Source organism: Phoenix dactylifera, chromosome 7 (assembly GCF_009389715.1).
Source record: "Phoenix dactylifera cultivar Barhee BC4 chromosome 7, palm_55x_up_171113_PBpolish2nd_filt_p, whole genome shotgun sequence".
In the NCBI taxonomy this organism is placed as follows: Eukaryota; Viridiplantae; Streptophyta; class Magnoliopsida; order Arecales; family Arecaceae; genus Phoenix; species Phoenix dactylifera.
The window spans coordinates 4,252,625-4,321,313 of NC_052398.1; the positions used below are offsets into that span (position 1 = coordinate 4,252,625).

A 68,689-nucleotide genomic window follows, 5' to 3' on the forward strand; every position below is an offset into this window, starting at 1 on the left:
TCCTAAGAAACGGCCCCACAAGAAAATCGATGAATTAAGGAGACGGAGGCCACAAGTCTCTCTCAGAGTCCGATTATTTCGGGCTCTTTAACTCTTCCGATTTCGCCAAAGGGATTAGGCCTCGAGTCGTCGCTCTTGTTCGAATCTGGTGGGCCGGGCCATATAGGAAACAGCGGAATGCGGTCCGCCTGGCCATGTCTCGTGGAACCCACGGCAGCTCCGCATCGTACGGCACCCCTCCTCCCTCGCCCACAGGATTTACCCTATTCTCTGCGCCTGATCCCAGGTTTTGTTTTTCGGGGTCCGTTGGATTTTATGGCGGATCGCGGTTCTCTCTCGCCCTTAAAATCTACCCTCGGACCCTTCCGTTCCCAGTCGCCGATTTCTTCGATTTTGTTCGGGCTTCCGACAGATTTCTGGAGCAAAGCTTGGATTTTTTTCCGCGATTCATAGCTGGGAAGATCGCCTATTGTTTGCAGTTAAGAATCCAGGTGCTCGATTCGCAAGGCATTGGATTGGAATGCATCGCAAGGCATTGCATTGGAATGCGTTCTTTTCTTCGGGATGTGCGTATTTTTGGTACTTGTTGTGCTTTGCGTCTGTATTGTGTAAGATGTCGTCCAATTTGATAGGGATTTTTGATCAATTTTAAATGAAATGCTGCAGCATCTGGATTTTTTTTAAAGATTTTAGAGAAATAGGTTAATTTTTTTTTCTTCTCTGGAGCGATGTTTGGATGCCTACCTGTGTGCTGCTAAAACCATTAGTTTTGTTCTGTTGGAGTGTCGCAATTTTTTCTTCAGTGTTACGGTTATTTGGCTAGCTTTATGTCACCTGGAAGTGAGTATTGGCTGGAAAATTTATTGATTTGTGAGTTCTGGTGTTAAACTTGCATGCTGATGGAATTCGTTGTGGTTATTGATAAGAGTTAGGTATTCTTTTCTTTCAAGCTTTTGCACAATATAGATCTTGCAGGATGCCATCTTGTTTGTTATTAAGCTGAAACTTTTTTACTTTTTCTGCAGTCTAAAAGCTGTTTCAGATAGTATATTTAACTTTTAAGTGTATATGATTAGATGTTTGCCGACTTTAGATGATCTCGGTCTGATACTCTTTTTTTCTTTTTTTAAAGAAAAGAAAGTCCCTATCTGGGTTTTCATAGATGTTTCTGGATCGCTAATTTGCTCAAAGTGACCGAATACGAAAGCTATAGTTGTATTGGCTCAAAAGCCTCAAATAGGAATTCCATTTCTGACTGATTTGATTGTTCAAGTTCTTAATATTTGAACCCTTTCTTTTTTGAAATTTTCTAGATATCATCAAATTAATCGGTTTTGTTAGTCAACTTTGGTGTGCTTCTGCATTGCAGAAGTTTTTCAAGAATGTCTCTGGAACTTATTTTCAGAACAGGGAGTATTAGGTCTCAATTTGGATGGCGTGTGAGCATTTTCTTCCCCAGTTATTGAGTTGGCACTTTTATTCACATTGCTATCATGTCTCAGCTGTTATTGACACCCATTCATGTTTGTTTGGTGGAACTCTGGATTTTTCTGGTCCTTAAAGTTTTGTTTCTGGATTGGGTCACCTCCTATATAGTTGAGCACTTGTAGAAGTTTTTGTGGACCACTATGTCAGCTGTCCCGACAGCGCTTTGTGACATTTTATTTTCCGATTTTCTTGCACGTTTTCATACTAGGCTTGTATGATCCGTTTGCCTTATCAAGAAAAAAGTTTTGTTTCACTCTTTTTCCTAATAAGCTGACATAGTATGTCTTTGCACAGCCATGCATGAATATTGAGGGATTGCTTCAGTAGAAAACCATACCGTTGTTTTAAATTTAACATACATGACATTGCTGACCTTTTTTCCGATTCCTATGTTTCTTTCTCATGTTTCATGGTTTCTATCCTGTTTCAGTAGCGTTTCTCTTTATCTTTTTTTGTTAGGGCTTTAGTCTAGGATAACTGTTTTTGTTGATAGTGTATAATTCTTCCTTTAAGGTTTCTAGTATACAGGAAGGCCTTACGTGTTAATCTGACTAAAATTCTTTTGATTTTGAATTTTTAAGTTATCTTCTCTTAGCTAGTTTTATAACCAAATTAAGGTTTTTGCAGTGGACTTTCTTTAGATCAAGACTGTGTAAGATTGTGCATTCGAGGTTGTGTGACTTTCTTTAGAGATGGTATCTGTAAACCTGGGTGGCCTCCATTATGTACTGGACCACATCTACGGGACATTTCTCCACCGGACAAAATTAAGCACACCATTTTTCTCACGGGGATGGGGAGGGAGCAAACTTGATCTGTTGGAGAGAATGGTAAAGCAGCTCTTTCCAGAAGCTGCCACCCAGAATTGGCCACCCAATCTGGTCCAGCCTATCTGGAAAACAGTATGGGAGACAAAGAATGCATGCCTGAGGGAGGGTGTTTTCAGGACACCTTGTGATGAGCAACTAATTGATGCATTGCCTCCCGAGAGTCACAATGCAAGGGTTGCTTTCCTCGCACCAAAGTTTGTTCCACCGCAGAAGATGGCTTGCGTGGTCCACTTAGCAGGTAGCTGATGTCTTTCGCTGGTTTCAGAATGTCTCTATGACATGTTTGATGTGTATTCCATATTCTCGTAGCAGGTAACTGATGTCTTTTTATTGGTTTCAGAACGTGTCAATGACATGTCTGATGTGTATTTCATATTATTGTAGCTGATGGCTTGCATGGTTCAACTAGCATAGTACATTCTGTCAAATAGATGTGTGTATCATATTATTTGTAGCATAGAACTTCACTCCATTTGTTGTTGTCAAAGTAGCTGATTTTTCTGTTTGTATCAGTATAATCTTATGTCAGTTGTTTAAATATCAGCCACAAATATTTAGGTTTGCATTGCTTTGCCCTTGTAAGTTGAGATTTGACTGATGGAAGTTGCTATGATTGTTTTAGCAATAATCGTTTGAACAGTGTAGCCTTAAGAATCACTTTTTTTAAGGAAATAGGAAGAATATGGCTTATGTTGTCACGACACATTTACTGTTTATTTAACACAGGTTTCGAAAACTTATAATCAATGCAATAGCCTTAAGAATCTTTTTTTTTAAGGAAATAGGAAGAATGTGGCTTATGTTGTCATGACACATTTACTGTTTATTTAACACAGGTTTCTAAAACTTATAATCAATGCAACTTTTGATGATTCTCTTGGTGCTTCTTGCAGTCATTCTAATCTTGGCTAGATTTAGTTCTGAAATGGTTTCTCTGGTCAGATTGCACTGGAACACTATGGATTATGATGCTGTTGAAGCTTTGACATGCAGTTTATTTAGGAATATCTCATTTCCTTAATTTAAAGCTATTTTCACAAACTGAACATTTCAGTTTAATTTTATATTGAATGGAATAGCTATAGGTTCTTGTAAAGTAATTATAGTCTTTGGTAAAGTGAAAGAGTTTATGCCATAAAGGGTAGTGCTTCTGTAGCAGCATAGGTTTATATTTGTTGTTTCATGTGATGATGAGCCTGGGCTTGAGGCAGGCGCGGTGTTTGAAAATTAACTTTTTGCTGGAAGCAATTTTTGTTTTTATTTTTCTATTTTTTTGTTGCTTTTGTATTTCTTTACACTCTATCATCTGCTTGTGTTGTTTTTTCTAGAGGTGAAGTTTTGCTCATGGATTAGTGCTATTCTTTTATATCAATTTCTCTCTGGCATACAACCCAATGGTGGAACATGGTGCACCTCAGTACTTTAGGAAGAGCAAAACATTGAAATGATCATCTTCTGTAAAAGTTAATGCATTCAGAATATCTATTCTTACTCCAATTTCATTTGCTTGAGTTCTTCTATACATTGGCAATCATCACATCTTCTCTATGTTGACTACAATAACCAGCGAGTTCAATTTCTTCTGGTTATTCCATGAACTGTGGCGTACCTTTTGTTTCTTAATTAGACTGTATCCTTTCACTGCTGCAATCCATCAGGAGAATACTCTGCCTGAATAAGAAACATTTTTGCCACTTATGGAGTCATTGTCACCTTGCCTTACACTTCGAAGTAAAACATTTGTTGCTTGGTGGTACTAATTTCAATTGATTAGTACTGTTGAGACAATGAGCTGATCTTCATTGACAGGCCGATTTTTTTTATCAACAGAAGATCCAAATTATGTCAGCTTTAGTTCCTCATTATGTGACTCCTTTTGCATTTCATTTTTCATGTGATTTTTCTTTAAATTTCTAACTTACTAGTTGAGGAGCAAAAAAGCCATGTCATGGGATTAATTTGTGCAATGTGGCAATGCAAAGGACAGACTGATTCATGGAAATCCTGAATAGAAGTAAATTTGATACGGGCCCCTGTGTTAAAACCCACAAATATCTGCAAGGAGAAGTTTGAGGATACTGAAACTGAAAATAAGTTTAAACTCATTAGAATAAGCTGACTGCTTCTAACTGGAAAATAAATTCTAAAATAATTTGCAGTTCCGAAGAATATAATAGAGGCAATGAGACTGCAAGATGTCCTCCATTACTAGGGCTTGGTTTTTTATGAGAAAAAAGTGACACTGAAAATTTTCAAAACTGCAACAAATTCTAGAAAAAGCAGCAATTAGAAGAATATATCTTCTACCGGAAAGATCCACCAAGCAACCCTTATCTAAATCGGTTCCTCTGATTGATACTCAATAAAAGTTGTTGTATTTATTCCACACAAAGTTCCCACCAAGTTGCAAAGGACATGAGAATCCATGTTTCTGCATCCTTCTCTTTCGATCCAAACACCATTCAAATTGTTGAGGAACTTGCAAATGGAACTTGGAGCACACCTAGTTGCTCTACGTGTGAGCCCAAATCTATACTGAGTAATCCTATATATTCACAAGGAAATATAAAATGAGGTTTGCTCCATTTCTAAGTGTTACAGGTAGGTGAAGGTTCTCCTCTTATTGAATATATGAAGTGCATCTTAGGCACTGTCTTCTTAAGACATACCTGGTAGGCATGTTCGCCCTTATACTCATCATAATGCAAATCTGCATGAAATCTCTGACCTGTTTGACATATTGAGGAGAAATATCAGCTTAAGTAGTCGATCATTCCCTTTTCAACGTGATCTCCATTTAAGATACTCCTATGCCTAAACCCTTCCATGAAACAGCCTATAAGAAATGAAGGCCTGACCTGTGAAATTGTCGGTGTTCAAGGTATAATAGAGAATAAGAGGTAATCTGTCTTAGTAAATGAAAAGGTTTTTAAGTGGCTTTCTTTTTGTGCTTTTGTTTCGAACTTTTGGAGCTTGCATTATTCATGTTTCATGAACTCATACCACAACTATAACCATCTATCCTTTTCCCATCTATTTGGGGTCAGGTTTATGGATCCTCAGTTGTCAATTCCTATTTAAAGTCACTTCTGATGTTATTCTAAGTTTCTCTATATCCTACCACGCAATCTCCATCCAAGTTACCTTAGATCTTCCCCTCCTTTTCTTACCACCTTTAATTACGTTTCCTTACTCGAGCATCCTTGGATTTGGGTTTCATGAACTCAGATAACTCAATTTCAATATTGTAGGCACTGGGGATCATACATTTGAGCGACGGCTCCGTCTTGGTGGTCCGTTGTTGAAGCAAAACATAGCAACAATGGTGCTTGAGAGGTGAGCATTCCTGCATGTCTACTGTTGAGCTAAACAGGAAAAAAAAGATTTTGTTTTAATGCAAAAATTGTGCAATCTTTGGTTTTGATCATAGCAAATGTGCTACAGCCCATTCTATGGACACCGACGTCCTGGACTGCAATGTGGTGCAAAGCTTCTATGCGTGAGTGACTTGCTACTGTTAGGAAGGGCCACTATTGAGGAAGCCCGCAGCCTCCTGCACTGGTTGGAGGTTGAAGCCGGTTTTGGCAAGACAGGCATATGCGGGCTTAGTATGGGTAATGAAAAAGTTATATATCTAATAGCACTCTTTGTGCAGTTGGAATTGTTGAATGCTGTGAGTTTATACCTCCTACTGTTGACAAACTGGTCCTGGTTCTTTTAAATATTGAACTAGAAGTCTACAACCAATTTTCACTAGTCCAAATCGTCTTTTATATTTTTTACTAGCCACTGAAATTTTATACCTTTATTTTACTAAACAAATGTTCTCTTGTTTTTAACCTCTCTTTTTCTTGCTTGTCATTGTTTCCTGTTTATAGCCTAAAGATTTTGGTGGTCTGTGTGAATTTCTTGAACTTTCTGTAATATATATGTGTTGATAATTGTAGGAGGTGTACATGCTGCAATGGTTGGATCTCTGCATCCCACACCGATTGCCACTCTACCATTTCTTGCTCCACACTCTGCTGTAGTGGCTTTCTGTGAAGGAATCTTAAAGTATGCCACTGCCTGGGAGGCACTGAGAGAAGATGCAACACAAAAGGCTAGAATGACCCTCGAGCAAGTTAGAGAGCGATTGCGGTCAGTTTTGTCACTGACCGATGTTACTCGCTTCCCAATTCCCAAAAATCCTCAGGCTGTGATATTTGTGGCTGCTACAGTAAGTCCGAAGTCTTTCACTTTACATCATACATCCTACATTTTCCTCATTCATGTACTTTGTAGTCGTAGTCCAGATATTATATCATCTAACTACTTTGAAAGTTTGGATCACATTTTATCATCACAATATATTTATCGTAGTCACTGATTTTATATTTATATGATCTTTTTTTTTATGTCTTTGATTGCTGGAATTTTTTTTCATCCATAAATTATCTGTGAGACTTTGTCTCTAATGGAATCTTCAGTCTCTTGATAGCAATTTGTTGAACTATCAACGAGTAATAATTTGTTAGAGTCTACAAGATGAGCTCTGATGTCTCAGATGTACAAGCATATGGATGCATGTGCAAACTGTTGTCAGTCGCGGATGTCTGTCCATTGGCTGCATGTCGAAAGTACTTCGATTTGCTTTGAGATGATTGGTTATGTACATTATGGCGTTACCATGTTATATTTTAGCTGTTCCTTTCTTTAACATCTGATGGATGCACTTTCAGTCAATTTTCTCGAGTGTTATTCTCGGAATAGTTGCTTCCTGCTAATTTTCATCAGTTCTCGCAATTGTTTAAAAATTTTATTAATGAAAACAAATTTCTCTTTGTATCTTAAGTTTGTCAGTTATCTCTGATTGATCATGCAACCCTTCTCAATTTATAATCTTGTTTTTCGCCCTTTAACATAATTCCCTTGATCTTAGGATGATGGCTATATTCCTAAACACTCCGTCTTGGAGCTCCAGAGAGCATGGCCAGGCTCGGAAGTAAGGTGGGTCACCGGAGGGCATGTCTCATCTTTTCTTCTACACAATGATGCATTTCGCAAGGCAATTGTTGATGCCCTGAACAGATTAGAATGGAGAGAACCGTAACAGTAACCAGTCAAGTGGCTCGTAATCGTCATCTTTATTTAGGCATTGATGTGTTTTGATGAGCTGCAACTATAACAGGCTCCGAGAATATATTCCAAACTTGTAAAGAACAGATGCCCTTGTTGTTGCAAGGAATAAAGGCAGTAATTCCTTGTAAGGTTCAACACTTATCCTTCAAAATGCTTCAACAAGTGCAGGGTGTCCTCATCATGTATGATCCCTGGCCTAATTTTCTTTGTCCTGCCTTAAATAAGGAGCTTCTGCCATGTCATTTAAGTGTGGGCAACGAAAGGAAGAAATATGAAATTATTCTGTAGAAAGTGAAAACCATCACAAACTGTTATAAAAAAGAAGAAGAATAGGAGCATGGCCTTTTTTTTTTTCTTTTATTGGTCATAGAAAAGAGACAAGATTTACCAATCCCTTCCAAGTGCAGGCTGGGTTCGAACCCTAAGTCACCGGCACCAACCTCTGGAGCCAATTGGCAGCAACTTCATCTGCAACAATGAGGGAAAGGAAATTGAAGCATCTTGGAAACTAGCAATTACAGAATAAATTACAACAGGTGATTGGCAACGATCATTTATAATTTCAATGTGGTAATTGAGATGGTTGTGAGAAGATCGGAAGTCTGCAGGAATACAGGAGGCAAGGAAGTGACAGTTATAACCAAAGAATAAGGAAAAGGTTAATGAGGTAAAGGGGGCAAAGCAACAATTATAACCAAAGAGACAGGGTTCCTGCATCTAATGTCATTCAACACATTTAAGTGACAGAATGCATCAAAGTTAAAACCTCCGACTATAATTGCATGAAGTGTGAATATTGGGGCAACATATTGCTGCAGATCAGGATTAACATATGGCAAAATTGCAAATCCTTGAGACGAACAACTTCTACCAAAAGAAAATTAACAAAAGAATAGCTAAGGATCTTTGAGATGAAATCATTAAAACAATAGCTAATTCTCCGGGCTAAAGAAAGTCCATATGGACCTGAGGTGCGGAAGCAATGATAAGTAAGGCAATGAAAAGGGTAATTGAGAAACAGTGGTGTACTCCAAAAAATGCAGTAACATCCGGACAAGAATTTCAAATTGCAGAATTAGTGTAATGACAATTAAACTGTATATGAGGGTGCCGACTAGTCAAGTTTGTAAAGTCTCAAAGTGTTGTTATAGGATATCCTGGGTTTAATCCTTCCCTAAATCCAATATTTCGGTAGCCTTCAACCTGTCCTAGTTCTATAAAGTTGATATTAATAAAATCGCGATAGGGATAGCTAGCACTATGAGCAAGAAATCTCATGGAAGTTTTGAAGCTGAAGCAAGTAATTAGAATTAGAGAAAGAAGTCGATCACTTTAAACTGACTGTGAAGCTCAACTTTGATGAACCTCTCAACCAAATACTACTCTAGGTGTTGCTGGCTACCTTATTAGAGATCACATCGGTTCTCCTGTTCATGCCAGATTCAGCTTCATTCAATCCCGATCGATTATGGCAGTCAAACTGGATGCTTCTTGCGGAGGAATTCGGGCGGCCGCTGAAGAACTTAGTTGCAGTCACCTTTGGATTGAAAGTGATTAAACTGTTTACGGATTTGTAAAAGAAACCTGATGCCTCTGCGGGACATAGTTCTTCTGACTCAAGGCTTAGAGTGTTGCTCTGTTATGCATTTTTACAGAGGCCAACCAAAGCCTACAAACCAACAAAATCTGGTAGCTGGTCTCACAACTTCCCTCATCCTCTTCTGGCCCTCGCCAGAATTGGTAGTGTGCTTGCAATGTAACTCAGTAAAATTAAAAAGGTGCTGCCCATGAAAGAAGGAACAAGAACTCCAAGTTCAGAAACAGAGAAACAAGCAACGAGGAAAGATTCTGGTTGTGGCTTCTTGCTATGTCCTTTGTTGCGGCTGCTGTCTGAAGCAGAGATAGAACAAAAAGGATTAAGAACAGGAATGCACTTTGCGGCTGCCGTGGCTCCTTCACTCGAGCACGTAATAGTAGCTCCCTCCTTACTATAAGAAAACTTGAAACAGAAAACACGTCACCCACAAGCACCCTCAGGGCTTTGCCGACAGATCGTTTGATTCCCCACCAGGAATCAATGCTTTGTTCTCTTTTCCATCCTACGTAAACAAATAGCTCGAGACCTTTCTCTAAACCCTCAAAATTTCGAGTTCTAGGAAGGCCAAGTGCCTTACGACACAGCTTCTCCATGACAGAAACTGAATTACCCTACCATGAAGGCAGAGCTTGCCTTCAACAAAGGGAAAGGAAGGCCCATTTTAGTCGGTATTCCTTTCTTTCGCCCGGCTCCCGGGCATCGCAATCAGCAACAACTTTGCTTCCGAATCAGGCTTCAGTTTCTTGCAAGAGGTTGCTAAGTTGCGGAGGCAAAGCAGAAGCGAAAGAGAAGGGCAGGGTGGCAAAGCAGAAGCGAAAGAGAAAGGCAGGGGCTTGGGATCATGGACCTGGCGGTGCTAGCAGTCGCTCGGTGCCCCTGATACTTATGCCCATCCCATCGACAGCGACGACGGTCTAATCCCGTTCTCGAAGCCGACTGCGATAACCATCAACAAGAGCATTTGAACCAGATGCTTTCCAAAGGCGTGCTGCCACGATAAGAGATCGATCCGCGACTGCAACTTCCTCGAAAAGGTGAGAATTCTATGCCTCCGACATGGTAGCCTGAAGTTACTTCTTCTGAAATCGAAACCAAGCGGCTTTTGCAGACAATACTGCTGCTCCTGTTGCCTTCGCTGACGAGAAGACGCGGCAAGTTACATCAAAGAGAGCGGCCAGGGGCAACGACGATGAGTTACCGCGAGGATTACCAACTCAAGGACCCGAACCCACTGTTTGGAGAAGGATGGCCCCTGGGAGGAACCGGAGGTGGTGGGGTCAATGGGTGGCTGAGCGGCGACAAGTTCGCGAGCACATACGACCTCGTGGAGCAGATGTACTACCTCTACGTGCGGGTCGTCAAGGCCAAGGGTCTCCCGCTCAACCCCATCACCATTAGCTGCGACCCCTACGTGGAGGTGAAGCTCGGCAACTACAAGGGCACGACCGCGCACCTGGACAGGAAGAGCAACCCCGAGTGGCAGCAGGTGTTCGCCTTCTCCAAGGAGCGCATCCAGTCCTCGACGCTGGAGGTGTTCGTCAAGGACAAGGAGATGGTGGGCAGAGATGACTACGTGGGGAGGGTGGTGTTCGACCTCAATGAGGTGCCCACCAGGGTGCCCCCTGACAGCCCGCTCGCCCCCCAGTGGTATCGGCTGGAGGACCGCCGCGGGGAAGGGAAGATGAGGGGGGAGATCATGCTCGCCGTCTGGATCGGGACGCAGGCCGACGAGGCCTTCCCGGAGGCGTGGCACTCCGACGCGGCCTCCGTCCACGGGGAGGGAGTGACCAGCATCCGGTCCAAAGTCTACGTCTCCCCCAAGCTCTGGTACCTCCGAGTAAATGTCATCGAAGCCCAGGATGTCCGACCGAACGCCAGGGGCCGGACGCCGGAGGCCTTCGTCAAGGCCCAGGTCGGGAACCAGCTGCTCAAGACGAAGGTCTGCTCGGCGGCCACCCTCAACCCGCTCTGGAATGAGGACCTCATTTTCGTGGCGGCGGAGCCGTTCGAAGAACCGCTGGTCCTGACCGTGGAGGACCGGGAGAGTCCGAGAAAGGACGCGGTGCTCGGGAGAGCCTCGCTGCCGCTGACACTGTTCGAGAAGAGGCTGGATCACCGGCCCTTCGTGCAGTCGCGCTGGTTCGACCTGGAGAAGTTCGGCTTCGGGGTCCTGGAAGGCGAGACGAGGAGGGAGCTTCGGTTCGCAAGCAGGATCCACCTCCGCGTCTGCCTCGAGGGAGCCTACCATGTCTTGGACGAGTCGACCATGTACATCAGCGATCAGCGCCCCACAGCGCGCCAGCTCTGGAAGCCGCCCATCGGGATTCTGGAGGTCGGCATCCTCGGTGCGAAGGGACTGCTCCCGATGAAGATGAAGGACGGCCAAGGAGCCACCGACGCCTACTGCGTCGCCAAGTACGGGCAGAAATGGGTGCGGACCAGAACCATCGTCGGCGCCTTCAGTCCGAAATGGAACGAGCAGTACACTTGGGAGGTGTTCGACCCGTGCACGGTGATCACCATCGGGGTGTTCGACAACTGCCACCTGGGCGGCGGCGAGGGGCACGCGAGAGATACGAGGATAGGGAAGGTCCGGATCCGGCTCTCGGCACTGGAGACCGACCGAGTGTACACGCATTCGTATCCTCTCGTCGCGCTCCAGCCGTCGGGGGTGAGGAAGATGGGGGAGCTGCAGCTGGCGGTGCGCTTCACCTGCCTGTCGCTTGTAAACATGATCTACCTCTACGGCCACCCGCTGCTGCCCAAGATGCACTACCTGCACCCCTTCACCGTCAACCAGTTGGACAGCCTGAGGTACCAGGCGATGAGCATCGTCGCGGCGAGGCTGGGTCGGGCGGAGCCGCCGCTCAGGAAGGAGGTGGTCGAGTGCATGCTGGACGTGGAGTCTCACATGTGGAGCATGAGGAGGAGCAAGGCCAACTTCTTCAGGATCATGTCGCTGCTCTCGGGGATCATTGGCATGTTCAAATGGTTTGGCGACGTCCGCCACTGGAAGAACCCGATCACCACGGTGCTCGTCCATCTGCTGCTGCTGCTGCTGATCGGGTATCCGGAGCTGATACTGCCCACGGTGTTTCTGTACATGTCCGTCATTGGGTTATGGAACTACAGATTCAGGCCTAGGCACCCGCCTCATATGGATACAAAGCTCTCGTGGGCGGAGGCCGTCCACCCGGACGAGCTCGACGAGGAGTTCGACACCTTTCCGACATCAAAGCCGCAGGATCTCGTTCAGATGAGGTATGATCGGCTTCGGAGTGTGGCGGGGAGGATACAGACGGTGGTCGGAGACATGGCGACGCAGGGGGAGAGGCTGCAGTCTCTGTTGAGCTGGAGAGATCCGAGGGCTACTTTCCTCTTCATCCTGTTCAGCCTTTGTGCAGCCCTGGTGCTGTACGTGGCTCCCTTCAGGGTGGTGGCTTTAGCAGCAGGCCTCTATGCACTTCGCCACCCCAGGTTCCGAAGCAAGATGCCGTCCGCTCCAAGCAATTTCTTCAGGAGATTGCCATCCCAAATTGACAGCATGCTCTGATACAGAACATCAAAATGCCCAAGTCTCTGCTTGTGATTGTTTTTTTCCCCGTTTGTTGCTGAATTATATTGTTTCCTTTGGATTCTACGACGTCTGATGTTTTCCTTTCAACCTTCCATTGTTTCCAAAATAAGCGATGAGAACTCCGCTTTCCAAGCTCTTAACCTTAAGAGATTGATGTTTACTTTGATTCATTTGTTTTGTAATAATATGTTTCGTGGCTTATTCATAGCATATCATTTCAGCACCAAGTTTCAGACACAACGTTAAATGACGACTGCTAAAAGGAAAAGAATTCACTAAAAAAATGAATTGACATGATAAGGAATAACGAAGAATATTCGACAATGTAGAATGTTATAACGTTACGAGCTTGAGGGCCTGGAGGGGAAGGAAAGCAAATATCGACTCAGCATGAATGAGATAGCAGCGAGCAGCGACCAAAAATATAAGTTACGCTGCATATCCTAGTAAGCTAGCTGCTGAACACAAATCAATAGATGACGAGATTTTCAAAATGGAATGTAAACTTCACTGAAACCTAACATGCATGGAGCACTATGTCTTAGAAATATAGCACATTGTCTTCAAGAAATGATATATGTTGAAGGTAGAACAGTAATCTTCCCAATTAAGACATAACTTACAGCCAGTTCCACCGCAGAACACTTTACTGATTAAAATTTTCAATTCACCCACAAGACAAGCATGAAACAAAAATCCAATATCCTTCTTGACATTCAAAACTGAAAGTACCACCACCTAGGCTGAATCTAAACGGAGAATTTTTGAGGGAAAAGGTTAGGACAAAGTGCCTAGAAGACAAGCTCATGGGGTTTCATGCCTGCCCTAAGTGAAAATCTGGCACCTAGATAGGCCTTCAAGTCCGGAACTGCTTCGATGGCTTTTATCAATGGGGTATCCAGAGCCTTCTGATCATCCTTCTTCTCCCGTGGGAGTGCCTTTGTTTCCTACATTTTACAAAACAAAGTGAAAAAAAAGGAGGATGAGCAAGAGACTAGATATAAGACAACAGCCAATCATCAGTAGCATATGAAAGTGAAGATATACCTCTTCAGTCTCAAAAAATTCGCTCTCTCCCTTCTTGTTCTTCTTCTTTTTTTCCTTGGTGAAGTACTTGTCATCAAACTTCTCAGCATTGACTCCAGATATGTCAACCTTAGTAGATGTTGCAATGACATAAGCCTGATTTACTCGTCTTAGAGGTACTCCATTGATCTTGAATGGTCCTATAGCAGCCCAAATATAATGAGCAGTAACAAAAAAAGAAAGAAACAAAGCATGGGAAAAAGAAATGTTATTTTTGCTTGCATATGCTAGACTTCAAGCACTTAACTAAAAACATTATTTACAATTCAATCTACCAAATGTTATATGGATACAAATCTTTTCTAGCATAAAGGGAGATCTATGAAACCACGAAGAGTATAACACCCATAAACACTGAGAAGACTTTCCAACGCAAGAATTCAGGTTCCCTTTCATTTAAGAAGTAGGCATTTGCATCCCTCAACCATTTGACAAAACTAGAGAAAAAATGTTTACTCAGCAAGTGATCATTTACAGAGCTTAACATGCTCTACAAGACACGAGTGAACTTTCCACCCAGCACAAAATAGTAACTAAAAATAACAGATGGAGATGCAGAAGGAAGGAAGAAATCTTTCAAAAAACATGGTATTGCTGTGTTCCTCTGCAAGAAGGCTTTACAAACTCACAGGATATAGCAAACCTCAAACAAAGTAACAGAGCAAATTCTACAACAATTGGAAAAGATACAATATCCACCCAATGACTGTTTCTTCTCTTTTAGCTGCAAAGATTTAAAACATTAAATAGAACTCAGTGGTATGTTAATCACTGATCAAAACTTTCTTAGTACTTCCTTCACATTGCTCATGTTCATACAAATTCCTGACCCATTATATGAACATTTAATGTACATGCAAGACTGACTATCTTGAAAGGTCAAAACAATCAACAAGAATTTTACTGCATTCAGCAGGAAATCTATATATAGAACTTCCTTCTGCTGACTTCATGATGTCGAGAACAAAGAAAACTAATAGAATATAAAGTGTTTTTGACAAATTCCAGGTCATAGTCAGTTCTGGGAACTAAAAAGTGTTTTCTATGAGATTTATTTGTGCCAAAAATACAAAATTCTAGACAAGTAATTAGTGATAAGCACAACATGGGAACAACAGCAAATGTTTAAAAGTTTACAAAATTCTTACTTGACGAAACCCTCTAACTACATAGTAGACATATGGTAATCATAAATTTTTGCACAAATAAAATGTTAAATATTTTTCTGGTCCATGTCTTCTGATCCATGACTATCTCCCACTCATCCACTAATTAAAAGTAATAGACAACAAAATTGTATTATAACTGATAAGAGTTTTTACGAAGACAACTCTTTGAGACTAAAGAGAGATACCAAGAGAACATTTTCTAACTTTGTTGAACAAAGTATCACACATTATTTTTGTAACAGGACCTACTGAGTTTTCCAAGACCTTGGTATGTCTGAACCCACAACGAGACATCCTCTGGATTGGCAACAAAAACACTGTACAGCAAAATTGTTCCCCCTAAAACATTTAATACAGAGAAATTGTTCTTATTCATTTTGATGGCAGCATGGCCATGAACTCTCATTCACCATGGGCCTCAGCCCCAGATTTTTTCCCCCCTAAAACATTCATAGAGCAAAAACAAAAAAAGAAGTTTCTTTAACATTTTTAAGCAGGTGGGAGTGAGGGTGGGGAAATGCCTCTCCCAATTTTCTCAAAGCATATCAGCTCGCCGAATTCATCGATCAAATCAAGCACCTCGGAACATCGAATGAAAATAGGTGGCTGGGTTCTCTTTAAACAACCCTCTTTATATGATAGGCCCAGCCCCCTTTTCCCACAGAAATACAAAAAATGTATCACCCACTTCAATCAATCTGGCCCGAACCTTTGGGTAGGCCCTGCAGGATCAACAACCATAGCTGCACGGACTACAGTAGAATTCCCTGTTTGTGGTCTTGTGTTAAATGCTTGCTAAACGCATGTTAATAGCTATTTTTTCACCCCTATCGAGTAAGTTTATCGCTTCTTTCGGAAGTCAAGACAAAACTATGGGGTTTCGGCAAAAAATTTAAAGGTTCATGAGGGGTTTTCGATTGGAAAGAGTCTGGTTGAAATTCATACGCTCCATGGACAGAGCAAAAAGTGAAGTGTTGGCCAGAGCAAAGGGAGGCTACTGAACCCGATATAAATCTTTTATTAAGATTAAGGGAACAAGAGAAATTCAGGCTCAAAAAGAAGACTTAGCAGAGCTAATAACCCCGCTCATAAATAAAAATGCGGGCGAATTTCCTTGCAGTTCATCAAAAGTTGTCTAAGATTACTAGATCATGTGACCGGAGAAGGAAAGATAGGGGCCGGAAAAGCACGTTAATAAGAACCGAAAAGCCCGCCCTTATAAATTCCAAACCCATATTTTGACTAGATCATGGGTATTTTTCACTTAGCATGACTGGCACAAACAAGCAAACTAGATTACCGATAGAGTAATAGAAACCAAGACCACTGCAGCAATAAGCAACCACAGAGGATCCCTCCATTCATAACAATTTCCCGTCTTGAGGCTAAATGCTTCAGCAATTCGACAAAAATTGAACCTTGTACCAACAAATACGTCAAAAATCCTACCAGACACTCACCAGTAACGAGAAGCAAACCCGAAGGGAGCTGCTTCAAGAAGACGACCCTCTTCCCCATGAACCTCCCAGCGAGAAGGATCAGAACCGTCCCAGGAGTAATACTCGCCCTAGCCCCCAAAACAAACAGCATAAAACCCTAAATCAAGAACAGAACGACGGAGAAGATAAGAAGCGATCAAGAACCGGGGAGGGACCTGAGCTTAGTGAGCTTGTGCTTGCGGCGATTGGGGATGGGGTGCTTGACGTCTTCGGCAGGGTAGTACTTGGGGGGCTTCTCGGCAGGAGTGGGCGCCGCCGCCTTGGGCTCGTGGAGGGGAAAAACGCCGCCGTGCTTGGCCTTGACCGCCCAGATCCCGCGCTTGTGGTACATCTTCGACCGCGAGTACTTCCCGATCCCATGGATGAGCTCGGGATTCCGGCTCGAAGCCCTAGGTTTCCTCGGCGCCATGGCGACGAGAAGCGAGCCAAGAGGGAACGAGAAGAAGCCCAGCAACGAAGCGCTAGGGGAGGTGATGTCTATTTACGTTGGGAGGACGCCGCCGAAACCCTTGTAAATATGTAATCTGGACCGTCCCTTTGGTTATGGATGTTCGATTGGTAGTCCGCGCTAGCTTCTGTTCCTCTTTAAACCCACGTTTGTAGATTGGCCCAATACTGTTAGATTGGGCTAAGACTAGACCTCCAATATTTGGGCCGGATGAATTACCAGCTGGGCCCAAGAGAGCACTTTAAAGATCGCTCACTCTCTTTCTCGCACAGATTCCGTATTCTAACGGATTCTATGGCAGTTTAAAGATTTATTTGCATATTCATCCCTGACAACTTCTTATTTATCCCTTGGTCCCTTGAACCATTAACTTTGGATTTTAATCCCTTAAGTTATTGGATATAGGTTTCTTGCGGTCTAGCTAACCACAAATAAATTGAGTATTCGTCAAGTGTTACATAACGTATGTTAAGTTTCTAAGTGTCTAAAATATCGGGAAAATTTTATCCTAAGTGTTACTTAGGTAGAGATAGGGCATTGAATTTTATGCATTAATCTGTAAATTTAAAGAATTCATACGCAAAGAATAAAAATTTAGAGACTAATATGTAGATGAATTCTAATCTCACACCAGCATGAATTCAAAAGCCCAGTTTTACAGCAGGCCAAATGGAAAATTTGCCTCAAAACACAGGCCATCCTAATTCTTAATTACTTGGAAATATAACCCCAAACAATTATTCGGCAAAAAAGCTACTCAAGATGAGATGGTGATCTCCGATCAGCCTCAAATTAATAATACCATGTTTCAAGTCTTGACTTGAGCTATTAGTACTAAAATAAGGTAGAAGCTTTCGTTATTCTACAAAGCTTTTGAGAGGTCTTCTCGAATAATTAAAGTGAGAAGTTTCTCCGACTTTTTTTTTTTGATAAGCTGGCTACATCATACTGTCTAATTATGAATATATTCAAAAAAAATAAAAAAAAATAGCGAAGAGGGGTGGTGAAGACTCATAGCAATTACAAATTCAGTCATAAGAGTGTTGTGCAACATACGATGCGACCCAATCAACAGATCTATTTGCCTCACAATAGATATTGATAACTTAGGAGGCCTCGCAGTCTCTCAATAAATTGCAAATATTTTGTAACAGTGGATGCTCATTGCTAGCTCTAGCACGATGCTGAATCCACCCAACTTCTAAAGATTTGGTCGGCAAAAGTCAGCTCCGTGGACCTGGCCGTTTTGGGCTCCTATTCCTGACCATTTAAATAAATATAGGGTCTAACACACGTGTATCAACAGGCGTAATGCGCTTGTCGGAGTTGACTTTGTGAGAGTTAGTTATACGGATAACTACCAAGAAAAGAAAATTAGTTATTTTATTATCAAAAAACAGTTAGTTATACGGATAACTACCAAGATTAGAAAAAAAACCACCACTTTTTGACCCCCATCATGAAAAACTTGCGGTTCTACTTTTCGGCAAGCAAATAGCAGACGCGACTCTCGGGCATGTCTTTCGGTCAAGCAAAGTGTGAGGATCCGTACGGGCGTGTGTTTAATTCCACATCGGTTATTCGCTGGGTAGATCTTGGGTACTTATACAGGATCAAGGAACCCAAATAATAACTTCCGGCTAGCCATTTTGATGAGATCCTGGGTTGTGAGAAATGGTATCAGAGCGGACCTGGTCCATAACCTATGTGGACTAGGGGACACTGCAGCACAGATCCATTGGGGCTGACCACGGACAAATCATGGTGTTTGTGATTAGATTTGAATTGATTTGAACCCTTAGCCTGACGAGGACGTCAGAACTTGAACAGAGGGAGTATGTCAGGATCCGTGTGGACGTGTGTTTAGTCTCATATCGGTTATTCGCTGGGTAGATCTTGGGTACTTATACAGGATCAAGGAACCCAAATAATAAGTTCCTGCTAGCCATTTGGATGAGATCCTGGGTTGTGATACAGGGTCTAACTCTAGTAGAGGTTGGGGGTGCAAAAGAGAAGAATATTGGGTATGCATGTCCCAAGCCATTAAGTGATCCACCATTTCATGGTATGCCATGATTTCCACATGAAATGAGAGAGGCAAGAAGATATGTGCATGGGAGCTTAGGCAGCCACGTTAATGGCCAATGAGTGGATATGCATGGGTTATTCATGCGGCAATAGCACATCAGAGAACAAATATGTAACTTTTGGCTGGCATTGCAGGTCAATTGCACAACAGTAAGGTTGGGTGTAATAACTGGATTTTTTTTAAAAAAAATATTGGGCTTGTGGGCGTGCCTGGAGCAACCGGGCCGGATTCGAGCTGCCTCAGTCAGCCAAAATATCCGTGGGCCGGCCCAGAGTGGCCAGGCCCACGATCCCACGATGCCTTATGTGCGCGGCATGTGGGAAAAATGGGGGAAGAAGATTTCCAGCTAGAGTCTTCTTCCTTCTGATCTCGTCATCTCGATGCCTTCTCCGCTGGAAATTCGGTGCTTTGATATTCTGTTTTTTTTTTTTTTTTTGATAGGAAGAGGTAGATTTATTTATATATTTTATATTTTCTTATGCTCCCCCCCCCTTTTTTTTTTGCTTAAAACGGGTGCTTCAAAAATGCGTGTCCGAATACACCCAAGAACATCAAAATACAAAATCTCACGTAGTGCCGAAGGCAACTCCCGCTCACCTGCCCACAGGACGTATCCCGAATGGTGTGCTGCATATGCAGCAACCCAGTCAGCCGCCCCGTTGGCCTCCCTGAATACATGCTTGGCCTCAAGGGCCACACCATCCCTCACCATCATCCTAATATCCCGGATCAAAGGATGGACAGTGTTCTCCCGCCGAATCCACCCTATGACAGTGGATGAGTCGCCCTCCAAGATGATCGAGCTAGCCCGCAGTACCCGCCGCGCATGGCAAAGGCCGGTCCAGGCAGCTCGCAGCTCCGCCTCTGGCACTGATATGTCGAATAGCCGGCAGCCGCCCGCTGCTACTACCCTGGAATGATGGTCCCGTATGACGAAGCCGGCACCACCTCGCGTGCCACTGTCTAGTACTGAACCATCAAAATTGACCTTGAGGAAACTCGGGGGTGGGGGCTCTCAGGTGAAGAACACCGTCCGAAGAGCTGCCTGAGCAGAGAAAGAGCCCCAGGTGTCCCGAGCTATCAAGGTCGTATCTGAAGGACTAGTAGGTCTGGACTCCATCGCCAATACTCGAGCAGACTCCGCAACGAATCTTATGCTCCCCTTTACATGTGGGCCGGACTTCTCTTTAATGGGTGAGCCTAACATGTGAAAGTTTTAATAATGGAGTTAATGAGTGCGAAGATAGGGTTCGAACTTAGGACCTCTCTCTGATACCAAGTTAAAATCACTACTTGTCCTAATAACTTAAGCTAATAGAATAAATTAGATTTATTTATATATTTTATATTTTCTTACACCATATCAGGATGGGCAAATGGCAAACATATATACTCATTCAAGTCAAATCGTGCAAGATGTACAAAGCTAAAAAACTGGAAAGACATGCAATTAGTTGAAACTTGCCTGAGTTTCATGAATTTCTTATAGCTTGGAACGCAGATAATTGGAAGCATATATTACTCTAAGAATTCAGAATGCAAATTAATTTCTGCATTACACTAGCTTGCAAGCACAAATTTTCTGGAAACTTATATGCATAATGGTTTGGTAAGCCACTGGTTTCTCGATCGTGGATCAACTTGGTGCGTTACAAGCGACTGCTTTCGAATTTTGGTGTTGTATGATCTCTAATGTACCCCTGCCTTTTGTGCAATATCTAGGCTCACATCTAACCTTAAGGCTTTTCTCCTACGTCTATTTTCCTGTTTCAGAATGAAACATCACACTAAGCTGGATATTCCGTTTTTCATAGCACATGATGTTGACATCCAAAATGCATAGTTTTTGCATATTTGTTTTGTAAATATTTTTCATTTCTAAAGAATTAATTTCTAGTAGTTTCCCATCTCCTGTATCCAGCAGTTGCACCAGCATATATAGTTTAGAGGGATAAGCTGTTTCCTTTAGCATACTGTGAGGGTTTGTATTGGTGCATGTTCAGCCTTACATTAGTTGTGCATTAAAAGATCTTGGTAGCTATACGGTACTAAGAAATTCGAAAAATTCCTTCTGGGTTAGCCTTTTGGATGATATTCCAAATCATTGCAAATATATTGAAGTGGTTTATGGTTTATGTGGAATAAGAGATACTACTCCACATATCCTTTTGGGACTGACTACAAGCTAATCGTGGTACAGTTCACTACGGTATTTATGATTGGATTTGACTAAACGAGGATAGTATGCGAGGATCTAAGTTGATATGTATGCATTCAGTTTCATATCAATTATGCACCAGATACCAACCTCTCTAATGATAAGGACAGAAGGATTTGGAAGTGGACTCCATCTACCACATTGCAGTTTCTTTCTAATGGATGGGGGAATCACATCCCGGTTTAGTACCATTATTCGGAAGCTGCCAGTACCAGAAAAGGCGAAAATCTTCTGCTGGCTGTGTTACTACAACAAAATCCTGATTGCTGAGAACCTGGTGAAGAAAGGAGTTAAGGGACCTCATGACTCACGTCCTTTTAACTACGATGAAACGGTAGCTCATTTGCTGCTGAGGTGCGAGTACTCAAAGCAACTGTGACATTTGCTCCTGCAGGAAATTAATGTGAAGCAGCCACCGCTAGCTTCATTATCAAGACCTATGGAACGGCTGGAGATCGTCTAACCTCAGGAAGGAGACGATAGCAGTGCCGGACTGCTTAATATCCATAGGCTATTGGTGTATCTGGACGGGACGGAACAGTTGAATAGTTAGGTTGGAGGCGAAGTCTTTCACGGAAGTAGAGAAAATGATGGCCTTCCTATATATTTAGAGGCTTCGTCAGTGGTCGGAAATGGAAAATGCGAACGGCTTGCCGCAAAGCTTGAACACCTTAGGAAAATGGGCAGCTGATATGAGGAGCCATCTCCTGAGAGCGTCTTAGAAACAGTAGCAAGAAGGGAGGAAAGCAACAAATTAAGAAACCTCAAGGCACTGAGGGACGTAATTTAGGTGGTCTTTGTTTACTAATTCTTGGTTCTGTTTTAGCCTCGCGTGTGGCCTTTCCGTCCAACGATGAACACCCACAAATACATGGGCTAATTAAGTTAATTAGAAGTTTGATAAAGACCTGAACCGCAGCCACAAGATTTATCATCAAAAAAATAAAATGCAGCAGCCACCTTCAAAGACCCCAAGGGCACATAGTAAAAGAAAAAGGACAGGCTACATTAATATCGAAACATCAGCCAAAGTTCAGTAGAAATCAGTCCCCTTTACCTAGCTGATCCTAGGAAATTATTGAAAAAGTTAAAAAGAAAAAAAATGAAAGAAAAGAAAGAGAACTCCTCCTCGTCCTCCTATTCTTAAGATCTTAGCCCTCTTTGTCTTCAACTTTAATTTTACCTGTCCATATGTAGTCAGAAAAGGCTGCTCAAAGAACTCCCTTCAGCACAAGTTTACTTTCCTCCCATACGAAGGAAGGCTAAGAAAGAGCAGAAGAGGATGGGAGACCCTACCCATACTCCATTGCAACGTATCCATCTATGCGGATACCATCTTGCAATTCTACCAAAGATAAAAGGTCCCGGTCCTCCTACATCTCTATGAAACTCAATTCAGATTAAAAGGAACAAGTAATGAGAATGTTGAACTGACCTATATGTTCTATTTTTTCAGTTTCAGTTTCCTAATTGAGTAACCCTGCCTCTTTTCCTACCTGTATATCTCTTGAGTTTCTAATCTCGCTACTGCCTTGGCCGAGTGAGCCACAGGGAGCTGAGGGCACGGAGGCGGTGGAAATGCTCAGCCATCGCCAAGAAGCACCGAGCTGCCTGATGGGTGCTGAGAATCAGTTGAAGCCTGTGGACAGTCTGCTGCCTCAGATTATCCGCCTGTGAGAAAATAATATTGTCTAATTATATAAACAATAAAACCTTAGAATATCTGTCTAATGTAAATATGATTTATACGATTTATTATTGGCTACGTACATTGGAAATATATAGTGAACTTTCACTTTGTCAAGACATGGCAGTAAAAGAAGTTGAATCTCAAATTACAGTAAAGGAGAAAAAAAAAGAAAAAAAGAAGAGAGGGTGTTTTTTATTTTTATTGCTTAGTAAGAGGGGTGTTGAAATATGCCTCCTTTTGTTCTGAGTTCTGAGATATAAAACAAACGGCTATTCAGCCACTGCACAAAGCGTTCTGTGTAGAAAACAGAATAGTCAAGTACGAAAAACTGAAGGTTTCTGAGAATAATATTAGTCTTATAATGTGAACAAATGTGGTGGGTGAAGGTTGATTTTATAACTTAAGGTGAAAAAATAAGGAAAGGGAGTTCAAATAGGCTTTCATATATAGGTTAGGAAAAGTTTTGTTTAATATAATACGTGCAAGAGATGTGCTGTAGGCTCATGTGAACAAAGGTTTTGAATAAGCTATCAATTTCATATGACTACTAGATTTGCATGCATGCATGTGATGCTCCAGTACATCGCATGCAGACATGGAGGAGAGGGTCATCACAACACCCAAGCTGACCTATGTTACTCATCCTCACCAATAGCTTTGAAAACTAGTTCAGTTCTTTTCTTATACCTAATTCCATACTTGCCCGTATTTCTTTTTATATATACATGTATGAAGATAGGAGGTTTAAAAAATAACTTTATATACTTTTGCAACAATATAATAAGAAACATACCAAAATTAATTCAAAACTACTCCAAAATTATAGAGAACTGTCAACCTCACGAGTAGTTGACCTAACTACCTAACTCGTAAAATTCAGAAAGAAAGTCAATTCTTATTATATATAATGGATACACCAATAGCCCTAAATGTATAGGAGATAGGTCCTAATATGATGGAACAAGAAGTTGCTGCAATTGAGCTATTTCTGCATCCTGATATAATGAGAACTGGTTTAAAATCACCATCCATCAAACGTTATGATTAGCTTCAAGATTTTATGTTTAGTATAACACCAGATGACCCTATAGAATATGCTTGTCATGATAAAATCTACTGCATTCGTCTTGGATTATCTCTTAAAATTTGATAATAAGTAATGAAACATAGCACATGCATGATCCATAATTCAGTGACTGCAAACTAGCGGTAGCAATTAATGGTGGTGTGTGATGGCGAAAGAGGTATTTTTTACCTGTCTAACGAAAGCTTCAAGAGCAGAGAGCTTGTTCATGGCTACGACCATCTGGCTTATGTAGTTGCCCACGTCAGATGGAGAGCCCAACGCATCAGAGATGATGGTGTCAGAAAGGGATCGGAAAAGGGCTTCAAGTCCTTGGCTCAAGGCTTCCTCCGTCTCATGAACGGATTGTTGCAGGCCGCACACTCCTACTATCTGCTGCTCCGTAAGTGGCTCTATGTGTCTTAGAACAATCTAAACACAGACATCCAACCACCAAAAGGAAAACGATTTGAAAATCTCTGGAAAACTCATTCTTGAAATTTCTTTGACAGGAAAATAACTATAGGCATCAGCACTCAAAGGAGTTACCATCATACAATAAAAACATGCTGAAGATATGAAATTTCGTATTAATTTATTTCAATAATAAACATGCTTGAAAAGCAAAGATTTGCGTAATTTTCCGTCAAATATGATCGTGAACTTTGGCCGAGGGCATGCCATCATGGGCATCTTGCCAAAGGAAAAAATGAGGAAAAAATCCCCTCTTACATCAAAATAAAATGTTTTTTTTCCCTTTTTTTTTTTGAAGAAAGATTGCCATGAACTTTAACCTCGAAGATATTGACATGCAAGGGAAGATAACATAGAATGCCCTAATCACCAACAAAAATGCCTTATCTATATTTTTCTAGCTACTTATGAAAAAAGTTATGAAATGAGTTTCCATTATTTATTGTCATGCAATGATATTTGGTGATGCATATATCACCAAATAATAACCTTGTAGCTGCTCCTTTTTGAATGAAGTCCTGGGATATCACAACATTTTCTTTTCATGCATCCCTCAGGTCGAGAAGAAAACAGGAGAAGAGGAATAAAAATTATTCAAGATGATAAATAATGCTTGCAGGATTCTATCTGTGGTAGCTTTAATTTAGATTTGATTCTTTTTTACCCTTCTAAAGAGAGACCAACATCATCATATAGAATATATATGAATGTAAGACCATACCGCATCCTTGTTGGAAAACCTTCTCCATCATCTATCTAACGTCTATACCACCACCTACTCTCTCCAATTAATACTTCACGACAAGAGGAACAAGCCAAAGTCGTCCTCAAACAAATCCATCACCCTGCTTTGGACTAATCTAAAGAGCGGAATCGCCCTTCCATCAATTGGGACCTTTCACCAGATTAGCTAATCCGTCACCCATTTCCCATGCCAAAATATGGCACTAATAATACATCCTGTTGCCCCCAAAAATGGCAGACACATCAAATCTAGCTATCCAGTTGTTGTGATTGCAATCGTTTATATATAGCACTAAATCCCTAGGGGGGGTGGTGTAACACTTTGCAGCTAAGACCAACAACTTACAAGGATCCTTTTGGAGATCTAAAGAAGTAACCTTGCAGCATTTTGTTAATTCATTTAGAGTTCGGAGCCTCTACCGCACAATCACGAATAGCCATCACGTCATCTATCATAGAAATGGATTGCTCTCATTTGCTCCTGGAATACAACAAGGTACCGTCAGTGCGATATATAGTATGTCATGGTGATAATTATAGAAGAGCTGCGGTCAATCTTCAAGGTAGATGATATGATGGCTATCCATAATAATACCATATTCTAGAGAATTCTATTTCATTCTTTTAACAATGATTTCCATCAAATACTTTTATAATGCTAAAAAATAGGAGAAATTACATCATGCACCATGCGCACCACATCACCGGTGCACGGCACGAACAAACCAAAATGAGGGGACGGCAATTAGAGACGAATGCATGATGCATGGAGCCCACAAGAATCAAGATGTATGATTAGAGTGGTGCATCGCCACGTGGTGGCACAGGGTATAATTTCTCCAAATGCAGTACCTTGCATATTAGGACCAGCCAACGAAAATGCTGCATGCTAGTATTCGTTACTCAAGTTGATCTGCCGGTGATCGGGCGCATGCAAGGTCAGATTAGAGTTAGGGTTAGGAAGTACCTTGATGAGCTCAGATGGGCGGAAGCCACCAATCCACATGAAGCAGCGCTCTGCGGGGGTCATCCACATGCCAGAGTAGAGATGGAAGGCATCAGACCTGGCCATGACGCTCTTGAGGCTCATCACTGCATCGTAGTGCAACAGACACTTGTCCACAAGCATCCGCAGCTCGTTTTCTGGCAAATGCTCCTGCATTGCAGCCCTCATTTCGCACATCAGCCGGTGGTGATCCACGAGCCACTTCCCATACTCCACGTCAAACATCGCGGCATCTAAAATGCGTTGTAACATCATAAAAGTAAATGAGTTCTTCATATTAGCAGATACAAGAACTGCTAAATATCTACATTTAAGTTTTGTTTAGGGTAATGCCTGCGTTGAGCCCGCCGGTGCTACCGTCCGGGAGGCCTCCGCCGCCAGTGCTACCGGCCGGGAGGCTGCCGCTGCCAACGAGAAAACCCTAATCAATCAACATGACATTTGATTAGTTTAATGTAAATCGAGAAGATTCAAAGGTCTAGTGTGGTGCAATGCTTTCGGTGTCAGCACCTGAGCTCTCGCCCTCTGTAGCTCATGTTCTAGCTGAGCTAGCCTCATTTTACTAGACTCTAATTGTTGAACATAAGCCTGTGGAATGAAAACGGAGAAACAAAGGTAAAAAAGGACACGAAAACCGGGAATTCAACGTAGAGAGGTATAAGAGGAGAAAGCAGAGGAGACAATATTTAAGTGTGAATGGAACTCTAGCTTTTTTTTTTCTTCTTTTTTTTGGATGGACGTGTCCAGAACTTTAGTTGGTTCATTTTTCTTCATTCTTTCCTTTTACTTCCCTATGGGTTGACTGACCTTCTTCCGGAGCCTGCTCTTCCTGGCCGCCTCTCTATTCTGAGCAAGCCTTCTCAATGTCTGCCGACAAATGGAACGATGACGCTCGTTGCATGGAAGAGCTCAAGCTAAAGACACGTACCTCTCATTTTGTGGAGACTAAATCCAACTCACCTTTGCATCAGGTGTTTTGGGCTCTTCTTGCTCCGAGCTTGGGCCCTTCCCATTCCCTTCCCTCTGCTCCCAAACCAGGATAAAGGTCAAAATTATATATATCAAACTATCACCCACTATGGGTTTTGTCTCAAATGTCAAATCACAGAATTATAGAGCCAAGACACTTGAAAGAGAGCGGGAGCTAGAAGTTAGCCGTGATTTAAGACCATTACCTTCACTACTGCCTTGATATCCTTTTGTGGTTCAGTTAGAGCAGCGAGATCACCTCTTGGGTTCGGTAATTCCATGGACTGCTCCGATGATCTCTTGGATGAACTGCTTGTTGGACAGACCAAGCTCATTTGACCCCCCTATATGTGTATTGATGTTTGTTAAGTACAAAACGGCCCATTTTGAAACATTACGAGCTCAGCATCCTATCAAAAAACACCTAGAACGGAATTTGGAGGAGAAGTTAAAGGGCTTGCATGTTTTGATGCCCAGCATACCTTCGAAGTCGGCACTACGTGCATGGGCTGAGAAGGGAAGATGTTCAGAGTCTCTGCATACATGAATTCACGCAAGCGTTAGATTTCCTCAAGGTGCAATTAATGCGTCAGAAAAGATCGTTTGAGTAGATAATTAACCCCTTCAAGGAACAAAGCACCGCCCTCTCTCTTTCCTTGGGCATGATCATCATTAAACATAGATGGATAGATAGACAGATAAAAAGATCGTTTCGTAAATTTAAAACAAAAGGAAAAATCCAGAAATAGAGAGAGTGGACGCGCGCGCGAGCGCGCACTGAGAGAGGGAGGGGGGCGGGGGGAGGGTGCGGAGAGAGGGAGGGAGGGAAAGATCGATGGAGAGAGAGAGAGAGAAAGAGAGAGATGGAAATCATGTGGGATGAAATGAGGACTGAACAACACAGCCCTCTTTGTTCTTCATGCATGGTTAGCTCGCCGCTCTGGAGAAGAAAAGGAGGAGAAAAAAGGTGAAAATAGGGCGGAAAAATAATCCACATGCACCCTTTTGATTGAAGGAATTTGTAAAAAAAACCAAGTTTTCGCGACCACTTTTCAAGAATCTAGATGTCCAAGTATTGCTGCGAGAATCCAGTCAAACACAGTACAAGGTTTGTTGGCCATGATCACCTCACAACCCAAAAAAAATTCCTGAAAGAAACCCAAGAGCTGCATGATACTCCCTACCTCTCTTACCTACTTCCCCATGTGTTTTTACCATATGATATCCCAAGAATTACATCAACGAAGCCAAAAGGACCACAAAATTAAGAAGAGGCAAATAAAATTGGGCAAACTAGAAAACTCACGTCGTTGTTCTTGAACTGATGAGTGATCTTGCCCATCTAGATACAGAAACAAGGCCGGATCCAACTCTCCCAAGTCATACGGCGCAACATCCCTACTCCTGCTGTCAAATCAGAAAAAAAGAAAAGAAACCAAATAAGAATCGAGATCTTCTCTTCCAATTTTATGAAATAGATATCTAAACCTATTTTACGCCATTAAAATCAGTTTAAAACTGATGAGTGATCTCCTCTCCTATTCCTATCTCTATCTCTATCCTTCCTGTACTGTGAAACAAAATCCGCCTATTTGATGTACAAAAACTAAGATTCTGAAACATAGGTATCTCCGCAGGCCATCTCCACTCCCTCTTAAGCACCAAAAACACATATGAAAAGAAAAGAAAAGAAAGTAAAATAAACTAGAGTACAGATGATATAAGTTTTACCTCCTTCCACATTTCTTCCGTGGAACATAAGCAAAAAAAAAGAAGAAAGACACCATGGATGGGTACCTGATATCCATCGAGACTAAAATAAATTCTAAGGCACGGGTTTTCTCGACTCTATCTCATCCATCCTACATACTATATGAGCATTTCTCTGTAAACCCTAGCTATCCTTCAATCTACACCAACTCTATCATCTCTTCCATTAAACCAAGTCTGGGAGAAAAAGATAAGAAAGGAAAAAAAAGTCAGACGCAAAGAAATAGATAGCTATCTCAAGTGAATAGAATATTTCTAATATGAATCCTCTTATATATCACATAAAATAGACAAATCTATAAGACGAGTTGTTCTCTACACCTAACACTTGAACTACCATGCATCCCCCTTTATCCCTTGATAATAGAAATAGTTACATGAAGTTTCCATACATGGTAGAGCTGGTGGAGGAGGAATGAATTATCCCAAAGGAGCTCTGGTGCTCTTGCGGCTGCCCCTCTTTCGAACTCCCTCTATCTCCCATGAAACTCTCCAAAAATCCAACCTTTTGTTCTTCTCTCACCTCCTTCCAGAGGATCAGAACTGCCCATTAATGGCGAAACAAACTTCTGTTACTTCCCATCTGAAATCTCTCTGCAGCAAAGCTATCAAAAAGCTACCCTTTTCTTCCTCTTTTTACCCCTCTGGATGCCTCCCAAGTCTCTTCCTCCCTCTTCTGACCGAAAGCTTGTAAGACTTGGGGGAAACCGCTGCTAGATAAAGTGGTACAACTAGGTGGTAAGGTTACCGTCTCCCAACCGGTCCTCTGGACAAGGACAAAAGTCGCCGTAGACCAATAGGAAGGCGGTCCGGGGAACGCTCAAAACAGCCACCAGCGGTTACCTGAAACCCAACGGCGGTATTCCGCCTCGTGGCTCCGTCGTATGCATGAAATGACCGATACACCCTCTACTTCGCACCCGTGGGAATGTATCATCTCCGGGCTCCCGCAGGTCGTGGGAAGGCTACACGTGGCACGTACAGTAGAGCCATCCAGTGTAATTTATTATCCATTATTTGAAAATAGAGGCTCAATTTGATCATCATACTGGCATTTGTAACGTTAATATTAACATACTTAGTTATCATTAAAGTTTATTACTAAATATACAACAGATATTAATAATATTGATATTAATGTGCTTAGCCATCATTAAATTCTATTGCTTAATATGAAATAAAAATTTGACCGTTGATTTTTTTATTTATAGCAATTTGTTACATTGTCGTATTAGTTTTTAAAAAAAGTTGAAAAAAATGAGAGAAAAACCTTGTTGATCCATTGCACAAAGCCGATGTAAATAATGCCCATATTAATGATGGGTGCTTCAGAGACTCAATTTGTTTAAAATTTTCTATTTTCCAGATGAGGTAAGAATTAGTGGTGGGATTTTCTATATTAAAGTTCATTATTTAATGCAGAACAGAATTTCGCTAATAAAATCTTCTATTCATTGTAATTTATGACATTGCCGCATTGAATTTTAAAAATAATTAGAAAAAAAAAAGAAGAAAGCATCAATACTTGGGATTATATATTAGCATAATTACACAAGCTTTGCAGGAGTCATGTAAAACCTACTTAGAAGGGACCTGCACATTTAAAGCAATTGTATGCTGCGTTTATCTACACCAACAACATATAAGTTTTAATTCAACTCTTCCAAAAATAGTAGCAAATAATCTATTTAATTTTTTTTCCTAGCTAGTTAGAATAGGAGTTATCGTGGTTAGCTATCTAAAATAGCATGCGTTGATATTCTAAATATTAAACTTAGTTGTCACAAAGATGATGCATTGCTAGCAAACTTAACTTGGCCAGCATCCTCTCTACTTTACAGAATTAGGGTTTGAACCTATTGATGGCATCTCCATTGTATTTTTCAAAAAATAACAAGGTTATGCATTTTATATAAATTAAGAATTTTATTTCTTATATAATGTGCTATTTCTTGTTTCTAAATAATCCTATACGAAAGCTCTTTAATTTGCAATCATTTTAATATTTTATTAAAAATTTTGTATGCAGCCATACAAATGCATACTGACATGATGAGCTAGCAATTCATACTTGTGTCAAAGGTTTCATACCGAATAATTGACCTCAAATTAAATAACTTTTCGATACTAACTTGATTTGATTGGCTAGCATGATCGTACTGAAAGATTGAAATTCTTAAATACTTCTTTGAATATAATGTGAAGAGTATTATAAAAAAAATCTCTTTGTTGCTTATTTTTGCATTTTTAACCTTACTAAATTTAATTTTAGACCCAAGAAATTGAGGTCATATATAGATAATCATCTTTAATCATACTCCTTAGGGCTCATTTGGTTCACAGGAAGAAGAGAAGGAAAAATATGGTCAAGAAGAAGGCTCCTATTCCGATTACAAAGAGGGTGTCAAAGCGAAGTTCTCTATTTTGAGGCATAGTGCCTATTATGTATTTCATGTTCTTTCACTTCAACAGATGAAAAAAATGAAGAAATGCTTCATGTTTAGTTAGAGTTCCATAGAAATAAGATTTCCGCATTTCATAGAAAAGAAAAATCCATGTGGGTCATAAAAAAATCACTTTTCCACCTGCTGAAAATTGAGATATTTTTTTCTCAAAAGTGCCTATAAACTTTTAGATAGAATGGGCAAGATTTTTTCTTTTATTAAGAGTATAATAAGTATTTTACATAACTTTCTCAAAAAAAGTAGATGTTCAACCAAATATAAGCCACTATAAAATATGTTACTTTTTCATGGTGAACCATTCATGTAAAACTGCTTTTCCATGCATCATATATCCATACAACAGCTTTCTAAAAAAAACATTCCAGTGAAAAAATTCTTTTCGTGAACCAAACTAATCCTTAATAACATGGAGATTAAATAAGATTTTTGAATTTCCTAAAAGACATTTGCTAATACTAGAATTCAAATATTCATTATTTGATTCTATAGTTTGTAGACATTACATATTAACATTCAAAAGCCAATTCATAGTCTCGGTTATCAATAATCTAATCCTTACTTATGACATAGTTTTTCCAACATTTTTCATAGCCTTGATCATGCAGCCACCAATTATAACAAATTACAACATCATAATAATTACACTCAGTTACGTGTTAATTAAGTAGATTAGCATAAAATGAGGCTGGATATGTAAACCGCACGTCCATATATTTAAGAAAAGTTCTGGGACAGCTTCATTAGAAGTTCATTCCATACTCATCTAGTACATCAAAGTAGCTTTCTATATAAAATCCAAGTTTGATGGCTGCATTTTTCTGCAAAAAATCAGTCAAAAATGTCCATCGGTGGAAAGAAATATGGTAATTTTTCTTCTTGTGTAATTGGTCATTTTGACGGTAACAAAAAAAAAAAAATGTTGACGATTCAACAAATTTTTCATTTAAGAGACAGAATGATCTATATTTCATTTAGGATATGTAAAATGCCCGTCGCGGTCCTTTCTAGTGATTTGAACAAAGGCATGGGTTATTTTCGTCAATAGCCGTTTCCGAGCCCCAAGACTACCAACCAAACGGGCCAAAATAGCTGATCGGCGCCGGGAAACTGACCCAAGCGCGACATGGGGAACCCGTACTCTTGGCGCCACGTGGCAGGAAGCCATTTGCAAGCCGGCAAGTGTTAAGGGTGGTGGCCTGGTGGGCTCCAGCGGGCCCAGCTGCTCCACTTCCAACCACCGCGGGATGCGGCCTATGCTAAGGGTGGTGGGCTTCACCGGGTCCAGCTTCTCCGCCTCTCACCGCTTCTAATTCTGATTTTGGCTATATATATATATATATATATATATATATATATATATATATATATATATTTGTAAGCATAGGCTTATGTTAAAGCCAAGGAAACAAAAAAAAAAAGAAAAAAGGAAAGAAACGGAAGAGACAAAAAGAACAATAAAAAGGGAGATGAGAAGTAAATGATTGTAATTGCTAGTTTATTTGCCCTAACCTGTATGAGATGATGTTGGTATTGGTTCATGTTGAGTCAATTCGATTTCGTAAAAAGATTATAAAATAATTAAAATCAATTGAAATTAGGTCGGAGTAAATAGTTTGATGTGATGGTAATATAATATTTTTTTTTAATAAAAATGGTACCGCAACCTCGTGGAAAAGGGTGGCCAATGACAAACATAATAGAAAGAATTGCTGGACTCTCTATTTTTTCTTTTTTTTTTGTGCAAAGTATGTATCATGCATAAAGCTTGCTTTTTTTTTCAATTATCTTAATTATATAGGTCCTTAAATTGATATTTTTCTCTTGTGCAAGTCTATCAAGCTACAAGCTTTTGGATTGAAAGTAAAAATTTTAGGTTTGGAAAGGCCTATTTTCATATAGCTGAATTAAATTTGAACATATGCATGTTGGAAACCAAATGAACTGATTCTAGACGCAAAAGGAAGTAAAAGAGCCAAGCTCTAGTTGACCCCAATGTCTGGGTCCTTTCTTTTGAGCAGAGGAAAGCAAAGCTTGGCTCAAGAAACTTACCAACCCTAATATCCAATTTCGCGTCGACAATCCATCCATTGTATAGTTTGGAGCATACATACTCCGACGATCAAGTGCTACGAAACTTCTTCACTATCTCCTTAGTATTTTCATGTAATCATCATTAGTTTGTATACGATGTACATGTGTGGGTATAAGAATCCATATTAGGTCTGCATGCGTGTATGATACTCCCTTTTTTTTTAAGAAAAAAAAAATCTTTTTCGGTGAGAATGTATGACCCTCATTGATGATCGATCTACAGTACTAGTGCTGCAGGTGTAACTTTAATCTTAATAAGAAATGAAAGAAACATTTGTAGTCTCCATTATCTTATTTGTCTATGAGGTTCTATCAAGAGATATCAATTGAAATCAAGTAACACGACGACCTAAAAACACGACAAGCCAAAAATGAAAATGAATGAGGAAAATATATACTATGAGAACTTGATGGTATTAGACAGTTAGAACCTGAAAAGTTAGGTAAAGGCACAGCAGTTGAATATACAAGTTCCACACTAATTAAGAATAACCATGTCTTCCTATCCTTCAGGCTATTTTTCCTTGTCAAAGCCCCCACCCCTTTTGACAATATCACAAAAGAGAAATAGAAGAATGCATCAAGACATAGGCTTTGTGTTCATGTTCATGCATGTGTGTTCGATATTGACTCTTATGTAATATATTAGGAAGGAAATCTAAAGACAACATCAGAAACTTCAACTCTCTTATGCTCCATTCTATGCGTCAGCATCACTGGAGTTACAGTAAAATACTTGTTTAGGAAGCAAAGGCAAAGAAGACAAACCCCTGTCCTTGTTGCGTGGCCTGCAAACGTCATATATCTTCAGGCACTAAGAGAAAATTATAGGATTAGGTGTATCAAAAACAGTTCACTCTTCTAAACTATCATATTCGGATCCAAAGGATAGCCTGCAAAAAATTTAAGCTGTCTAGGGCCTTTTTGCAAATTGTCAGGGGCCATTTGTCTACCAATAAATTTCTATCCAGAAACGATCTCAGCCATTGAATCTAATTAAAGAAATCTAAGCCATTAAAATTACGAAAAGGAAAACTTAAACCATAAGTTTGGATGACAACCATCAGGTTCGATTAGAGACATCATAACCATAAAACTAGGTGTCTAAATTCTAAGAAACCGGTCCTACTCGGACTCTGGTACGGGATTTTGTGAGAGTTGACCGTTTCGAGTTAATCCACTCGATTGGGCGGCACCGACTCCATCAAAGATCCTGGATTGCAAGAACGGTAAAACTGAATCCAAACTCAATTTGCCTTGGGAAATCTCTTCCCCGTGTACTAGCTAAAGTGTGGAATAAAATAATCCTCAAGGCAAACTCTATATTTTAGTTATCCATCGCTATGTTATTACTAACATTTTTTCTTTCTTAGCTAGGGATCATCGCTTCTCCCGTCTTTTTTTAGGACGCGTGGGGAGATTTTTTTTTTTAGTGGAATGTTTTTTTCTTGAGAAGTTGATGTCTAAATATATAGACTGAAAAAATAATTTTTTTACATGGTTGATTGACCATAAAAAGATGGCAAATTTCAAAACGGCTTATATTTGGTTGAACATCTCATTTGCTCATAAAGTTATGTAAATTATTTTTTATGTCTTTATTAAAAAGGAAGGAGTAAAGGGCCTCACCTCATTCTATCAAAAAGCTTAAGGGCATATTTAGAAAAAAAAAAACCTAATTTCCAACTGACGAAAATTAGACTTTTTTTATGTCCCACAAATTTTTTTTATAAAATATAAAAATTTTATTCTCATAAAAATGCTATTTTCATATTGCATTTCTCTATTTTTTTCGTTGACCATATTTTTTTCTTCTCTTTTTTCTGCAAACTAAATATGTCCTCGGAGTTCCCACCCAAATATTGACGGAGATTACCTCTACCAAAAATCTAAAGCAAGCAAAAAGAGACATACATGCATTACCTCTATCAAAATTTTTATGTTGTTGGAGATGTAGCATCTCCCTTGTCCTCTCTTCTTTTTTTTTTTGTAATGTCTCCAATTTTTAACTCATATTCTCCTATCCTCCTTCAACAGGATTCTTTTATCTTTGTTCTTTGCAGACCAAGGAGAAGCCCGAAGTCATTAAACACTTCTCAGACATCCTCTTTTTGTTGAGTTACTTTCTATTCATATATATTCCTAAATGCTAAATTTTCTTTGGAAACGAGGAAGCGAATTGTCAGTTATATGATTGTGGGATCACTAGTAATAGGTTTAATTATCTAGAGGAGGTTGTTTGTATTCAAACAATCTCCAACTCACTAAGTTGCACATCCATATTCAGACCCTAAAGCTACTGCAATACGCGCCACTTCATCGGATGCAGCCTTAACTTCATCTAACTTCGCAGGAACCCACATCCAATTGCTCATCCTTTTATTTCACACATTTTTTTAATTTTGTGTCTACATGTCGGCCAGTTGTGACATCCATAATCAAGATTAAGGAGTCCTAACAAATTTTTATTATATTATAGAAAAATTTATTGGTATATATAATTTTGTCGACCCTAACAAAACTGAGTGATGCTTACCCACACAAGTGATTGGGTTGTGTTGGATGATGTTCTTGTAAGATGGAATAGCCAATTTGATTTTTAGAAACAACTAAGAATTTCGAAACCAATTTAGAGTCCTTCGTCTCATGCTGGTGTGTATAATTTTTCGAACCATCCCTTTTCCTTCTTCTCCTTCTTTATCTTTTCTAACTTCTTTTGTTTCTCTTAATTACCTGATCATTAGATGTTAACCAAGTATTTAACTGTTACAAGCTACAATGTAGTAATATGTTTCCTTGACATAGAAGTAGCCTTATCCTGTCACGTTTTTTCATAAAAAAAAATTTTCAAAACTGCAATGTAACATGGGTGTCTCAAGTAATCCTAATAATCAATCATAAGTTTTGATTTTATTTTTTTTTTTTTTTTTTGGGGTGGGGGGGGGGGGGGGGGGGGGGGGGGGGGGCGTTGCATAAATACCCTCCTAAATATCAAATTTTGCATGAATACCCTTCGAAATTGATATTTGTATGTACACCCTCGTAAAACACTTGCTATTCTATTCTTTTTTTAATTTTTATTTTTGTATATGTACCCTCACCATCTAACGCCGTTAAAAAATTAACAGTTTCAAATTAAAATGACTAAAATATTCTTAATAGATAGATGTGCAAAAAAACATTTATAAGATGACCGCGATAAATTTTTTTTTTAAATTCTATTTTATTTTTAATTAAAATAAATATAATTTTTATTAACAGTATTAGAAAAACCATTATATTAAGAATATTTGTGCAACAATAATATTGTATAAAGGTAAAGAAATAAATATAAATTTTAAGAAGGTATTCACATAAGTTTAAATTTTTAAAAAGATATTCATCCAAAAAATTCTTTTTTTTTTATGAGTGGAAAGTATTACTAGTAATATGATAAATAATCAAATAAGCCAACTAGTTATTACAGCATGGTTCCCGCAAACAAATTTAGTTGAGTGCACCAATAATTAATTGTGTGAATTACTAATGACTTATTAGCACGTGCAATACACATGAGAGAAAGGAGCGGAAGTAATTTACTTAGGCCCTGTTTGGGGAAGCTTTTGGAGGGCCAAAAAGCACTTTCTGGCCCTCCAAAAGTACTTTTAGGGAAAAAAAGTGTGTTTGGTAAAATTTCCAAGAAGCTGTTTCAGCTTTTGCGGGAAGCTGAAAACAGCTTTTTGGCAGAAGCTCAATTTTGGAGCTTTCCGAAAACGCTGTTTTCAGCTTTGTCGGAAAGCTGTATTTTTGACCAAAATACCCCCATTTAAAAGTTTCTTTTTCCTCCTCAATCCCACCGCCTCTTTCTCTCTCACCATCCCCCCCTCTCTCTCCCCCTCTCTATCTCCTTCTCCTCAATGTCGTCGGCCCTCCTCTTTTTTTTTTTTTTTTTTGGGAGGCAGCCACCACGCCGGCCACCCGTGGCCGCGCCCCCCAGCCCCCACCCGAGCCCCCCGCCGCTGCGACCCACCACACAGCCGAAAAAAAAAAGGAAGGGGAGGAAGGGGCCGCCATGGCCGCTGCCTCCCCGGCCGGCCCGCCGTCTCGGCCCCCTCCCGAGGCCCTCCCTCCCCCGCGGTCGCCGCGGCACGCCGTCCCGGCCCCCTCCGAGCCCCTCCTCCCCCGCGGTCGCCGCGGCACGCCGTCCCGGCCCTCTCCCGAGCCCCCCTCCCCCCGCGGTCGTCGGGGCCCGCCGTCCCGGCCCCCTCCCGAGCCCCCCCTCCCTCGCGGTCGCCGCGGCACGCCGTCCCGGCCCCCTCCCGAGCCCCCTCCCCCCGCGGTCGTCGGGGCCCGCCGTCCCGGCCCCCTCCCGAGCCCCCCCTCCCCCCGCGGCCGTCGGGGCCCGCTGTCCCGGCCCCGTCCCGAGCCCCCCTCCTCCCGCGGCCGCCGCGGCCCGCCATCCCGGCCCCCCTCCCGCGGCCCGGTCCCCCTTCCGGCGCCGCCGGCTTCGCGGGAGAAGAAGAAAGGAGAAGAAGGAAAGAGAGGAAGGAAGGAGAAGAAGAGAAGAAAAAAGAAAAGAAAAAAAAAGAAGAAAATGAAAGAAAAAAAAGAGAAGAAAAAAAGAAAAGGAAAAAAAAGAAAAATAAAGAAAAATAATTAAATAAATAAATATGTATATAAATGAACGAATAAATAAATAAATAAAATAATAAATAAATATATTTCAATGAAATAAAATAATAAATAAATAAATAAATAAAAATATTAGTAATTATTTAACCAATTTTTTTACCTAGTTAGAAAATTTGTTAGAGAAATAAATGGTTATCAAAAGAGTAAAAAATTAATTTATACTAATAATTATAATATTTTATACATTTATTATTGTATTATACTATAAATATAATATAATATAATATAATATTATGTTATGTTAAATAATTTAATATTATTTTAAATTATTATCCTATAGTATACAATGTTATAGTACTATATTATAATAATATTATGTTACATTACATTAATATTATACTATATCATATATTTATGTATTAATATATATTATATTTTATTATGCACTATTGTATAATACTAATAATGTCCTTTATGGTCATTTTGTCATACAAAAGTACTTTCTCAGTTTGTTTACCAAACAAATGTTAAAGTGCCACAGCACTTTAGAAATGTAGCTACCAAACAGCAAACAGCTTTTTATAAAAGCTCTACTTCCAACAGCTCTACTTCTAACAGCTCTACTTCCAACAGCTCTACTGCCAACAGCTCCCCCAAACAGGGCCTTAATCATTACTTATGGCATGATGGAAACAATTTCATCCACTAGGATTAATTAGTCGTAGGATTAATTAGTCCATCATGATTAATATTTTAGGTGATCAATGCCGTATAGATTGTCGCTGCCAAGCAAACACGTCGCTCAACTTGCATTGAGATGCATGCGTAAAAACTTCTTGATGCGTGCTAGTCCACCAGCTGATCATAGAGATTGCCGTACAAGTATCTCCTTTCACAAGCACAACCATTATTTTTGTCTTTTTTTTCTTTGTTTTTTCTTTTTGTCTTGCATCTTCCAAGCATCTCATGTGGTGTAGAGATTAAAATTCAGCAGTCGCATCACATTGAGATTTTTTTTTCAGATTGATAGGATCTTAGATTGCAACCATGAGCTAAACTAGAGGAAAAGGCCAACACTAGCTTCTTTGTTTTTTCAAAGAACAAAGAACTTCGCTGGGAACATGTTGGTGGATGGTGTATTTGGAGGGATGGAATTTATGATCAGAGATTCCTGGGGCAAAACGGTGGCAGCAGGAGGTCAGCGCACGACGGGACTTACAGTTGTTGGGGCAAAGCTTCGAGCTGCATGGAAGGGATTGTTTTTTGCGAGAAGAGTCCTCGATGCCGAGTGGATGTTTCTTGAGGGGATTCCTCTGTGGTGGTTGATTGGATCCGAGGTGTGGACAGATATGGGGATGGCCATCCCCTTATTAGAGAGATTCGGAGACTGGCTCAGAAGTTCGGTGGATTCCAGGTAGCCCACGTATTTCGGGAGGCGAACAGGGCAGCAGACTAGGTCGCCTCCTTCGTCGCACGGCACTCCGGAGAGTTCCTTTGGACATTTATAGGAAATATTTCTTCAGCTCTGTACTCTTTACTTTATTGTGATTTGGTAGGATGTACTCACTTTAGAGTTATATAATTTGCCACTTTGACCAAAAAAAAAAAAAAAAAAGAACCAGGTGATTTCTATTTTATATATTATAATCTAAGGTGGATAAGGAACAACATTAACCTCCTTAAAATATTGACATGGAGAAAGACAACCATAGAAACAGAAAAAATAATTATGACAGTGGAAGCTTTTCCAGAACCATACCATCATGACTTCAAAGGAAAGCCATCTACATTTCTAATTTATGACCTGATCTCACCTAAGGGGTTTACAAGATTCGCTTATGTTTTGTGAGTACATCAAAGGGGCAAGGAATCATAAGATACCTCACTATTTCAAATGCCAAAATTAGAAGTTGCGGCAATCACCAACTACACAGGCTAAGATCCTGTTTGGCATCGCTGCAGGTAGTAGAGCTTTAGGCTACAAAACATTGAGCGGTAGAGCTTTCACTGGTAGATCTTTTAATACAAAACTATTTGTTATTTAGTAACTAAGTTTAATAGAACTTTAACATCTTTTTGGTAATTTTAGTGCAAAGAAATCATAATAAAATATATTACATGATGAGTAACTAGTTTTATTATAAAAGCTACTAGTATAAAGGATTCTTTATTCATAAATTGTTTATTTTGATATTTAATCTAAATAATATAATAAATAATAATTTTTTAACTTTATTATATCAATATAACAATAATTTTATATTATTATTATAATATAATATGATGTCATTATTTAGTATTATAAAAGTACAATATAATAATATTATATTGTTATATTATTATTATGATATAATAACAATGATGATGATAATAGTATAATATTATTAACATCATATAATATTATATAAAATTGTAATATTGTATTGTATTATATCATTATTATATTGTCTATAAAAAACTATTATCATAAAAAATGTTAACTTATCATCGAAGTAAAGCTCTACTTGGCTTTTCTAGTAATTTTTTTTCGGTTTTGATGTTAGAAAACTACTAAAAATATTTACTAAATACTATAAAACCACCCAAAAGAACTTCTGACCCTCTAAGAAGCATCTCTTTTAATCTCCAAATGTAATGCCAAGTAGACCCCTTTTAAGTATAGGAGAATGAGGGGCTCTGCCAACAAAAGCAGCCCTAACCCTTCATTTAACATGAATAGAGTAGCAACATTTTGCACACGTCTACTCCTGCATGCTGGTTAGGAAGAAAAATAAAAGAAAAACCAACTTTTGTTGCTAAGCTAGAAACACACGAGACCTAGATACAAAGACAAAAGCCTGAATAGATCTTACTTGAAACAAAGTAATTCAATAAGATAGGCAGAGAATAATTGGCATCCAAGCAACTTGAATCTGATGCATTAAATTATGATCGCCTTCTAGCAAAAGAAACAATGATGGCCAACCTACCTCATCTCAGTGAAGAAAACAGGCATTACCAGATATATCTATCTTCTCATCTGGTTAATCCCAAATTTGCTGCTGAGTACGACGTGACTTGAAGGCTGAGACAGTGAAAGTCTTGCCATGTGGCAGTCAAAGTTTATGAAGAGAAGCATCACAAAGTGATATCCACGATTCACACAAAGAGAAAGCAGAAAGTTCTAAGACACACCAGCACTCATATTGCAGTGACATTCAACAAGAGGAGTCCGATGGGAAAAATAAAAGAATAATAAACTTCTGCTCTGCTTCCTGCATCTAAGAAAGCCACTATAAAAGAGTTTTTTTAGAAACTAAAAGAGAAACCTTGCATTGCATGCAATTCGTTTCATGACATGCATGCTGCTCTAGAAGACAAGGTCATCGATAAGCAGCAATCGTAAAAGTTTTGAGTCAAGAAGGCAGAATTACAAAATGGCCTGACAGGAAGAAGAGGAAAGTAGCAAAACTCGTATCCACCACTTCAGAAAGGGAAGAAACCAAAACATCAGTATTCCCCAGAGACTTTAGAATCAGAGAACTTTGCTCATTATGCTTGTCATACTGTCATTAGCTATTATAATTTGAATTAGATGGGGCAAAGAAAAGTCTATGCACACATACCTGTTGGAACTTGGAAGGAAAACAATATCAAATCAGACATATTGCGTGATAACAAAAAATTTACCTATTTGCAGGAGACAAGCATATGGTTTTATCTCCACTTAACAGTGTGCACAACTGATATTAAATCTACTCATAAGAATTAATAGGTTCAAAGACTAAAGGAGCTCCATGAATTAACAGAGAAATATATAAAAGAAGCAACACATCAAAAAGTGAAATCAAGGAGAAACATGAAGAAAAAAGCTACAAACTCCAACAAGACCAACATACCAGGTGAAAATTACAGATCACACAGACATCCAGCACCAGCTATTCATCGAAAAGTAACAGCTGAATATCTTTATCACACCACTCAGCTGCAACTTGGGTTCCAACCAGGATCATTTTGGTACAGACAAAAGAAAAGGCCTACCGCAGCTCACAACATGCTATCTGTTCTAGCAGGCAACCTCCTAAAGAAGTTAAGTGGCACTGATGGAAGCTTGTGGCGGAATCTTGGGTGCCTCAACACATACAAACCAGTCAGTAAGGCCACAACACGGAACGGCGTAACATAAAGCACAATGGCAGCAATCAGACAGAAGGTCACAAACAAGGCAGTTGCTCTTGGGTCTCGCCAGCTCAACAGGGATTGCAACCTCTCCCCTTGTGTCGCCAGGTCACCAACCACAGTTTGTACTCTCCCTGCTACACTCCTTAACCGGTCATACCTCATCCTCACCATATCAGGTGGGCGAGATGTAGGAAAAGTATCAAATTCTTCATCTAGCTCATCAGGATGGGCAGATTCTGCATGTGAAAGTCGGGTGTCCATGTGAGGAGGCTGCCTGGGCCTCCAACGGAAGTACCAGACACCGATCAAAAACAGGTAGAGGAAAATCGTCGGCAGTATCAATTCTGGGTACAGCACCAATATCACAAAGAGAACGTGTATAAGTATTGTAGTCAAAGGGTTCCTCCAACTGCAAACCTGATCAAACCATTTTCCAACTGCAATCACAGGGCTGAAGACACCCATGATCCTGAAAAAGTTAGCCTTGCTCTTCCGCATGCTCCACATGTGAGAATCCACATCCAACATATACTCCACGACTTCCTTTCTCAAAGGTGGCTCTGCGCGGCTTAACCTCATTGATACTATCTGAGTGGCCTGATGCCTCAAGTTATCAAGCTGAACAACAGACAATGGGTAAAGGTAGTGCATCTTTGGGAGTAATGGCTGTGAATACATGTGCAACATATTTATCAAAGAGGAGCATGTAAAGCGGACAGCCAGCTGAACTTCTCCCATCTTCTTCACCCCAGAAGGAAGCAACACAATGAGAGGGTAAGAGTGGGTGTAAACCCGATCAGTTTCTAGTGTAGAAAGACGGATCCTCACCTTTCCAATTCTGGTATCCCTCGTACCAGCTGCCTTCTCCCCTCCTTGCAAGTGACAGTTATCAAATACACCAATTGTAATAACCGTACATGGGTCATATACCTCCCAGGTGTATTGTTCATTCCACTTCGGAGTAAAGCTATCTATAATAGTCCTCGTACGGACCCATTTTTGTCCATATTTAGCAACACAGTAAGCATCCGTAGTCCCACGACCATCCTTAGTCTTCATAGGCAACAACCCCTGAGCATTCAAGATGCCCAGTTCCAAAACTCCAATGCTTGGCTTCCACAACTGTTTTGCCGTTGGCCTCAGATCACTGCTATAGTGGGTCGACTCATCCAAAACATGGTATCCACCATCCAAACAAATCCTCAGATGAATCCGACTAGAGAACTTCATCTCCTTCTTCTTCTGTTCACCCTCCACAATCACATGCTTCTCGAGATTATACCACCTGCTATTGACAGGCTTGTAGTCCAGCCTCCTGTCCACATTCTGCAGGGGAATGACAGTCTTCCCCAATACCTCATCCTTGTTGGGTGCCACCCGATCTTCAACACTCAGAACCAAGTGCTCCTCAAATGGTTCAGCTGCTACAAACATCAAATCCTCATTCCACATAGGATTAATGGTCCTGCTCTGAGATATCCTAGTTCTGAGAGCTTGATTTCCAAGCATAACTTTAACAAAGACTTCAGGGAACCTGCTCTTATCGCTAGGCAGCAAGTCCTGCGCTTCAATAACATTTACCCTGACATACCAAAGCTTAGGCGTGAGGTATACCTTCGACCTGATACTTGCAAGGCCGTCACTTGGAACAGTTGCAGCATCTGAATGCCAAGCTTCTGGAAATGCTTCATCTGCTTGAGTGCCCATCCAAACTGCTAACATCAGTTCTCCCTTCACCTTGTCCCCCTTCCGGTCTTCCAACCTATACCATTGCGGAGCCAATGGACTATCTGGTGGAACTCGCTTTGGAATCTCATTTAGATCAAATGATACCCGACCGATGATATCATCCTTCACAGAATCCTTGTCTTTGACAATGACTTCCACGGAGGAAGCTTGTATCCGCTCTTTTGAGAAGGCAAAAACTTGGTTCCATTCAGGATTTGTTTTCTTCTCAAAATAGCGGGTTGTGCCCTTGTAGTTCCCCAGCTTCACCTCAACATAAGGATCACAGCTTCCAGTTACATCCTTGGCCGGCAGGTCTCTAGCCTTCACGACACGGACATAGAGATACTGCATCTGCTCCACGAGGTCATAAGTGGTGGTGAGCTTGTCGCCGGCAACTCCACCACCACCAAGGTGGGGAGAGGTCTCCTTTAAGGAGTACTCCTGGGGATGAAGGGGTCTCTGCATCTTCTAAGACTATCGACACTTGAAAGGAAAGGAAAAGACAACTCCAATTCAAATGATCGGAGAAGCAAAAGAGCACTGTTTCGAGTCTCAGAGGTGTAAGAAATTCTGGAAAGGTCCACAAAAATCTGAACTTTCTTGAAATCGAGAGAAAAACCTCAACAGAATCCTCAATAATCAGAGATAGTGATCAAAACAGAGTGAACTTAAACTTAAGCCCAAGATCTCCGCAGGAGAAAACAAAAAGGAAGATAGAAAAGAAATCCAGCACTCTGAGTGCGAAAGGAAGGGAACGGTAGAGATCTGAGAGTACCAGACTCGATCGCGCCAAAAAAAATTCAGCAACGAAAAACGAAAGCCCCAAGTTAGAAGCCAAAGACGCTAGAACACCACGTCGAAGAGGTAAAAACGTAATACATTTCCTCCAAAACCCATCACCAAGCAACGGAACGAGCGCGATACCCTGAAATCAAAACACGATCAGCTCCGTGAGCAAGGATTACAAAACCCTAAATAGCTAAAACAAAAGCATCAGGAAAACATAACAAGGAAATATCTCGCTTTTCCAACAAACATATAAATCCGAGCTACACTTTGTCTTCTCGCAATGAAAAAGCGGGAAGAAAAAGGAAAAAAAAAAAGCAGAAGAAAAAGAAACCTCACGACCATTTCAGAAAGATTCCAACTTTATTCATCGAAGAAACTTTAGATCTCAGTCGAAATTCAGCTCTGAACCCTAGCCATCAAAAATGCCCGTTTTCTTGAAAATAATCAAAGATAAACAAAAAGCATTCTCTGCTCTAGTAATTAACAAGAAAAATTGGAAAGAAAAAAAACAAATAAAAGCCGCAAACACTTCCACAGAATGCAAACCCTATCCACAGAAAAGAATCAAAGATCTCAAACGGATATTCAAAAGAAAGGCAAAAGGAGAGACGGAACGAAAAGAAAGGAAGAGTCAAGAAAGGAAGAGTCAAGAAAGCAGCCAGTTTATGCAAAAAGAATCCGAACCTCGACGTATCGATCGGCACCGAAGAGGAGGGCGCCAGAGAGTGCCCTCAGAAACCCAAGCCCGGTGGTTCTCAAGGGTTCTCCAATGGAAAATCGCCGATTTTTTTCGGATGCTCAAGGAAGGAAAAAGGGAAACAGTAATGGAGGAGAGCAGACAGTGTCGCAGAGGCGAGCGAGTTCCAGAGCCCGAAAACCCCAACTTTTCTACTCCCTCTTTTCTTTTTAGTGTCTCCTTTTCGTGTTTGTATCCTTTTAGAGGGAACCCGAGGCGTTCGTAGGCTCGTGTGGGACCGTTACGGTCAAGTCTCACGTGCGATGGCCTCCGTCTTCTCGATATCCGAGATATCGAGCGTTAATATATCTTCTCTTCTTCTCGTCTCGACGCGGCGGAATATTGGCCGTACAGATGGTGGTTTGGTGGGGATCATGTGATGGGGAGTCCGACCTTTCGGTGGTCCACTGTTGGGCGGTCATGATTTACTCTTCAGGTGTGCGCCGGATGACGACGTGAAGTCGGAGATCCTGTCACGGAATTATTCACATCATTATCCGGTGTGCGGTCAGCCTGTCACCCTCCGGTGTCCGGATCTCCGGATGGGTGTCACGATGGTGACTTCAAGTGATCCGGTGGGCCCTAATCAGAACAAGGGGTGTTACAAGCACCGGCATCCAACGCGATGTAGGCCATTAATTGACGAAAAAAGCGTGCAATGATATGGTTACGGTCTCATTAATTAAATTACAAATATCTACAATAGACCATCTTTGCATCAACTTTTTGATAATAGTTAATAAATGATGCCATTTGCTTTTTGTTTCTGTAGGCAGTCTAATATGGAGCATATAGTGTGAAAGAGGTGATAGAGAAGGCTGGTAGTACCTATTTGAGCCACCACAAGAGATTTTTTTTTCTTTCTGAAATGTAGTTGGCTTCAAGATAATACTATTTTAACAGCATTATGTTTCTAAAACCTACCTACTTGCATTCCTTTTACAAAATATTTAATTTTTTGGAATCTTGTAGATAATAAATTTTGTTTAAATGATAGATATTTCAATAATGCTTGTAAAATAAGTCAAAAGGCTATGTCAGATCATAAATTTTAAATTGAGAATAGAGTAAACTTCTCTTAAATTAAGAAAAGCCATTGCAAAGCTATCATCAGCCCAATTAAATCTAAATGAAGCAGTGAGAACTTAGCTAGATCTAATAATTGAGATCCAGCCCAAATATGGTGTATTGGGCTCAAAACTAAACAAATTTCCAATTGAACTCGGATCTACTTAAAGTCCAATTCAGCCCAGCTAAATGCAGATACAAACCATCAGCAGAACACTCTAAAATTTTGTGATTAGACCATCTTAGATTAGATTTAGCCAGAGGCAGCCATATTAACCGGACCGGTTCAATCCCCAATGGGATAAAGCTTCCTCTGACCGTGCCCGAAAAGACGGCAGGGGTCTCGAAGGTTCTGAACCACCGCGACGGGGTGCGGATCGCCGAGATATCGCAGAGATCATCCTGGCGCCAGCTTGCTATATCTCGGCGTCGGGTGTGCAGCCGACCTTTCCGTTGAGCGATCCAGCTGTATTTTTTAATTTTTTAAAGAAAAAGTATACCTTTTGGCGGACGGGATTGTCGTACGGGATTAGTCGTACGGCGAGCTTCACATGAGCCTGCCTCGAATTGGATTTGTTCCCGTTTGCTGGTTAAATTCCGGGTCGTTCTTCCGGACCGATGGTGTGATCATCACAGCATCGGTCTGTCTGTACCGTTCGGTCGATCCAGGCCGTTGGTATGCTGGAGTTCGACAGGTTTATACGTACACCTTCGGATGGGATGAACGCGAACAATCTTGCGGCAGAGGTTGCGAAAGACACGCCCGCCAGGCCCTTCGTTATTTCGTGCCGGGGACTGGCGATGGGGTTTGCATGCGGATGCCAGCACTGCAGCCTCTTCATCTCCGTCCTGGCCTCAACTGCTGATGTGTACCAATGATTTGGTGCGGACATGAGTACCAAGTCAGCTATCACTCGAGCCTACGATCGCTACAAAGTCGAGCAAATTCAGTAGATTCAGCCAGTTCAGTCAGCTTGATTTTATTTAAGATTGATTTTATATTATGGATTTATTTACGTATTATCGTTTTAGAACTTTATGAAATTAGTTTTTTTTATAGAAATTTTTTTTGTTATTTTGTTACTCTATATATCTGAGTCCGTACATTGTTTAGGATTATGATATGATGAATAAAAAAATGGTTCTCTTCCTTCAAGCTCTCGCATGTGAACCCTGAGCGGGGCTAGGTGTGAAGCCTAGTTTTCTTTCTCTTCTCTTCTTCTTCTCTTTCTTCCTCTTTTTCTTATTGTCCTGCATCATGATTCCAGCAAGCGTTCGAGCTAAGTATTTTATTATTTAAGTTTAATAATAATGAAGTTAGGTTAAATTCGAGCAGCTTGTGAAATATTTGGACTCATCTGTACCTCTAACTTTAATTGTTTCTATCTTATTTAAAATCAATCACCTGCACTTATTTCTTAAATTTAATATATATATATATATATATATAAAATTAATAGTATTATATTTTATTTATAATATATATTATTAATTTAATATTTTAAAATATAATATTAGTTTGTTTTTTTGTTTTAGCTATATTTTATTTTAAATTATGACTAAGGCTCGAATTCGAGCTCGAACATGAGTTCAAGTATGACTTAGTTGATATTCGAGTCGGTCTCAATTATTATTTTTTTTAATCGAGTTGAGTTCGAGCTTGGATATTAAGATTCGATCGATTTTGAATTGAATTTTGACTCGAGTCGAGCTCAAGTAACTAAGAACTATGGGCAACGGTGACTCTCTCCATGAGCAAAACAAATAGTGTTGTAGCGGAGACGATCTCACAAATCTTGTTGCGTGGTGTTACGTCAGGTTTAGCATACCATTACTGCTGATAGGCAGCACTAGGAGCCACTGTTTGAAAATAAATCCAAAAGGCTTTTTTGAGATTCTTATTATTTACAAGGGTTGTTCATGAACGATGCAATCACTTGTGGCAATAAAACAATGGAAATATCAGTAGTTCCTTGTATCCGAGCATCTATCAGTAACCATCTATCTGTAGTTTCTTGTATGCAAGTATCTATCAGCAACTATCCATCTGTAGTTCCTTGTATGCAAGCATCTGACCATTGTAATATTAGATCAATTTCAATCAGAAGTACTGCAAGATCAGAAGGAAACCATCAAAAATTTCCACACATGACTAATCGGCTCCTTGCATGTTTTGCTCAAATTATTAGTCAATAAGATCCATAGCAAGATTTGCAAAAAGATTTTTATTTTATTACGTTATACAAGCTAAGTAGTCGTCTGAATGAATATTTAAGGAAACTAGAATTAATTTATAATCATATGATTATTTTGAGCTCTATTACCTTAGTCCTGTGGCGGAGTAAGTATCGGTGTAAGTTTGAATTGGTTAATGAACATTGTAATGAATGAACCTATTAGCATTATACTAATTAGGTTATTACTATCTGTAGTAAAATCCTAGGACATAAAGGTTCCTACCGCACGTACCCATTGAGAAGCCAGATATCAAGGAGGATAGGCGCTCGTGTTTTCTTCTTTCACAGGATACTGCTACAACGGTTATCAATAGCTTCTCAGAGTTCTCAAGGTACGCCTCAATTTTTCTAGTTTATTTTTATGAGTTTTATGTTCTAATCTTTTGCATGATGTCCTCGAAAAATTCCATAATTTAACTATCTACGAGTTAAATAAAAAAACCTAGACCAGATTAAATAGAAATACAGCACATCAACCAAGTTAACTCAAATGCCCATCCGACACGGAAACGGGGAAAGTTCAGCCCATTCATTACCTCAAAACGAAACAGCCGACATGCTATGAGGAAAAGCGAAGAATCGGTTAAACTACAACAGTTCTCGCGTGAGATCGAATCAAAGAGTAGGAGAAGAAAACAAAACAAAAGAAAGAAAAAGAGAGGAAAAAAAGGAAAAGAAAACTGAACGAGGATCCGCTGATATTTTCCTCCAAGAACTCAAATTTCTCGATCTTCTGTTATATATCGCTTATATTCGTACCCATACTTGCCTATCACAAACGTTTCCACGGAAGGAATCAAAGAGAGAAATCTTAGAAAAACTGGCAATCAATAAAAAATAATACCGTCTCAAGCATAAAAAAGTCCGTCGAATTTTACCCCCTTTTTTTTTCTTGAATTCTTCCGTGGATCGCAATGAAAAAATATCCTTGGCATGAGGGCTGTAGTTACTACATTTGTTAATCATAGGCAAGAATTAAAATACATGTTAAATTTCAGCTTCCTAATAGCCAGCTGCAGATTAAAAACGTTGTGATACGATTTTGGATTTAAATTGTGGATTTAACAACACATAACCGGGTTAACTACTCAGATTGCAACCATAAATTTCGAGAAATTTCAAGTTGAAACATGGTGCACGGAGCAGCAGTGATTGCTGAAATGGAACTCATCTTCCTCGTATCATGACATATGAGCAACTCAACCAGAGCTACTGCCAAGCTTGTACCAGGGGTACCGGTCATAAGATTGATGCAATACTGGATACAATGGGGCCAGGTAAGCAATGCACGCTATGAATGTACAATCAAAGACACATTTACCTGAAACAGAGCAACAAAAATGTGCATTTCCCCCGTTTTTCTTTTTCTTTTCTTCTTCTGGATCCACACAATTGTATGTTTGTAACTGAAACAACTTAGTCCCAAGATTATGTGCACTTAAATCAGTATGTCATTACATCAAGTGGCCGTCTCTAATTTAAAATCAGCAACCCAAATCATCAAGTACCAACTACAGCCATCGCTCTTTGCTTGAGAGTCTGATCCAGAATACTGTGGTCAAAGCTTCCAGCAACTCTGAATCTCTTCCAAAACACAAGCTGATTCTTTTACAGTGAAATGGAAACATTGTTTGACATTTTATTTTATTTTATTTTATTTTTGGAGTTTAGCATGAATTACAGAAAAAAATGAAACAGCATGTAAATGAAAAAAAAATGATTGCCTAAGGAATGAGTCTGAAAACAAAGACAGGACTATGGAAGTCAATGAAATCATGTGTGCCTTCAAGCGAGCTTAAATAGACAGCTTCTCGAGGCTCCTCACTTGCTCCACTTTGTGTGGCATACTCTAGTGCCATCTCGTAATCCACCTGATTGTGTGGACCAAAAAACTCAAGTCAATATGATTCATCACACTGTCCTTAGGAACAGAAGAGAAAAGATGCCAACAAGATGAGATTGTCTGGGAAAGTGAGTTGCAACATCTATAACATTGGATGTAAACTAGGATAGACATTGTGGACTATAAACTGGATCCATTAGTATATCATTTTTATCACCATATCAGAGAGTAAACCTCAACAAATAAGTTAGGCTAATGACCTGTTCAACGTGTTGGGATAAGATTTCCCTAAAAGTCATCTCTGTTATATCCTGAGATGCTACTTTTCTGAGGAGCTCTCCATCCTCTCCATCATAACGCGGCCGCTTTGGTTCATAATTTCGTGCCATTTCTTCCAGAACCTCCATGACAGCCCTTGAAGCATCAGGAACATACCTGTGACCAGACGTTATCAGGGGCTTTCTAGCCAATTAAAAAGAGAGCATATTTTATAACAGGCCACAGAGTTGGGCATTGGTATAAATGCAGAATTATCATGTAGGTTACTTCAGCAACAAAAGTAGATCACAGCAAGAAGCTTAATGACCTGACAAAACAGGTAGGCTCATAATTACAGCAAGGGGAACCAGCAGTTCCATCAAAAATTTCAGACGCCCAATACATCTCAACTGTGCTTTGCAGTTCCAAAAATCAGCCAGTGACTTTGAGGATTCATAAGTCCTTACTCTTTACAGAACTAAGCAGAACAGCAGGTGATGTATGAACTGAGATAACATAAACTCTCAAATGATACAACTTAAAAAGAAAAACAAGAAGCTAAAAACAATTTGGAAGAGACACTCCAACCCATCACTTAAACATGTTTCCCACATCACTCTCACCATCTTCAGATCAATAATAAGCTAAATTCTTAGTCAAGATAAACTGAAGATATGTAAGATTGAACGTATTATAGAAATCTGGCTTCCTAGAGTATTGCTAAAGCGAAACAATAGACTTCAAACTTGGTTTTGGAAGTTAACAGTATCATTTTAATCTGTAAAGACTATCAAATGGGACAGATGACAAATGCCGAGGGAAAACAAGTTTTCCTCCAGTTGATCAAAAATATACTAGTATCAGAAGCTGTGTAATAAAAAATCTTCATTATAATCTTTAAATGATGTTTATATTGTTAAAATTTCGCAAGCTTTAGCAGTAAAGTTACCTGAATAAGTTCCTCTTCCTCTCCTGCCGTTCACGGGCCTGAAGTTTCTTCACTATCTTAGACTTTAGTTGAAGACAACACTGCTTAATAGCTGACTGCAAACAATGCATGAAGTCATGCAGATCAGCTCAAATTATTCCACCTGACGCTACCTACCACATCACAGAGAATCTACGATACCTTGACAGCAGAGGAAATTTCAGCGATATCATCTCCAATATATTCCTTCCCAGTTCCTTTGAAGGGTATTTTTGTGCTCACTATACTTATGAACACACCAATTTTATCTTGCATCTGATTCATCTTGTAACTGCTCCAACTGATATTAAAAAAAATCTATATTGTAACAAGAAAAAAAGTAGAATTATGTGATTTTAAAGGAAATAAGAATATTGTGAACTCACTTGATCCTTTTTAAAGCAGTTCTTGTGATGACATCAGCACCTTGTTCAAAAAGAAGAGGTATACGGTTTGCAAAACGGAATATATTTAGGCCCTGTGGCAAATATGATATAGTATCTTTGTCAATTAACAATAAAATAAATCAGTGACAGACAATGTCAAAAATGTTTGGTGGGACAGTACAAGGGAATGCAACTGTATTGCCCAGAGACTGCTTCAGAATGACATATTCAAGTGCTGTAAGAAAACAAGAATATACATGCATGTCTTGGTACTTTAGGAACTTAATATGCTACAACAAGCATCATCTTACGTACGCACTTTAAAGCATTTTAACTGCTACAACATTCTGAACAAATAACTAACTCTATAACTTATTCTACAACTGAGAAATTATGCCTGCAACATAATTTTATGCAGGAGGGAAGAAAAATATAGAGATGTCACATTCCTCACAAGCATTCTGCATATTCTTCTAAAGATGGTATGTTGTACCAATCCATACTAACACACACATATCAGGCAACCGTACCATACTGCTAATAAATAGGTACGTGACATTGGAGGGCATACCAAGTATAGGTACGTCATATTGACAACGTCATATTGACAACCGAACCAGACATACCGACACTCAACCAACATGGTATCGGTATGGGATCCGGTACCAAGATTGCAAACTTTGTCCTAAACTAATTCAGAGACTAATAAAATACTGAAGAAACAGCACGTCAGTCATTCATGCACATACTGACAGATGCTATCTATGGACACATGAAACTACATGCAGAAAGCAAATATTTACACATATAGCCTCACAACTAATAGAAGTGTCTGAAAGTAAAGCTTCTGAATTTGCATGAATGTATAAAATAAGCCCATGCACGTGTTGTGACATGTATAGATGAACACACACCTATCCAGCGGGGTCCGTTGGGTGTAGAAAAGGATGCATACCCACCTGCAAAGCAGGGAGGGGAGTATTTCAGGTGGGGGTATAGAAAGCAGGGGAGAGACTAGGCATGCACCAGGGTGCAAGTTTCACTTCCCGTGTTACAATCCATTGCCTGTGAGAAACACAGACATATGCCATCAGGGTCTGTTGGTAGGAAAGGATGCATGTCCACCTGCCAAGCAGGGAGGGGAGTATTTTAGGTGTGGGTATAGAAAGCAGGTCAGAGAATGGGTAAGCACCAGGTTGTGCGTTTCGCCACCTGTGTTACAATCCACAGCCTTTTAAGGAAGACATACACCTATACCAGCATGGTTGGTTTAGTAAAGGATGCATGCCCACCTGCCAAGCAGGGAGGGGAATATTTCAGGTGTGGGTATCCCAGGTGAGGGACTGGGCATGCATCAGGTTGTTTCACTGCCTGGCTTACAATCCACCATACAGAAAAAAAACCTACAAACTTTTGTAGTGGCCTTCCTAAGAATTGCTAATTGCCATTCTATCAAAGCTCCATACTAAAGTTAACAAACTCTAAAAGAACAGAGTAGATAAGCAATTTGAATAGAACATAATTACCCATTGAATGATCATCTTAAAGTAAAGCTATGACAGATAAAGAAATATAGAAATAATAGGCTATTAGAGCCTACATATGGCTCCATTCATATACAAAGAAATTCTTACTTGTTTAACATCTTTACCGCCCAGGCTAATTCCAGCTTCAACTATGAATGGATGGCCTTCAAAAACCTGAGGGCTAATTTACACGATCAATCATAGAAAAAGAGAAAAAAAGCAGTCATCAGGAAACCCCATACTTTACACCCACAACATTCAATCTAAACTAACAATTTAAGCTTAAATAAAATAAAATGTTACAACTTGCAATTTTGAAGAGATATATAATAACTTAATAAGCATAATGCAATTTTAAAGACACTTTGACTGTGCATATACTATAAGACTGGATGCTCAATTGCATATAAGATATTGAAAGTAACATACAGCTCCTCTACTAATCAGAATTTCAACCTGCTTGCATAAGTGGCAACCATGTCTGGTTTTAGCTCCTTAATAATTCCCAAACGGAGATTGTATTCCCCTGCAGGACTAAGACACTGTAGATGTAGCAAGTTCATACAGCGATCAGTTAAAAACACCAAATAGAAAAAGAAAGGGAATAGAATAAAACTAGTGATTAGATTATGAAAGCCAAAAATATGGTACCCACATCTCCACTAGGATCATCAAATTTTGCTTGACGAAATAACTGATGAATACGGACTATTTGTTGAGATGTGAGACTTTTCACAGGCATTTTAGGGCTAAAATCTGGGCCCATCTCCCCTGAAAAACAAGTTAACAGAAGTTATATACAACGAATGGTAGTTTTAATTAGCAGCATCATATTGGTCATCCTGAAGATTATTTAAAATTCTAGGTCGTAACAGATGCTATCCGAAAACACAAGCATGATTTTTCATACACTGTTATTCAAATGAGCTGACACAGATTCATCAAGATATGCAGGCAAATGATTTATGCTACGATGCTACAATGTTGCAGAAACTCGTAACTTCAGAAAATTCTTGCCCTTTTTTCCTTTGGAGACTCGGTACCTCCTATCATGTACTGAATGCGCAGAAGGCACATGAAAAAAATGAATTAAATATATCCAAGGCAACAGTCTTCCTTAAATATATTCCATAACCATAAACAATATTCCATAACTTTCATGACCACAAATATAAAGACAATACCCTCAATTTGCGTTCATAAAATGCAACAAACAAGATGAACTCCCACATGAATTCCAGAATGAATAATGGGTCCACAACGTTATCCTTTTTTTTATAGAAATTGTTTCCAACAATTTTTTGCAACAGCTTCAACTAACAGTTGCAAGTTTTTCAGAAAAAATGGTAATATTAATTTGCAATGTGGAATAAAAGATAAACTTCATAATTAAATCCTGACCAATTAGACGTTCAGCATATGATTTGCTTATATTCACAAATTCATGTTGCAGAAATTGCTGAAGATTTTGCTTTGAAGTTTCTGCAATAAGACGCTTGATGAGTAGTAGATCAACAGCAGAAGGATGGTGCTTTGTTTCAAGAGGAACTGGAGGCATCCCATCCGTCCTCCGTGCAAATCTTATGGTCATATTTTTGCTGTGCAACCAAACAAATTAAGCATAATTAGTTGAGCTAATGAGAAAACAAGTTCAACCACATAAACATTTGAAATGGACTTACTCTGCCAGGTCTGAAATGAATCTAAAGAGAAACTGGGCGTAAGGGGTAATCACAGCCATTTGGCGCATATAGTGAAGTATCTTTGACTACAATCAAAACAAAAGAATGCATCATTACCAGCTATATTGCCAGGATCTAGATGTACTTAGTCCTTTAAGGAAAAAAATGCTTTAATCCATTGTCTATTACAACCGTCTACAATGTGGTAGGTATAAAGCTCTTAAATTAATATGACCAAGCAGGCACCACTCACACGATAGGTAGTCCAGTTACCCTCAATAATAACTTGAATTTCTGCTCCATGCCACCGATCCTTCTTTTCCCTTTTTTCATGTAAGTGGACATGAGGAATGTTCCTAAGTAGAAGGCAATATAATGTCGGTCAAGCAGAGCTGTAGAATTTTGAAATGGATGATTATGTATAACTAATAACTTGTAGAAGAAGCAAGGAAATCATTTTCCCCAAATTTTAGTGCCTACCGATGAATATCGATATCCAGTCGACAAAATGATGTATAATTTTGCCCCCTCATTGCTGATGCAATCTCAATAGGAAGGCCAGTGCTCATCTTGGACCAAATTAATGCCTGCATTATTCCAAGATAGGTAAGACTTCCAGCTATGCTATAGATATAACGGCACACATGAGAGAGATAGAAAGAAAATGTTCAAGCACATAGTATACAATTTGATTGGATGTGAATTGCAACACATTAAGAGAACAGCAGTTCCCAACTTGGTATAGTTGCATAAAAATAACTTGCAAGGCTATGCACTTTTTTCTTCAAAAAATTCATTGTTTGAATTGGCTGATATAGTGGCACTTGTATTGGCAATAAGTTAAAAAGGACTTTGTAATACTTAATGTAATAATGGATCTTTTATAGCACATGAAGAACTGGACTAGAGCAAGAGTCATGGTTTAAGATAAAAGACATAACATGCACTTCCATCCGATCAGCCTTCATTTTATTTAGGCTAATTCAAATATCCATCCATAAAGGGATAACAATATGCCCCAAAAGAAGATCTCCATTCATGATTAACTATTGTCAGATACAGGGTAGGCAGAACCGTCCCGAACCAGACAGTTCCAGTCATACCGAGCCATCCCGGCAGTGGACCAGGACGCTTCCCGCAATGAATATGAAACCCGTTGCCGGAAGGGAAGGAGAAGGAAAGAAAGGATAAGAGAGAGCGAGTGGGGAAGGAAGGGAGAGGGAGAGGGAGAGAGAAAAGGAGGGTGGCGGAGGGCCGTCGGAGGCCGGCGCCCGGGCAGGAGGTGGAGGCCGCGGCCAGGTCTCTTGTTTCGTTCGAAACAAAGGTCCGACCGCTTTTTAATTTCATGATTTTTAAGTGAAGTTGGCCGCTTTTTAAATCGTTTCCCGGTTTTATTTAAAAAACCGCAAAATTAAAAAGCGGCCGGACCTTGTTTCGTTAAAATTAAAAAGCGGTCGGACTCCTGTTTCAAACAAAACAGAAAATCCGGCCACAGCCTCCGCCTCCTGCCTGAGAGCTGGCCTCCGCCACCCTCCTTTTCTCTCCCTCCCTCTCTTTCCCTTCTCTCTCTCTCTCTCTCTCTCTCTCTCTCTCTTCCTCTCTCCCATTCACCCTCTCCCCCATCTCCTCTACTATGTCGATATAGATCCGATATGACACGACGTGGGCCCGTACCGACCCATGTCGCCAGGCAACTGGTCCGGTGCCCGGAACCGGCACAGCAGACTATGGTCAGATATAACTCCTATGTTTTTCTCCATGCTGAAGCTGAACATCAGATTAGTTTGGGAAAATAAAGGAAAAACAAAATCAACAGTGGTGAGATACAAAAGATTTACCATCTTGGCACCAAGTCCAAATTTCCCACGAGTTTGTTTTAACCCATATTTTGTACCAGATAGAACTGCATGAGACCCAAATAAGAGACCATCAGCAGTAACTAAGTCAACAACTAGCTCTAAATTCTTCATGTTTGTACACATAATTTACAAAAGACTCATATCAATGTCTAAGATAATTCTAGAGTCAGCGACAAATGGATGACATCAGACCTCGTCCAAACATGTTTGGGATGTCATCATGCGGCATTCCTCTTCCATTGTCCTACATTAAGAAAAAATCATCAAAGCATTTCTAACTATGATCTTTCAACTTGTTAACACAGCCAGAAAAATTAACAGAATGAATATATCAAAACCAAACTAAATTATGCTTGAGAATTATAAATTGAAAATAGAAGTAAACATGCACCATTTCTTCCATCATATAAATCTAGTGGAGTTGCAAAAAGCACCTTGCAGGTTACTCTGAAGAATGATGCTTCACCTCTTCCTTTTAGTCCCCTCACAACTGAAGGCTCTTTCACCTTCTTCCCAAGGGCAGCATTCTTAGCTTGAATCTCCTGAAAGCGGGCTTCTTTGGCAAGTCGTTTCTACAAGGACATAAAGTGCAAAAAAAAAAAAAAAAAACAAAAAAAATAAAGATCAATAATAACAAACTCTAAATCAATTGTTCATGAGCAGGCTAAGAAATACCATAGCAAGAAAACACACTTTCCACACTTCCTGTAATTCTTAACTAAGTATACAGTAAATTTGACACACCTCCCGTGCCTTGGCAGACTCAAAATCATCATACAATTCTTCATCAACACGCTCACGATCAGCAAGGCCAATCATCGTATTGAACTTGCTCTTATTAATCTCTTCTCTGTCACACCAAAGGCAAACGAATGTATGATAAAAGGCAGATAAGCTACCTACTGCTGGGCCTGAGAAATACTGGTACATCTATATTTAATATATTACATTGTTATTTCAATGTCGGGGAGCTCAGAGATTGACTCTGCCGAATCAAGAGAATTTTCAACAAGCTCTCTCACTGTCGTATATAATGATTTCCCAGGCTGCATTTACAAAGAAAAAGGTTTCATTATAAATTTCTATTCTCTGAGTTCCAAGACACGCATAAGGAAATAATTTTATATAATTTTTAGTTTTCTTTTTGGTGAGATTATATAGTTCGCAGTTGAAATCAGTAAATAACTGCAATGGAAGTAGCTTACATTGTCGAATCCAGCAATGTTTTTATTCTCGGCGAAGAATTCCGCGGGGGATTCTGCGATGAAACACACCCAAAACCTTAAAAAGTCAACAAGAGATCGAAGATAAGAGAGATGAGCAAGCGATTCCCAGGGTAGGGGAGAGATCTTACTCTGCGTCAGAAGACTCTCTTTTGCCTTCTGAGGTGTCTTAGATTTGCCTCTCTTCGCCTTCTTCGGCACCTCCAGGCTCTCGCTGCTGCCGTTGGCTTCCATGGAGACTTCGACGGAGATCGCTCGGAGAAGGAATTCGAAGTGAGGAGATGATTTCAGGCGCGAACCCACTGGCCCGCGTTGATCGAAGTAGGAGCTTCGTCCGCGGAGATTGGGAGGGATGGGTGGAGAGCCTCCGCCATTAGAGCTGTAGCGGTCGGTTAGGGCTTTGCTTCTGTGGAGGGAAACTAAAAGGGGGGCGGGCGGGGTGGTACGAATACCGCCAAGCTCCGCGTGCTCCAGTACCAACGAACCACAGCACACAACCGGTCGAAGTTTTTTCTACTGTTGAACCGGTGCTAGAACACACAAAAACCTAGCAAATCACATTATAAGAATGCTTATATCTCTCCTATTAATATCTATTTTCTTATAATATTTTTGTGGCTTTATCTTATTTTTTAAAAATTTTATAAATTATATGCGTAATAGATGTGCACCACTATTATCTATTCTTTAGGGGTGTAGCCTGAAAAAACACTATCAACATTTTTTCTAAATTATAATTACTGTTTAGATTATAATTTAATAATTAATTTGATTTTGCCGTTCAAAATATAAAAAGTATCCTTACAATATTGTAGGTACTATCATACTTGATTATATTGTCACATTATTTTTAAATATTTACTATTTAGAAACTTACAAGATTTTTATTCAATCTTCTGTCTGATATTAATTTATTTAATGGATTGTCAATTTTGAATTCATACTAAGTCAATTATATTTTGTGATATATCATGTTTATTTGCCATATCCAACCATCTGAATAATATATATAAGGAAAAAAAGCAAGAAAGTAGTTATTCTCACAAACCGGACGTGGAGACATCGGTTCAATTCCGGCCCATCCGCTGGGCCGGTCCGGTCCGTTGTCGCAGGCTGACATCACTGGGGCTAAAGGGAAAACCTCACCGGGGGGGGAACTTTTAAAACAAAACCCCGCACTCCTTTCTTCATTCCGACCGCTTGTAGGATAACGTTTTCCTTCTCTCCAAACCTTAATCCTTCTCTCCAAACCTTAATCCCTCTCTCCTCCATTGAAGAAATGGCGGCCATCTCGTCGCTTTTAACTCCCATTCTCTACCAGAACCCTATGGACTCCATGAAAATCTCCAAGTCACCGGCTTGGCTCGCCATTGGGGCTTCTCCTCGGAGCTCTCGAGCATTCGGTTCCTCCATCTCCTTCTCTAACCCTAGAAGGAAAACTCTATGGATCTCGGCCGTAGCATCGGAAGCGACCGCCACGGCCCAAGAGCCGGAGGTGGCGCGGAGGCTCTACGTGGGGAACATCCCGAGGACTGTGGACAACGAAGAGCTGACCAAAATCTTTGGAGAACATGGCTCTGTAGAGAAGGCTGAGGTATTATCTCTTTTCTTCTTCTGCGTTTCTTTGTTTTTATGTCCAAAATTGAATCTTGGAAGCTTGAATTGATGAAGAGGGCCTAGGAAAAGAGAGATAAGGGTTACTTGAGTAATTGAAATTAAGAAAGGAGTTGCCCTTTGTCTAGAATTTAACAATAAAGGTATGCATTTCTACAACGAAGACCATTGCTCGGCAGATTAAATTTATACCGAGGATTGAAGAACAATATGTTGGAGAAGAATGCAAATGTCTTCTTCATGAGCGCAAACTTATGATCAACGAGAGAACGGAGAGAGGCTTCCACTCTCACTGCTAAATGTTTATCAGTGTTTCAAAAGATCCTTTCGCCGGGTTCTCAAATAAGAAAGTTGATATAATATTTTCATGGTTTATCAAAAACTCAAACTCGGTAGCACTAAATTTGACTCTTCTATTATATATTTTGGCACTTTGTTCATATTGAAGTCGTCAACTACATAAAATTTCCATGTCAGGAAGAATCAATGGTTGGTTTGTTAACATATTTTGTAGAAACATATTTATGTTTGATCTTGTCTTCAGCCATTTTCCTATTCATGGTTCTACTTATGTTGATTATATTTTTTTACTACCAATGGAAAATCAAAATAAAAAAAAGCTTGACTTCCTGTAATTGAATGTTTTTAAAATTTATTGTTGACAAATTCATCTTTTTAAAATTTCTATTTAAAATGACTCTTATCCATTACTACCCTTCTCATGTTGTTCTTTGTTTTGATCTTAGCACTTGCCATCTTGATTAAGATGGTTTAATCATGATCAAGGAAGGTCAAAAAGAGGAGGAAAAGACATAAGGAGAAGGAAGGAGTTGAAAAGACTTGTGTTGATAGAAAATGTACTCTTTGGCTAGAAATTGGAATATGTCATAATTACAGAAAACAAGGGTCATCACCTAGAAATCTTGCAGCCTTGCAGGCATAATATCCTTCTAAAAGTAGAAACTGTTACGATCATGAGTATAATTTGCTACCAAGCTTTGTTGCAAATTCATCTATCAAGTAGGACTGTCTTCCTGACCACAGGCTTGTTAGTCACCATGGTATTTAGTTACCCTTGTAGGTAGGTTCTACTAGGACTTGCATGAAATTGCACCGTGTTTTTTTTATTGCTTTAAAATTTTATAATCTATGTGTGTGTAGTGCTCTGTGGAAGCTTATGTTGTTGTCTGCAAGATTTATGCAAGTGCATGGCGATTCTTGCACCATTCTGCTTAAATTCGGCTGATAATTAATGACAGAAAGAGTGGGCAACTTGCTCCATGAAAGCTCATGAAGATAATTTCCAGCAATATGCACTGCATTCATTTGTGATATGTATATGTTTTGTGTATTTACAGGTTATGTATGATAAATACTCTGGTAGGAGTCGGCGCTTTGCATTTGTTACTATGAGCACAGTGGAAGATGCCAATGCTGCTATCGAGAAACTTAATGACGCCGTAAGTTGCACTTCATGTATTTCTGATTAAAAATCCAATACATATATATATCTTGGTTGTGGGCATATGGCAAGAAGTTCGAGACTTATATTCAGGAATCATGCGCTTATGAATATACATGTCATTGATCATACCAATAATCGTTATGTGTCAACAGGAAATTGGAGGTCGAAAAATCAAAGTAAATATAACAGAGAAACCACTGCCAACTGTGGATTTGTCCCCTCTCCAGGCCGAAGAATCGAAATTTATTGACAGCCCACACAAGGTTTATGTTGGTAATCTTGCAAAGACAGTGACCTCTGAGGTACTTAATAAATTCTTCTCTGAGAAGGGAAAGGTTCTTAGTGCAAAAGTATCTAGAGTGCCTGGAACTTCAAAAGCTAGTGGCTTCGGCTTTGTTACATTTTCGTCTGATGAGGATGTAGAGGCTGCTATTTCGTCATTCAATAATGCTGTAAGCATGCTGCCTTTTTCTAAGAGTACAAACAAATAAACTGCTTTTTATTTTTGCATATCTCTTTGCTAACCCTAGAATTCATTAGCATTTTGTTTCGCATGCTAAAATAACATACAATGCAACTGCTTGCTTATTTTGCTAATAAACAAGAAGAGAAATCCATTACCTGATCATTTGATCCTACAATGCTGACTACATCTAGAGCCTGGTGAGTATAGTCCAGTTGAGGTAAAAGGCTGTGTCTGCCTTCCATACCTTTCACCATTTGATAGGTTGGTTCCCTCCCTTGACAAACTTCCTCTAATCACTGTTGTCAGAACTTAGTAATCCATATTATTCGTCTTCAATACTATGAACCTTTCTCCTCCTTAAGGAGAGATACATGACCTTTGTCTGTGTTCATGGAGCATTCTTGTTTGCTGTACTGTACCCTGATCGGTAAACTTGTTAAAGCATTTCTTGGCCAACCAATTGTAAGGTGAATCTAATGTGACCTAGTGAACTCTGTCAGCCAGGTTGTGATTCCACTCACCAGTCCTTTCAAATAGGAGCCTTGCAAGCTCAGATCCAGCTTGTTCTTCTGTGAATCTCTGATAGCATGTTTGTTCTTCCAACGTGTGCTCGCTGGTTCATTTCACTTGCACCTCATATTTGCCGTAAATTTAGAAATGACTTGAATCTGTGCCAACACAAGCATCATGTATCACTAGCTTAGGTGTATTTTAATACTTTTATTGCGTTCAGGTTTTGGAAGGGCAGAAGATTCGGGTCAACAGAGCTTAGCTATGCTAGTCAAGCACTTGGGGCCCCTGAAAAGGCTGTATGTTTTGTATAGCGACAAAGGTTTTCTTATTGCAAAAATATTTTGAAAAGAGTTGAGTACTTGAGTTATAATCAAAATAACTCTTAGTTTGATGTCACTGATTTTGGTTACAGATCTTATCTTTTCTGTATTTACATGTGATATGCATGTCAACTTTGACAATTTTTGAAACACGTCAACTCTGAGAATTAACTAATTAGAACTCAAGCCTTCTCATATATGTAGATCCCAGGAAATGTTCTTGGCAAATCAAGCAACTAGGGCACAGCCGCAAGTGGAAATAGATTTTTGCTTTGGGTTTTTTTTCTGGCATTATCATCTTGTTTGGGGTCCAGTGACACCATCTTGATTTTCTGAATCTGACAGAAATTACAGTATTAAAACTATCACCCCAGGGAATTTTCCTGGCATTGCATATGAATAAACCATAGAATCCACGGTGCAAAAGGTGATAGTTACAGTAGGAATTGTAACCAAAAGGAATTGGATACATGGCAAGGTCCAATCTACGGATTTGCAAGTTATACATCCAGTACTCGGTCCACTAGAACCAAGCTTTTGAGGCACTCCTTCACATTGGATGTGTCTGGTTGTTTTTCATGGAAAGGGAAAGTTTTTTCGAAGATCTAGATAAGCTTTCAAAATTCGTTATTGTTCAATGAAACATACAAATGAAAAAGTAGATTTTTTGCCAGGAAAAATGAGTTCCACACACAGTTTCCTGTGCAACCAAATGTACCCTTGGTGCACTTAATGGAGGAAGGGACAAACCTTCATTTGAATGAATCGCAATGAACTTCAATTATTATACCCCTTTTTATCTAGATCTTTCAATCAGATCAACTGTACAAATCATTGTTAGCATCCCTCATATGTCATGAAAATTTCGAAATAATTTTCAGATTGCAGCGGAAAAACATATGCGGGATCCGTTCATCGCATGAACGTATTTTAAAACCATTCGTTTGTAGATAGATTAGAATTAAATTATTTTAAACCATTTTAAAATCATTAAGAAGATCAGATCTTCACCTTGTGCGGGTAGATGGTCTCTGCAAATCTGATTTACGTGGTATTTGATCAAGGCTCAGTGGAAGCCGCACACGCGTCCGGCCTCTACAGGTATCCACACGAAGTACTGACTCGATCGAAGCCTTTGGATCTCACCGGGGTGCTAGCTCCCTTGCAGAGATGGCTATGGATGGCTGAAGTCTTCTCCTTTGAATCAACCTTTGATTGGCTTGAGAGGAAGAAGAAGAAGGATGGATTTAGGAAGAAGAAAACAAGACCCGCAGCCTTTCTCTTTTTCTTCCTTTTTTGGAACCAAGATGAAGAAGGAAGAGGGCGTCCCAAGCTTTTCTTTTTCTTCTCTTGATTGTGGCTCAAAGGAGGAAGATGGAGGAGGGTGCTCACGGCTGGAATGAGGAGAAAAACATTCATTTTGGCCGAAATTCCATGCTCCCTTTTTAATTGCAAAGGGATAAAGATGAGCTCCTATTTTTTAGGAGCTCATCCTTATCTCTATTTCATGCCACCTAGGAGGGGCATGCGCCCCTCCTTTTTCTCCCACGCATGGCTCAAAGGGAGGGGCATATTCCCCTCCTTCTTATCCATTTAAATCTGCCACTTAATCAAATTAATGGGTGATTTAATTTGGGTCTAGTGCATGAGTCCAATCCTAGTCAAAATAGGACTTGTATGGACCTATTTCAATTTCCTCCCAATCCTAATCTAATTAGGACTTAATTGAACCATGACTCTATTGAACTCTTCAATCCTAATCCAATTAGGAGTCATGAGATTAATTAGATTAAAATTTAAAATTAATTAGGACTTAAGAAAATCCTAATCTAATCAGGACTTGTTCAATTTTCAGCCCTAAGACAATTTGGACTTTAGAAATCCTATTCCAAATAGGATTCTAATTTAATTTGAAATCCTAATCCAATTAGGACTCCATGATTCCCACTCCAAGTAGGACTCATGATCAAGTCCAATTAATTAAATCCAATTAATTAAATTAAATTGCAATCCGATTGCAATTATTCCTTTTTCTAGCCACTAACTCTTAGCGGGTTTTCATTTATCAATCTAATTGATTATTTGTGATTCCTAATCACATTCAACCATCGGATCGGTCATTACCTCTAATGTGTGTGACCCCATAGGTTCCATTCTGATTGGTAGTGAGATATATTGTGATCTCTATCACAATATCATTGAAAACTTCTTTCAATGGGTTGAAACAATTTCAACTCAACTCATCAGGGTTTATCGACCATCAAGATGATCCCTGTGAGTCTCACCATCCACCAGTGACACATAGCAGTATGTAGTGGCCACCCAGCAGAATAGAATAATGAACCTCTAGGTGCAGTTATCGTATGATACAGTCCTTCTATCGTGGATCCCTACAGACCGGAGGTCATGGATAACTCGTCAAACCCCCGTCGTCTGTCATATGTCTAGATTTATTTGACTTGAGTTTGATAGTGAAAAACTCTTTCTCCACTTTATATTTCTGCCCTGGCAAAGGTCTTAGAACTCAGTCTAACAAATCACATAGGATCACTCCTCTTCTATCAAGGTCGATAGATTCCATGTAAGTGCATACCCCTACTCCTACAGTGAACTTACTGCAGCCAATCTACACTACAAGGACCCATATGGCTAGAGACCATGTATACGTGTAGTCAAACTACAATAACCTCAACTGTGAGTAGCCGAAGCACTGCAGGTCAAAGGACCAGTCATACTACTGCAACATCAAGCAAGTCACTGACGAGTGGATAGACATCCAAGTGACTTCTTGTCTTGGTCAAGCTCAGTACCCTTGTTCTCTAACAAGCACCTGCACTATCACTTCAGTGTCCTACACTGTGGACTCGAGTCTCGTCCATCCAGAAGAAAGTGATCTGTGCACTGATCGGATCGATCACCGTCCTCGTGATGATCCATTGATCATGAGCATTTAGAAATTAATCACCAATGATACATGGCTCAAATTCCAACTCTTGAGAATATGTATCATCATCTTATTAATTTCTTGGACGATTCATAGACACATAAACAATATGAATGAAAAGATGCTCATTTATTATTCAATAATAATAAAGTCAAGTACAAATTTATGTCCCAGAATAAATAATGTGTCTGCCAGATTGGCTTCTAGGGCATACATCTAACAATCATGTGGACACCTCTGGCAGTCAAAACTTGCTTTCATGTGCATTGTCCCTCCTGGATTTCAATGATGGAAAGGAGGGTCGAAGTGGTAAAGAAAAGAGCCTGTTTTTTCTTTTCTTTTCTTTTCTTTTCTTTTCTTTCCAAGATTCTTGGCATTTTACATCACCTTATGTCCTCGGTGTCCATACCGGATTGCCACCCTTCTCTACTTCCTCAGGCTCGCCAAACATTTCAACTATATTGGATAAAACCATAGGTGACGCCAAAACAAAAATGAAGTCTGCATTTGATAAACAATTGCAGAAATGAAAGTTACAGATATAATTCAAATTTTTGTAGGCATTACAGGGAAGACAGCAGACAACTTGAACGGCAAAAAGTATGAACATTGAGCCAATATAAGTATAGATAATGTACAACATCTTTCACAATGGAGCATATATTTCAGAATAAAGCTCTGACTAGGCAAATATCTGATTCCTATATCCGCACTTCGTTATGTCTCTGAAGATCCATATAGTGTTTCGCCCTGCATGCAAGGGGAAAAACACCAACAATTGAACGATAGATGCTCTCTGAAGTAGTGTCACAAACATGTAGGATGTTATGATAGAATTTCATGATAATATTTTAGATGAACGTGTACACAATGTATACTGGCCAACATGGCAAGGATTCCCCAATGCTTGATTACGCTAAATCTACCAAGTGCCTTATTTTTTTTTCTTTTAATTCTTTGCTAAAAGTTAAAACTACAATCCCAAACACATGTATATATGAGAGAAATGATTCATGTGCCTGGACTTAGCAGCTACCTGCAATACAGAAAATGGTAGTAGCTTCCATCAGGCCTGTAGGCAAAACCCCATCTCACATGGTTAGGCACTGTGGAACAGAATACAGTCCCAATCGCCATTTGAGTTTCTGATAGCATTGCTCATCCTGATACAAGCACACAGTCTAGGGACAAAAATCCTCTATTTATAGAGATTTGTTTTCCTCTAGTAGATAATATGTTTTTTACCTGAAAAGAACATTGCATTTCCAAGTATATTCTACATCACTAACATCCATACAACTCAACTTGATATCAGATCGCAGCAAAATTGTGAAGCTAACTTGGGGGCCCATTTGAAGTAGCTTTTCAGCTTGTTCAGGGAAGAATGTAATGAAAGAAAGGCACCTGCATATGAATGTCAAGAAATAAGATAATTCTAATATATCTCCATAACACAGCATGAGGAATATAGTGCATTTCTTTCAATATGATAAAGACGCAGAGCAGAAAAAACTCAAATCTTTATATGGTATATAAAAGAAAATATCAAAAATCCATTTACATGCAAAGTATGCACAAAATAGTATCATCGCAATAAGCTGAAACAACTTACATATTAGCACTGTACCAAGAACAGCAGATATCTTTCCTTGAACAGTCACAGGCCAGCCTTCCCCAGCATCTTGCAGTTCAGTGGAACCCACTGAATCAAAAGTCCCCTGTATATATGGATAATTTGCAGAGACCCACCAAATTACATTAAATCTCTAATTCTACATACGGACAGGAAGGTGGAAAAATGATTTATAACAGGGATAGACTAGAACCTGGTTTTACCGACTGAAGACCTGATGTAATACATGATAAATTCTGGAAGCCTTCTTCCTCTAGCTTTCGAGCAGCTCCAGTAGACCTTCAGCATCAGACAAGCAACCACGTTAACAGATTCAAGAAAATGTTTGGTTTAAACAAACCTAAGCCTTATATGCATCAGATTCATTGCTTAATCAAAAGCTGGTACAACTAAAACAATTTTCAGTTTTATGGTACAGTTTCAAAAAGAATATATGTCATAGAAAAGATTGCCATCCTGATGCCTATATGACCGTTCTATAAATGTACCAAATTAATAATATGCGACTTTGTTCACAACATTCTACTGGCTATGAACCAAAAAATAAAATAAAATCATTTATAGTACAACACAGCCAACCTGGCACTGCAAGGATACAATGATGATAGATATCAATTCCCAGAATTCCCCCGATTGTGCAACATGTATACTTAGATTCATCAGGATAATTCTTTGAGCATAATGATCTATTGACCATCCTTCAATCAGAATAATACTCTATTTAAGAACATCATGTGTGTGTGTGCGCTCGAGGTCCATCCCTAATCAAGAACAACTTTTTCACAAATTTGTGATCCATAGAAACGCATGCAACTCTTACATAAGGAAACAGCAGAAAAATAGAACTTGCTACATAGTTGCACTTATTAATATATAAAGCCGAAAAATTACAAAATAATGACTGGCTAAAATCAAATATGTAGCTTCTATATCTCCAGACTCTACAAAATCAATATAAGAAAATCCTCCTACAACCCATTAAACCAAAACCCACAGGATGAGAAATACAAATAAACAAAGTAACCGTAATATAAATATAAACTGAGAGTATGCAGCACTTTGAGTGAAAATATACAGATAGGACCCTATTATTAAATCAATATGCCAACAAGCATTGAGAAAAGCCAACATATTGGTCAGGCATCGATATCCATTCATAAGAATTACAAAAATATAGGCAGTATAAATCAAACATTTCACAAACAACTGAATCTTAGCTTTCTGATATAATAGAAGCCCTGAAAATATCAATGACACAAAGCTGAT

General features: G+C 39.7%; 9 protein-coding genes across 11 annotated transcripts in view; 3 read left to right on the top strand and 6 right to left on the bottom strand.

The window, feature by feature from the left end:
• The first annotated feature begins 237 nt into the window (after nucleotides 1-237).
• LOC103702302 (protein ABHD18-like) lies at nucleotides 238-7,686 on the top strand. 2 transcript variants are annotated; one of them, XM_008784669.3, is made up of 6 exons: nucleotides 238-566; nucleotides 2,116-2,556; nucleotides 5,570-5,654; nucleotides 5,763-5,932; nucleotides 6,266-6,537; nucleotides 7,240-7,686. In XM_008784669.3, the coding sequence occupies exons 2-6, from the start codon at nucleotides 2,181-2,183 to the stop codon at nucleotides 7,408-7,410; spliced, it is 1,074 nt and encodes a 357-aa protein (XP_008782891.2). In that variant the 5' UTR covers nucleotides 238-566; nucleotides 2,116-2,180; the 3' UTR covers nucleotides 7,411-7,686. The 2 variants fall into 2 exon arrangements, with proteins under 2 accessions (XP_008782891.2, XP_038983915.1); XM_039127987.1 differs by lacking the exon at nucleotides 238-566 and adding an exon at nucleotides 590-608.
• A 133-nt stretch (nucleotides 7,687-7,819) lies between these two features.
• Nucleotides 7,820-12,823, top strand: LOC103702301 (FT-interacting protein 1-like). The gene is made up of 2 exons (XM_008784668.4): nucleotides 7,820-10,070; nucleotides 10,145-12,823. The coding sequence occupies exon 2, from the start codon at nucleotides 10,226-10,228 to the stop codon at nucleotides 12,587-12,589; it is 2,364 nt and encodes a 787-aa protein (XP_008782890.2). The 5' UTR covers nucleotides 7,820-10,070; nucleotides 10,145-10,225; the 3' UTR covers nucleotides 12,590-12,823.
• A 329-nt stretch (nucleotides 12,824-13,152) lies between these two features.
• Nucleotides 13,153-16,844, bottom strand: LOC103702300 (60S ribosomal protein L6-like). The gene is made up of 4 exons (XM_008784667.4): nucleotides 16,523-16,844; nucleotides 16,329-16,435; nucleotides 13,661-13,839; nucleotides 13,153-13,560 (listed from the first exon to the last, which is right to left on the bottom strand). Exons 1-4 carry the CDS (start codon nucleotides 16,774-16,776, stop codon nucleotides 13,405-13,407), a joined length of 696 nt encoding a protein of 231 aa, XP_008782889.3. The 5' UTR covers nucleotides 16,777-16,844; the 3' UTR covers nucleotides 13,153-13,404.
• A 5,263-nt stretch (nucleotides 16,845-22,107) lies between these two features.
• LOC113462423 (bZIP transcription factor TGA10-like) lies at nucleotides 22,108-26,382 on the bottom strand. The gene is made up of 3 exons (XM_026802658.2): nucleotides 26,061-26,382; nucleotides 24,068-24,307; nucleotides 22,108-22,793 (listed from the first exon to the last, which is right to left on the bottom strand). The coding sequence occupies exons 1-3, from the start codon at nucleotides 26,373-26,375 to the stop codon at nucleotides 22,647-22,649; spliced, it is 702 nt and encodes a 233-aa protein (XP_026658459.2). The 5' UTR covers nucleotides 26,376-26,382; the 3' UTR covers nucleotides 22,108-22,646.
• Nucleotides 26,383-26,409: 27 nt separating this feature from the next.
• LOC103702425 (bZIP transcription factor TGA10-like) lies at nucleotides 26,410-29,504 on the bottom strand. The gene is made up of 8 exons (XM_026802731.2): nucleotides 29,231-29,504; nucleotides 28,375-28,475; nucleotides 27,551-27,603; nucleotides 27,275-27,412; nucleotides 27,060-27,122; nucleotides 26,907-26,966; nucleotides 26,610-26,687; nucleotides 26,410-26,520 (listed from the first exon to the last, which is right to left on the bottom strand). The coding sequence occupies exons 1-8, from the start codon at nucleotides 29,320-29,322 to the stop codon at nucleotides 26,410-26,412; spliced, it is 696 nt and encodes a 231-aa protein (XP_026658532.2). The 5' UTR covers nucleotides 29,323-29,504.
• A 12,152-nt stretch (nucleotides 29,505-41,656) lies between these two features.
• LOC103702299 (FT-interacting protein 7-like) lies at nucleotides 41,657-45,582 on the bottom strand. Of its 2 annotated transcripts, none has more exons than XM_008784664.3 (2): nucleotides 45,368-45,582; nucleotides 41,657-44,368 (listed from the first exon to the last, which is right to left on the bottom strand). In XM_008784664.3, the coding sequence occupies exon 2, from the start codon at nucleotides 44,357-44,359 to the stop codon at nucleotides 42,032-42,034; it is 2,328 nt and encodes a 775-aa protein (XP_008782886.1). In that variant the 5' UTR covers nucleotides 44,360-44,368; nucleotides 45,368-45,582; the 3' UTR covers nucleotides 41,657-42,031. The 2 variants fall into 2 exon arrangements, with proteins under 2 accessions (XP_008782886.1, XP_008782885.1); XM_008784663.3 differs by having other exon boundaries at nucleotides 41,657-44,819.
• A 4,692-nt stretch (nucleotides 45,583-50,274) lies between these two features.
• Nucleotides 50,275-58,871, bottom strand: LOC103702298 (DNA topoisomerase 6 subunit B). Its single transcript, XM_008784662.4, has 19 exons — nucleotides 58,600-58,871; nucleotides 58,451-58,503; nucleotides 58,194-58,291; nucleotides 57,990-58,095; nucleotides 57,680-57,817; nucleotides 57,438-57,489; nucleotides 57,225-57,289; nucleotides 55,867-55,973; nucleotides 55,640-55,742; nucleotides 55,387-55,472; nucleotides 55,106-55,302; nucleotides 54,360-54,475; nucleotides 54,161-54,246; nucleotides 53,813-53,885; nucleotides 52,179-52,270; nucleotides 51,955-52,093; nucleotides 51,775-51,869; nucleotides 50,828-51,002; nucleotides 50,275-50,595 (listed from the first exon to the last, which is right to left on the bottom strand). The coding sequence occupies exons 1-19, from the start codon at nucleotides 58,700-58,702 to the stop codon at nucleotides 50,449-50,451; spliced, it is 2,031 nt and encodes a 676-aa protein (XP_008782884.2). The 5' UTR covers nucleotides 58,703-58,871; the 3' UTR covers nucleotides 50,275-50,448.
• A 786-nt stretch (nucleotides 58,872-59,657) lies between these two features.
• Nucleotides 59,658-62,998, top strand: LOC103702297 (30S ribosomal protein 2, chloroplastic). Its single transcript, XM_008784661.3, has 4 exons — nucleotides 59,658-60,062; nucleotides 61,441-61,542; nucleotides 61,700-61,999; nucleotides 62,747-62,998. The coding sequence occupies exons 1-4, from the start codon at nucleotides 59,748-59,750 to the stop codon at nucleotides 62,783-62,785; spliced, it is 756 nt and encodes a 251-aa protein (XP_008782883.1). The 5' UTR covers nucleotides 59,658-59,747; the 3' UTR covers nucleotides 62,786-62,998.
• Nucleotides 62,999-66,268: 3,270 nt separating this feature from the next.
• The window catches only part of LOC103702296 (rhodanese-like domain-containing protein 9, chloroplastic), a 3,291-nt gene continuing 870 nt past the window's right edge, over nucleotides 66,269-68,689 (bottom strand). Inside the window, 5 exon segments of the mRNA XM_039127989.1 lie at nucleotides 66,269-66,540; nucleotides 66,827-66,953; nucleotides 67,036-67,194; nucleotides 67,399-67,507; nucleotides 67,617-67,702. Coding sequence (XP_038983917.1) covers nucleotides 66,890-66,953; nucleotides 67,036-67,194; nucleotides 67,399-67,507; nucleotides 67,617-67,702 — 418 coding nt within the window. The 3' untranslated portion in view covers nucleotides 66,269-66,540; nucleotides 66,827-66,889.

Excerpts from the sequence above, each read along its gene's own strand:
- LOC103702302 (XM_008784669.3), top strand. The coding sequence starts at position 2,181 with ATGGTATCTGTAAACCTGGGTGGCCTCCATTATGTACTGGACCACATC. Across the intron at positions 5,655-5,762 it reads GCAACAATGGTGCTTGAGAG|CCCATTCTATGGACACCGAC; the intron begins GTGAGCATTCCT and ends AATGTGCTACAG. Across the intron at positions 5,933-6,265 it reads CATATGCGGGCTTAGTATGG|GAGGTGTACATGCTGCAATG; the intron begins GTAATGAAAAAG and ends TGATAATTGTAG.
- LOC103702301 (XM_008784668.4), top strand. The coding sequence starts at position 10,226 with ATGAGTTACCGCGAGGATTACCAACTCAAGGACCCGAACCCACTGTTT.
- LOC103702300 (XM_008784667.4), bottom strand. The coding sequence starts at position 16,776 with ATGGCGCCGAGGAAACCTAGGGCTTCGAGCCGGAATCCCGAGCTCATC. Across the intron at positions 13,840-16,328 it reads GGGTTTGCTTCTCGTTACTG|GACCATTCAAGATCAATGGA; the intron begins GTGAGTGTCTGG and ends GGGCTGCTATAG. Across the intron at positions 13,561-13,660 it reads AATTTTTTGAGACTGAAGAG|GAAACAAAGGCACTCCCACG; the intron begins GTATATCTTCAC and ends TGTAAAATGTAG.
- LOC113462423 (XM_026802658.2), bottom strand. The coding sequence starts at position 26,375 with ATGAAGAACTCATTTACTTTTATGATGTTACAACGCATTTTAGATGCC. Across the intron at positions 24,308-26,060 it reads GCCCATCTGAGCTCATCAAG|ATTGTTCTAAGACACATAGA; the intron begins GTACTTCCTAAC and ends GTCTGTGTTTAG. Across the intron at positions 22,794-24,067 it reads TTGAAGCTTTCGTTAGACAG|GCGGATAATCTGAGGCAGCA; the intron begins GTAAAAAATACC and ends ATTTTCTCACAG.
- LOC103702425 (XM_026802731.2), bottom strand. The coding sequence starts at position 29,322 with ATGGGAGATAGAGGGAGTTCGAAAGAGGGGCAGCCGCAAGAGCACCAG. Across the intron at positions 28,476-29,230 it reads TCCTCCACCAGCTCTACCAT|CAGGAGTAGGGATGTTGCGC; the intron begins GTATGGAAACTT and ends CTGATTTGACAG. Across the intron at positions 27,123-27,274 it reads ATATCAAGGCAGTAGTGAAG|AGGGAAGGGAATGGGAAGGG; the intron begins GTAATGGTCTTA and ends GTTTGGGAGCAG.
- LOC103702299 (XM_008784664.3), bottom strand. The coding sequence starts at position 44,359 with ATGCAGAGACCCCTTCATCCCCAGGAGTACTCCTTAAAGGAGACCTCT.
- LOC103702298 (XM_008784662.4), bottom strand. The coding sequence starts at position 58,702 with ATGGAAGCCAACGGCAGCAGCGAGAGCCTGGAGGTGCCGAAGAAGGCG. Across the intron at positions 58,292-58,450 it reads ACATTGCTGGATTCGACAAT|CCTGGGAAATCATTATATAC; the intron begins GTAAGCTACTTC and ends TTGTAAATGCAG. Across the intron at positions 52,094-52,178 it reads ACTGCTTTAAAAAGGATCAA|TTGGAGCAGTTACAAGATGA; the intron begins GTGAGTTCACAA and ends TTTTAATATCAG.
- LOC103702297 (XM_008784661.3), top strand. The coding sequence starts at position 59,748 with ATGGCGGCCATCTCGTCGCTTTTAACTCCCATTCTCTACCAGAACCCT. Across the intron at positions 60,063-61,440 it reads GCTCTGTAGAGAAGGCTGAG|GTTATGTATGATAAATACTC; the intron begins GTATTATCTCTT and ends GTGTATTTACAG. Across the intron at positions 61,543-61,699 it reads TCGAGAAACTTAATGACGCC|GAAATTGGAGGTCGAAAAAT; the intron begins GTAAGTTGCACT and ends ATGTGTCAACAG.